Genomic DNA, 72089 nt, shown 5'->3' with positions numbered 1-72089 from the left:
ATTAATGTAATTATCTCAGAGAGATTGGTTTGTGAGTTCTGGAGGAAAAGCAACATGTCAGAGCCTCCAAAAAGAAAGAAGCGGAAAGATATTAATACCTTAGAAGATGTAGTCAGGCTACTACATGAAAGTAAAAGGTTCTACATCCTTGCATATTATGCCCTTAATCACTGTATTCTGTCTAATTGCTGCTGCTACTGTTTCAAAAACACTGCAAACAGTGAAGGGGAGAGTGGGCATCCCTGCCTGGTGCCCTCAGGAGACAGAAGCTGGAGGATGTCTGGTCATTTGTTCTGACACAAGCTGTTGGAAAATTGTATAATACTTTTTAACCAGTTTATGAGTTTCCAAACCAAATTTGTGTCAAGTTGCGAATAAAAATTTCCAGTTAACGCTCTCAAACGCTTTTTCTGCATTTAGAGATAATTTTTTGGTTTCAGTGTTTTTTCTGCATGAACAGTCTATCAAATTAAGTAATCTACGTGTGTTTGTTGATGAGTGCCTACCTTTTATGAAACCAGTTTGGTCAGGATGAATTAAGAGGGGGGTTATCTCCTCTAGTCTCTTTGAGAGGGCTTTGCAGATTATTTTGAGGTCTGCATTAATAAGGGATATTGGACGATAGCTTGAGGGATACAGGGTCTTTCCCTGGTTTTAGCAAGAGACTAATATTTGCAGAGTTCATATTTGTTGGTAGTCTGCCATTTTCCATGAATTCCTGCTACATCATGTGGGATACTGGTGGCAGAATTGTCCAGAGTTATTTGTAGAATTCTGCTGGAAAGCCGTCTGGACCTGGAGCCTTATTACTGGGCATACTTATCAGGGCTTCCTGGAGTTCACCTGGCGTCAGTGGGGACTCCAGTGCCATTACTTGACTGTCTAGTCATTTTGGAAGAGTTACGTTTTTCAAGAAAATGATTAATTTCATTTTTAGATGGATTTATTTGTGGTGAATATAAAGTTTCATAGAAATCCCTGAAAATGTTCATTCTTCCAGGGTCGTATATTGTGTCACTGTTGGTCTCTGTTTTAAATTAAATCAGCTTTCAGCTTTAATTCAAAGGATTTAAAATGGTGCTGCATTAACTTACAGCCATTTTATACACAGTCCCACATTTTTAGAAATGTGCCCAGTACTAAATTAATATAATTATATATGGATATAAGAGTTTTTAAATACTTGGCTTTGCATTCTGACTTTAATCTACAGCCAATGAACATTCTGCACACACTGCATCATTACAGTTGATCTCAACCTAACAGCTGGGAAAGGTTTCAGCACCCAGACAAACCTGAAGTGGTTAACCAGAAGAAAATGTATGGCTGGATAATTTGCTGTTATTAATTAATAGATACAGTACTGATTATGCTTATCATTGCAATGTCAGCTATTGATCTGATAGCTCATTTCCAAGTCAAATTATTGATTGGGTTTACCATGTCTTACCTGGAAGGGGGGTTATTAGGCACGTCACCTAGACTCCCACCATCCTGAATCTTTATCACTTGCACTTTGATACTTTCTATTAGTCATGAATGAGTAAGATATAAATCTGTCCAACTCCATCAAGCTCTGAAGTCTGCTCCAGTGTGCCTTGCTGGAAGGTAATGAGATTGATGAGTTCAGTCGGGTTCTGATTTGTGTTGTACACAGCTAGTATTTTGCTGCAACTGGGAATATTGTTTGTACATTGTAGTGCACATACTAGCAACTACACATAAGCCTCAAATTAAGGATTCAGTTAGTTTTTAGATTTTTTGTTGTGTTGTTTTAACAATCTGTAAAATTTCACTCAGGTAATGTTCATCTGACTAATTAAGGAGCAATTGTAGTTGAAGCTCTGATTTTGTGACTCGTGTAGGATGAACTATCTAATGACACTGATTTATAATTACTCAGAAGCTCAGTTCTACAGAAGGACACCAGGGGAGTCTCCAGACCACAACATGGCAAAACTCCTTATAGGTAAATAACGTTCATTCATTCTTCCATTAATTTTTCCTTGTTAATTTATTGAGCGGTAGAGCATCGTCATTATAATACTGAGTTCATCATTATTGTTATTTTAATTACTCTGTATTTTTTTCTATCCTATCTTGGATAAAGATTACGTGTATTTACTAGAGATCACGGCTCAGGCGATGATTTAAGGATTTATGGTGTTTCTCAACAACAAGGCAGATGGCTGCATGGCATTTAAAACACATCAATTTACCAGCACCGGGCATCAGCTAAAATGTTAACAATCATATCTAACAACAGTAATAACAAAAGCGACGATTTTCACGTTTTCTTGTTTCCTTTTTTCAGCTCTGGGCATTCTGTGTGTTATACACATTTGTAAGTACCTGTGTTCATTGACCGAGTCTTGCCACCATGATCAACGTTTCAGAATAAACCCAACGAGTCTTTGCTCTATCTGCCCTTAGGTTCAGCCAATAAGCTGGTGTGCCATATGACCAACTGGGCCCAGTACAGACCGAGTGCTGGCAAATTCACACCAGATAACATCGATCCCTTCCTGTGCACCCATGTCATCTATGCTCTGGCCACCATTAACAGCTTCAACCAGATCAGCCCCGTTGAGCAGAATGATGAGGAGCTGTACAGGAGCCTTAACAGCCTGAAGAATGTGTGAGTTCAGTCGTGCAATGCACCAGTATTAACCACAATTTAATATTAGCCTGCAACCACTTTTAAGCCAAAAGCCACGTTTCAGTGTTTCCATCGCAGCTTCTTTCAGCAGAGTAGCTTTTAGAAGAACATTTAAATAAGAAGGATGAGTAACCTTGAATTCTGTCACAATATTTGTAATTATTTAGAAATAATTGGGATCACAACGATGACAGCAATCTGACTGGAAGTCAGGTGTTCCTTAATTATTTAAGGTTATGTCTTTGTGTCTCCTGCTCTCTGCTAACAGCAACCCTGCACTGAAGACTCTGCTGACTGTTGGAGGAACTGTTAATGGAGTGAGCCCGTGAGTTTCACCGTCACCAGTTCTCAGATCTCATATCTACCTCTATTACTTTCATGTAGACGAGATGTCATGTTTTATATTTCCCTGCATCCCACCAGATTCATTGCTATGGTTTCCACTTCTGAGAATCGTGCACTCTTTATCAAGTCTGCCATCAGTTTCCTGCACGCCCATAACTTCGACGGGATAAACCTGGACTGGGAATATCCTGGACACAATGGTAGCCCAGAAGGTGACAAGGAGAAGTTCACTCTATTGGTCACGGTAAACACAGCTCACACTGGCCTCAAATTTTAAATGCAATGTTGAAGCTAGACTACATTGTGGCATGATGATTAGCGCTGTTAGCGGTGACAGTAGGTGTGAGTATGAGTGTGAATGGTGTCTCTGTGTTAGCCCTGTGAAAAACTGGTGACCTACGAAGAGTGTAACCTGCCTCTCACCCTGTAGCAGCAGGACCCTGAACTGAATAAGCAGGAAAAAATGAATGGATGCTGAATATCGAGTGTTTTCTCTACCACTGGATTCTTTTGGTTGGGTTAATTTCAAAAAGTTGCTTTTTGTTGAATTTTTGTTGATCACTGCATTGCAAAATTTTGTTGATGAAATGAAATAATTCTTGTAAAACAGAGCAGCCAATAATAATCAATCCATTCAGTGTCTCCATGGTCTCATATGTTAAACCTCACAAATATTAAATAAAAATAAGGTCCTGTGTGTCTTTGACCTTGAAATAACACTGCACTGGAAATCTTGTTTCTTGTGTTACATTCTGTACCCTGTGGTTGATGAAAGGATGAATGTACCCTACCGTGTTTTCTTTCATTTTGCCTCTGTCACCATTCTTTTTCCTAACAGTTTACAATATACATTACTTTACTTATACATTACTGTATTTATGTAACAACTGACACCTTTTCTTCACAAAACCCAAAAAACCCTTTATCATAACAGTGCATTGCTTTGAGAATAATCATTCTTCACTGTTGTAATCAGAATTTTCTCTGACTGGCTCTGCGTTGCTTTTGCCCTTTCCCCCTATAGGAGCTTGTAAAAGCATTCGAGGCTGATGCCATAGAAAACAAGAGAACTCAGCTGCTGCTATCGGCCAATGCTGCTGCAATTCCTCAGACTGTTGATAGAGCATATGAGGTCGCCAAGATTGCACCGTAAGCTTGATTTCAGCATTTGTACATATTTTCAGGAAAGTAAGGAATCCCCCCAAAAATTTTCACCATTACTGAACTTTAGCATTAGCAAATAACTCATTAGTATTAATTATTAGTGTTCCTTATTTCAAATGACACAGAGCCCAATTTTACATGTATTGTGTGACCACAAAGGTCCCATATGGTCTGTGTCTTTCACAAATGAACAAATGTATTGAACAAAAATTTCCAACCCAACAGACACTTTGACTTTATCAACATCATGACCTATGACTACCATGGTCACTGGGATCCAGTAACTGGACACAACAGCCCACTGTATGAGAGCGCTGTGGACTCTGGCATACAACTTCATTACAACATAGTAAGAACCACACTATCACATCTACATCTGTCCTCGCTTTCTTCTTCAGATAAAGGTTATCCAATCAAATGTAACATAACAAGTTTAACACAAGCTTTATGCAATGTTCGTCTCCCTGTTTTGTAGAACTCCTCTATAGCCCACTGGGTCTCTCTGGGAGCACCATCTGAAAAGCTGCTGCTAGGTTTCCCTACTTATGGAAGGACCTTCCGTCTTAGCGGTGGGGCAAATGGCCTGGGAGCACCAGCCAATGGGCCCGCAGGTGCTGGACCCTACACTCGCACTGAAGGTTTCTGGGCCTTCTATGAGGTACAATAACACATTCATAAAAAGCTCAAGTTTGTTTGTGCTGTAAGTCACCTATTACTCCATGATTGGTGGCTGTAGCTCAGGAAGTAGAGGAGGTCATCTATTAATTGGAAGCTCTGTGTTTTGATCCCTGGCTGGTCCAGTATCCTTAGGCAAGGTATTGAAGCCCATGTTGCTCTCCAATGTGTTCATCAAAGTGTGAATGTTAGATAGAAAGCATTTAGGTGTGGAAAAGGTGCTTGTATGAATGCATGTTTCATAAATCCCTGTGAGTGCTCAAGTAGAGTAGAAAAGCCCTATGCAAGAACCTCTTCACCTACCATTAATCCACTTAAGAAGGAAAATGTCAGTCCAAAAGCCTGTGTTGTTTCTGGGTTACCAGATCTGTGACTTCACTAATACTGCTACTCTTGGATGGATCTCTGAGCAAGAGGTTCCATATGCCACCTATGGGAGTTCCTGGTTGGGCTATGATGACCAGCGCAGCTATTCTTCCAAGGTAAACAGGTTTGATATGCCTCAAATAAGACAAGTTCTTGCATTTGTTCTGTTCTATTGAATTGTGCCCACTTTTATTATAATCAGTTTTGTTGGCTGTCCTGCAGGTCCAGTGGCTGACTGCCCACAATTTGGGAGGTGCTCATGTGTGGACTATGGATATGGATGACTTCAGTGGATCTTTCTGCTCAGCTGGAGATTATCCTCTCATCAACCACCTCAGGATTTCAATGGGTAAGTGGTGTAATTCAGCTAACTCAGCGTTTATAAAATACAATAGAATACAACACAACTTTATTTATATAGCAGATGTAAAACCAAAGGTACACCAAAGTGCTTCACAACAAGGTTAAAACATAACAGATAACAGGGTACAAATAAATTAACAAGTGAGAAATGCTAGTTAAACAATCAATACAGATAAAACAGGAAATAAAGCATCTCAGCGTAATCTAGTGGATAAAATCACTGAGAATTCGTAAATGTAAGGTGGGGGTTTTAGGGGGTCCAAGAGTATCAGCAAATTGGCCCCGGGGAATATGGTTATTAAACTACACTGTTTCTGTTTTCTTCTCATTTAATATAAGAGTTATCAGAGAGCCAGTCTTGGACCTCTCTCAAGCACTCTAGCAGACAGTGTACTGGCGACGAAATGTCATCAGACAGTCGAAAGTAAATTTGAATATGGTCAGCATAAAAGTGAAAGGAGATATTATACTTCTCGAAGATAGAGAAGATAGAGCACATACAATGAAAACAACATAGGGCCCAACACAGATCCCTGGGGCACACCACAGGGAAGCAACAGAGGAAAAGAAGCAGTGACGGAGTAGGACCTATCCGATAGATACGATCTGAACCAGTTAAAGGCACTACCCCTTATGCCTACTGTATGTTCAAGCCTCATTAGGAGGATATTATGGTCCAGCGTAACAAAGGCAGATGTCAAGTCCAATAAAACTAAGACCGTAGAGCACCCTGAGTCAGCAAATAAAAGAAGGTCATTAAGGACTCTCAGCAGAAAGAAACAAAAGAATAAAAACAAAAGTTTGGTCACTTTCTGCATATAACCTTTTTTCAATTTCCTGTGATACAGGCTTTGGTCCAAAACCTACCACTACACCACGCCCTACCACAACTAAGGATCCTGCTGCTGACTTCTGCCGTGGCCGTCCTGATGGGTTGTATGAAAACCCAGCTGACAAAACCACCTACTTCCAGTGCTTCCAAGGAAACACCTACCTGCACCATTGCCAGCCTGGTCTCATCTACTGGGACTCCTGCAAGTGCTGCAACTGGCCCTGAGCCACAGAAGCATGAATTAGAGAACAAAAGTTCAACAATACAAAACAGTCAATTATGGTTCAGTAAAATCTTGCCACAACTGAAACTGATAAACATCACTGTCCTGAGTGAGAGCAGAAACAGAAAGCATTGCATTTGACTCAATATTTTCTTGACAAAAATAAACTAAATCAATTCATAACGTGTTCCAGTGATTGGCTTGAATATTTGTCTTTGATGTGCTTCATAGAAAAAAAATAGACAAAAACAAAAGAAACTCATATACATGATTAAATATTTTTAAAACTGTGCCTTACTACATTATATGTAATTGAGCTGCTCTAATTTTAAGTGACAATTATTGCTATGTTTTCATTTTGTGAACTGATTAATAATAATAATAATAATAATAATAATAATAATAATAATAATAACTTTATTTTTAAAGCACTTTCAAACAAAGTGCTGTACAACTGTTTAAAACTAAAGAGATAAAAAATAAATAAATAATAAAAAGCGATACATAGCAATACACGTAAAAGACACAACACAAGTTAAAAACAGTAAGAATTTAAAAACTAAAAGCCAGGAATTAAGACTTGTAAGATAAAGTGAACAAATGTGTCTTCAGCTTAGTTTTAAAAACCTCCACGGAGCATGCCTGCCTAACATCTTGAGGGAGGTTGTTCCACAGAAACGGGGCACGAAAAGAAAAAGCACGCTCTCCAATTGTCTTTTTTCTGGCTCTAGGAACCTTTAGAAGGCCAGAGTCCTGAGATCGGAGAGCACGGGATGGAACGTAAAGATGTAAAAGGTCGGAGAGGTATGAAGGTGCCAATCCGTTTAAAGCCTTGTAGGTGAGCAGCAGGACCTTAAAATCTGCTCGAACCTGACAAGGTAGCCAATGCAGAGATCTCAGAACAGGGCTAATGTGCTCAAATTTCCCAGTTCTTGTTAAAATGCGAGCAGCTGCATTTTGCACCATCTGTAGACCTCTGAAAATTTTCTTTGGTAGCCCAGAAAGAAGAGCATTGCAATAATCAATACGGGAAGACACAAATGCATGGACAAGAACCTCTGCAGTGTCGCTTGACAAAACTTGTCTGGCTATGTTCCTCAAATGATAAAAGGCGGTCTTTGTTATCTCTATTACATGAGATTTAAAACGAGAGCACCATGTCAAACCACACGCCCAAGGTTTTTACCTTGTCCCTACAATTTATGACACTGTCATCAATTCTCAAGATTAAATTTTGGGACAAGTGCTGAAATTTGTGTGGCCCAATGACCATCAACTCTGTCTTATCATAATTTAGGAGCAAGAAATTATCTGATAACCAGCCCTTAATTGCAGATAGACAAGATTCTAGTTTAGAGACTTCAGCACAATTTCCAATGGTTAAAGGAACATAAAGCTGCAGGTCATCAGCGTAACAATGAAAGGTTACATTAAAAGAACGTAATAGAACACCAAGAGGCAGCAGGTACATAGAAAACAGCAATGGTCCAAGTACAGAGCCCTGACGGACCCCATGCCTCACTGCACAGGTCTCAAAGAGATCATTTTTAAAACTAACAGTCTGAGACCTCCCAGACAGGTAAGATCTCAGCCATGATAAAACATTTCCTGTAATTCCAATAAAATGTTCAAGCCTATCTAATAAAATGCAGTGATCCACAGTGTCAAACGCAGCACTTAGATCCAGCAGTAATAAAACTGAAGTGCGATCATTGTCTGCATTAACCAGCAGATCATTTACCACTTTTACTAAAGCTGTTTCTGTGGAGTGATTTGGTCTAAAAGCAGACTGAAATGCTTCAAACAGATTGCTTGTTGACAAATGCTCAGTGAGCTGCTTAAAAACCACTTTTTCAAAGATTTTAGAAAAAAAAGACAGATGTGAGATGGGTCTATAGTTTGCAACCATATCAACATCCAGTCCAGGCTTTTTCAAGATCGGCACTACCACAGCTGATTTAAAACATTCAGGAAAGACTCCAGTCGTCACTGAAGTATTTAAAAGAAACAGAATGTAGGGTCCTAATGCTGACCACAGTTCCTTTGTAACCCAGGCTGGTAGAGGATCCAAAGAACAGGTTGTACATCGAGCTGCTTTTACAACCTTAGTTAATCCATACAGGGAAATGACCTCGAAGTCAGAAAATAGTTTATCAGCACCAACAGGCAAAGCAGCCGAGTAGTCTAATGAAAAGCTTTAGGAGGGAGTAATCTGATTCCTAAGTGTTTCAGCCCTGTCTCTGAAAAACATAAGAAAGTCATGAGCTGTCAAATTCGAACAGCAGAGAGTTGAGTTACTTTCTGTTGTGACACTGTGTTGAAAAGGAGTTTTGAGTTATGTTTATGACTCATGATAAGATTTGAGAAATAATTTGCTTTTGCTGCCGACATCGCTGATTGAAAAGAAGACAGTGAGTCCTTCCAAGCCTGGAGAAATACTTCTAGTCTGGAAGATCTCCAGTGACGCTCTGCTTTTCTACAATTTCTTCTCAAGTTCAGGAGCTCCTCATTTAGCCAAGGCATAGGGTTCCTTTGTTGACATTTCGACTTCTTTATGGGAGCAACAGAGTCCAGTAATTCAAGAAGTGTATTATTAAGGTTCACAGTCAAGGTGTCTACACATAACTCCTGGGTATAAATAGGGTCCAACACATCAGGTAGATGTAATTTAACTCCAAGCAATGCTTCGGGGCTAATATAACGAGATGATCTGAGGGGCAATCTTCCCCTCGCAGAAGCTGGAGATTTAGGGATTAAAATATCAAATAAAATTGCTGAGTGGTCTAAGATAGGTAAAACACAATTTTCAGTCATTGATACATTCAGTCCATAACCCAAGACAAGGTCTAGGGTGTGGCCCTTACATGTTGGCCCAGACACAAGGAATCAATTACATTTAAGAAATCTTTGACCAGGGGTTTATCCTCACAACACAGATGAATATTAAAGTCCCCCACTATAAGAATCCTTTCGTAGTGAGCGATAAAACATGTCAAGAAGTCTGAAAATTACGAAGTAAACAAGTCATTATATTTAGGTGGACGATAGATGACTATAATTAGAACCACAGGACAGCTTAAAGTCAGGAGTTGGGACTCAAATGAGGTAAAAACACCAGGACTTTGTATCTGTTTGCATTTAAAACAGTCTTTGATGATAGAGGCTACCTCCCAGACAACCTGGGGGAGCTGAAAAAGCTGCCATCGGAGGGGCAAAGTTCCAGCAAGGGTGCCACTTCACCAACACGCAGCCATGTCTCAGTTAGGAGCAAGATGTCCAGCATATGAGTATCAAAAAAGTCCCGAAGAACATGAGTTTTATTTGATACAGATCTTGCATTTAAGAGAGCTAATTTAACTCTCTGTCCATCCGTGTTAGCAGGCAGTAATTGTAGGTTGTTTATATTTGCTCCACCTCCCCTCGTATCCCGTCAGCATGGCGACCAATAAAGCAGCCTCGGGTGAGTGTGCTCCGATGACGTAGGGTAAACAGGAAGAAGGCAGCGCTGTTTCAGGCCAAAATAAAGTCCTAAACAGCCAGGGTCACCGATGGTAAGAACCTGCCGCATCCGAGTTCTAACCCGAACACGCTTCCCAGAGCGTGTTCCGCGCATTCGTCCACTTCTCCAGCGCTTCCGTTTCGAAGGATTCCAGGGGGGATCACGGCGATGCAGTTCCCCCGGTACCGACGCCAGAGGCGGCGGGAGTCTTCCACATCGCTCGTTAACGCTGGGAAACTTCAGCAGTGAGTCACGGATATTAAGCAGCGTCTGTCGCTCATACACCAACAAAGAGTGGGTTTTTAAAACTAGCAGAGACACCACTAAGAACACAAAACATAAATATTGCAGAACCGAGAGACAGCATGCCATGACACCCGGCGCCATCTTCTCCTCTTTACACTTTAATTGAATGAAATGGGGCAGCCCGCTTGTGTGGTTGTGTGGTAGTGAGCACCAATGCCTCACAGCAAGTAGCTCTTTGATTTACATACAGGCTGGGGTTACATATAGTGGTTAAAATAAGTATTGAAGATGTCACCAATTTTCTAAGTAGATATATTTCTAAAGGTGTTACTGACATGACATTCTCATCAGATGTTGCTACAACCCATCAAATCCACACATGCAAAGGAATCAAACCACAGATATATAAATGTATGTGTAATAACAACAAATGACACAGGGAAAAAGTGTTGAAAACATGAACAAAAGGGAGGTGCAAAAAGACCTGGAAAGACATTACCACAGCTGAAATCTATCAATATTTAGAAAGCAATCCTGACACTTAGTCCAGATTAATATTAGCTGGTTTAGTTTCAAATGATGGCCTATCAAAATGTGTCTTATTATGGTGTCACACAAAAAACCCCGCACATAATGGGTAAACCCCATGAACTCATGCAAGACCTCCACAACATACTGATGGCATTGGTTACAGAAGAATTTAGGATATGTCTGTGAAATACTGGGATAATAATCTGGACATATGCCATAACACCCACCATGTCTGGAGGTCAAAAGGCAATGCCATATCACCGCAAAAATACCATACCAATAGTGAAGTTTGAAGGTGGGAACATCATGGTTTGGGGCTGTATTCCAGCATATGGCACTGGCACACTTCAATTAACTGAAAGAAAGATCAATGAAAAAATGTAGAGACATTCTTGATAAAAATCCACTGTCATCCATCAGGATGATGAAGATGAAATGAGAGTTAGCATTTCAGAAAAACCCATGATCGCAAACACACAGCTAAGGAAACTCAACTGATTTCAGAGAAAGAAAACAGAGCTGCCCATATGACCACCCAATCACCTGATCTTAATCAATCTGAAAATTGGATGGGTTGTTATCGACATCTGATGAGGATTTCATGTGCCTAGCACCTCTAGAAATATATTTACTTCAAGGGCGTAGATTTGGCATGGACGGAGGGGACGTGACGAGTTGTGTTTTATTTGTTGGTGAGTAAATCGTTTTGGCTGAGATTGAAGTTATTAGATTAAATTAGGTTAAATTAAACTTTATTAATCTCTTGGGAGGATTCCTCCGGGTCTCCCTAATTCTGAGGTCTCAAGGTTGGCAAGTAGGCGCTAGACTTGGTCCACATCAGTCTAAAATTGTATGTAACCATGAATAATGTGATGCCATGGCCACCAGGAGAGGTTGGACATTATAGATGTAAAACAAATATGCCAGCAGTTCATTTCAGCTAACGAGAGGAGCAGGCCTGTGTTTGTTGTGTGGGGCATGTCCATGTCTGTTGCTGTAACAGTAGTTCATGTTTAGAATAAAACATCCCAGCTCACTGATCTGATCGGGGCAACAGTGCCTAAAATGTTGCATAATTTTGCTGAGAGATCTTTTACTTTGTGTTAATCTTAGATGAGTAGTTTTATGGACAAAACCACCAGGTCATTCAGTGTTCCCTTAGTGCTAATGTGTCAGAGATGTTGGTGTAACTGAAGTAATGTTGTTAAGTCCTTAAAGTCATATTCTTTTATTGTCACGACTGTATTTGAAGCTATTTTTATTTTTGTATGATACCTGATTTATATGAAATATGGCTGAAGTAAACTAAAGCCTAAAATACTTAGTCAGTCATTTGTTTAATAGTAATTTAACATTATATAATTCACATATTAAACTATGAATTGTAATTTTAAATGGTTTAAAAGCACGTAGAATACCACATGTAGGCAAGTATATTTCTCCTTTTATCAAGAAGCAAAGACAAAAAGGAAAAATAAGAAACGGGGCAGGGTTCAGTGGTTGAATCATCCGTCCCCACCAATGCCAAAACCAAATCTACGCCCTTGATTTACTTAGTAAATTGATGAGGTGTTTAATGCTTTTTTTAACCTGCTGAGACTCAATCAGGAATAATCTACAGCACCTGACTTTGCATGCATTGTTGGGCCAAACACGAACGCACTACTTCCAAAGGTTGCACATGTGCCTTCACACGCACATGAACTTGAGTGACATCTCATTCTTAATCCATCAGGATTAATTTGATGTTGGCCCCTGTTGTGGAAGTTTTCCATTCAAATAAAGCCTGCAGACGAGCGGTGAGCGGTAGCTAACATTCTTTAATCAAACACACAAAGAACAGACAACCAAGCTTGATGAAGTCCCTGCATGACCGCGGGACAGACGGTCAGCAGAGTCTGAGCCCAGCATGGCTCTCAGTGAAATACCTTCTCCAGGAACAAAAGGCAGTACACAGCTGTTTCACACCTTAAGGTTCACACTCCCTTGCTGCCTCCCAGAGTCCTCGAAGACACAAAAGACTCTTCCTGTGGAGCTGTCTGCTTCCCCCAACTTCCTTACTACACCACCGCCATTTGTCTTACTGTATGAGTGTGAGACATGTTAAAATCCAGTGGCACCAAGGTATCATACAATAAAATAATGTGATTAATACATAAGTAAAAGAAATTCCTATACATGTCCCTTCCTGATTTCTTATGTTTTAACATGTTTGTTACACTTACATGTTTCCAAATGTTAACACAGATGTTCAGAGTAAATACAGATTGTAGTTTTTTAAATGATGATTTCATTGAGTTTGGGGAAACAGCTCCAACTTTACCTCATGTAGAAAAAGTCATTTCCTTCTAAACCTAATAAGTGGTTTTGTCATCTAGCAAGAACTGCAATCAAGCATTTGCAATAACTGGTGATGAGTGTGTTACAGCGCTATGGAGGAAATTTGGTCCTCTCTTCTTTGCAGAATTGTTTTCATTCGGCCACTTTGGAGGGTTTTCCAGCATAGGCTGAGTTTTTAAGGTCATGCTAAACCATCTCAATCTGATTGCAGTCTGCACTTTGACAACCTCCATGTTGTTTTTTGAGCCATTCAGAGATGATCTTGCTGCTGTGTTTTGCATTATTGTCCTGCTGCACTTGAGCTTCAGGGCACATTAAATGAGACAAGTGAGGCCTTCAGGTTTTCCACATTTTCTGGATTAAGGCCCTCATCGTGGTTCGATTCCCAAAGCGCTTGAAATGCCTTTGTAACCCTTTCCAGACTGATAGAGTTCAGTGTTTCTTAGCTGTTTCTTTAGATGTCCACGATGTTGCTTTCTGAGATCTTTTAGTCAACTTCACTTTTTTTTTGCCTGTCCCATTTGGTCCTTTAGCCGTCAGAATTGTTGTCTGAAGACCAACAAGGAGACCCAATGGATTTACTTTGCCAAATGGATCATCACGGCCTTGCCGTATTGGTCCATTTGATCGACCTTTGTTGTTATTATTTATTTTATTTTATTTTCAGTTGTTACAGACGGGACAGACATGACTGAGGGATAGGAAAGGGAGAAAGAAAGAGGAAGGAAAAGAAAAACAGAAGGGAAGAGGGACAGTGAGAAAGGGCACTTAAAAAGAGAAAGAAGAGAAAAAAAATCTCCTGGATCACCTGTTTAGAGAAAAAGAAGAGAGCAACATACTAAACACAACACCATCACCAGTAGCGGTTTTTGATACGGGCGACACGGGCGGTTGCCCGCGGTGGCATCATGGGCATCGGCAAAAATAAATAAATAAATTGCTTGTACTCATGCTGCCCCGACGTCAGCCAGCTCATATTGGGAATGGTACAGGCACCGATCGGTTTTCTATAAAATAAAATAAAAAATAAAACAAACCAACAAACACGAAAACACCAGACATTATAATAAGACTTATAATTTGCACTGATGTTTTTTCGAAATTCTATACGCGAAAAGCGAGAGCGCGAGAGCGCGAGAGCGCGAGAGCCCTCGGTGCGCCTGCTCGCTGCTGAAGTCAAAGTAAACTTTATTGTCATCTCCGCTACAGACAGTCCAGCATATAGAGAGACGAGACGACGAGGCTCCAGCTACAGCAGTGCAAGTAAACAAACAATAAATATAAGAAGAGTAAGAAAATAAATATACACTTTAGGACTCGGGGTAAAGGATCAATAACAATTTAAAATGTATAATTTACAGTTTGATGATTTAAAGTCTCACACACAACCCGTCGAAAGGGGAGGGGCCGGCTGCTTCCAAGTAGAGCACATTTCACTCATAATGTTGTAAATTATGTATTCATGATTTGAATCCTGGGTTGTGTGAAATCCCAGAAATAAACCTTAGACAAAGTGAATCTGTGAACCAAGGTGTAGGTCTATTAGGTTATGTTGTGGTGATCCTCGGTTTGGGGAATGGGTGCTCATACTGGAGTGCAAAATTAAAACCAGTGGAAGATGGACAGGAAAAGTTCAAAGCCATCTGGTGCTCAGTTTAGAAAAAATAGAAAAGAAGAGAAACGAGCAAAAGATACAGGTAAGCAGATGTGTGATTGGATAATGGCAGGTCATCCTGAAACAATCAGAATCAGAATATTTTATTAATCCCTAAGGAAATTATGTGGGTTACAGTTGCTCCAAGAAGAAATGGTAAAAATAGCAACAGTAACAGACTAAACTCCAAACATTATGTTACAGATTTTAATATTAATTAGTCAGTGTCAAATGTTGATTTGTTCTCATTGTGTGACGAATTATGATGGCTGTTTGGTAGCCTACAGCCATCATAATTCACACAATGCATACTCTCTCTCTCTTCATGTGTGTGTGTGTGTGTGTGTTTCTCTGGTGAATTTCGACAACAGTATTATGTTAACGTACAATCCTTAATATGTTTTATGTGTGTGTGTGTGTGTGTGTGATGGTGGGGGGGGGGGGGGGGCAGAGAGAGTGTTCGCCTGGGGCACCAAACAGGCAAGGACTGCCACTGACCATCTCGTTAATCTAGCTAAGTGTAAACAGCAGTAAATACTAAATGTTGAATGTTGTTGTGTAGCAAGGAGGACAGACAGCGCACAATGTGCTTGGAAATAGCACCAATAAAGGTGTAGTTTATGTCTATGAACAGTGAACACCTGTGTGCACACCTGCGTGGATCAGCGCGCTTGTATTCAAAAGGTTTCCCCATGTAATGATCTGCTAGAGGATGTAGAGAGCCATAGCCCCGTCTCCTAGGGCATGAAGCAGGCATGGAGGAGATCCATCCTGCTACACATGAAACACATCAGAGTCATAACTGTTATTTTAGTCACGTGTTTGTTTATTATCCTTATTGTTTTATCCGGGACTGTTTGCAGACATCTCAGAGAGAGGAGACACCAGCATCTGAACAGAGACTCAAACCAGCAACCTGCAGCTCCCTGCTTGGCTGCTCCAGTTTTCTCCTCACTCATGTTGCCCACCAGTGATTTCTAGCTGCCCACCCACACAGCAGGCTAGAATATGCGCTGAGCCTCAGCACCCAATACTTGGACATGTTTTCTTTATTAATCAATGAACCAGACCCCAAAAAGTAAACAGCTGTTATTGCTAGGCAACGGGAGCAACATTTGGTGATGCAGCACCTGACATTCCTGACCATGTGGGCGGAGCATGCATGAAATGGAATGTTCAGTAGAACTGTGCAACACAAGCACTTAGTTCCAGCATGTTTCATTGTATCCAGACACAGCTAGAGACACATCTACAGCAGCATCTCTGTGCAGGACAAACGACAGCTGACGAAGAAACATCGAAAACTTCACTTCACTCCTCTACAAAACGTTGGTTCCTTTGTTTAAAAGGCTAAAATGAATCAGGGGAGAACGAGAAGAGGATCGGCGAGTGCTTCACCTCACAATTCAGTACAGCTGATTAACCTGCAAGAAGAACTTCAAATGATACAGGCTGAAAATGTCAAATTAAAAGAAGAGGCAGAAAAATCAAGAGGAGAAGCTAAAAATTCAAAGTTTGAAACTGAAGTAGTATTGCAGGAATTACTGCATGTGGGTCTCAAACTTAAAGGAGAGAAAATGGGAAAACAACAGGCAGAAAACCAGAATGAAAAGATGAAGAAAGAACTGTTGGAAGCTCAAAAAGCATTGGAGGAAGAGAAAAGCACAGCACAAGAAGCCAACAATAAATATCAAACTGCAAAGAAGGAGGCAGGAAATGTGCTGCAGGAATTACAGGAGGTGCAGGAAGCTTTTGGAGAGGGCAAAAGGAAAATGCAGTTGGCAACACAAGAAGCTGCAAATGTAACGGCTGAAGCTGAAACACTAAGGAAGGAATTACTGCATGTGAAGCAACAACTTGAAGAGGAGAAAAAACGTAACCACGAGGCAGAAAATGAGATTGAAAATATGAAGAAAGAATTGTTGGAAGCTCAAAAAGTGTTGGAGGAAGAGAAAATTAAAATACAGGAAGCAAAGAAAGAAATGGAAGATACAAAGAGTCACACTGAAAACATGAAGAAGGAACTGATGAAAGTGCAAGAAGAACTTGCAGAAGAGAAAATTGAGGTGAAGGCATTCAAGAAAGAAATGAGCGGCTCTGCGGTGACCAAGAAAGACTGCAAAGACGCACTTAAAGAAATACGAAAGCACAAAAAGGAAGCTAAAGAGCTCCTCAAACACAAAGGGAAACTGGCCGAACAGCAGCTGAAAGAAACATTTAAACATGCCGAGGAGCAGCTCAACAAAACCTTAAAAGAACTGAAGGCAAAAGCAAAGCAGGCCGAGGACAGGAGGGGATTCTGGAGCAGACTGCTGAGGAAGAACTGACCCAGCAGCATCCAGTTTGAGGACATCAATAGTTTCTTCCTCCTCTCTCCACCTTTCTTTCTCCCCATCCTTCTTCTTGGGACGTTTGTTTGTTTTTTAAAACTCTAATCTAAATACATGCACTGAAACACACAAATAAAATTGCCATAACTTGACCTCATGTTGCCTGCTTCTTTTCTTGTGTGTCTGTGTGTCACGGGTAATGGGAAAGTACGGACTCAGTCGCGGAGCTCAGGATGCAAAGTACACAGTGCGTTTATTTACAGTGCCCAAAAACAGTTTCAAAACATAAAGTGAAGTGCAAAGTCCAACAGTGATCTTCTCCAAACTCCCAGTGGCGCAGGTGAGTTTCCAAAGCGATTCTCCGAGTGTGTGTTCTCCTCCAATAGCTTAATCCACGGGCTCCTTCTCTCCAACCTCCAGCTCTGTATCTCTTCCTCCTATAAACGAGCAAAAACAACAGGTGAGGAAGTGTAGAATATTTAGCTGATTTACAGTTTAGAAATGTGTTAAAATATAATGTAGAACTGTTGTAGAGACACTGACACTGCCCTCACTATAATAAAGGCTGATTATAGGAGTAGATTGTAGACCTCCCCCACTGAGTGGAAATTCCCCAGAGGATGTTTGGGTGGGGGTCTCAACATTTGTAACTGTGCTCTGGAAGGGAGATGGGTTTTATGACCTCTAGGGAGTCAACTACACCCACAGTGTTTTAACTGTCACGCACACAGATCCACACGCACACTCACTCATGTGCACACACATACACACAGGTATGCGCACACACTCACTCACGAGCACTCACATAGACACAGACACAGAGTTTCCAGCACACCGTAGGGGGTTTTATGATGGGGTCACCTCTATAAAGCTGGCTGTAACTAACAAAGGGGTGAAGATTTTTGCAGAGGGACACCGGCCTCGTCTTCCCTTCTAGAAGTGCATGCTTAAATGAAGATGAGTAAATGAAGATGAGTAAAGATGAATAAAGATTTTGTGAAAATGACTACTGAGTCCGGTGCCATCTCTGGATGCTCGAGGAATAAAAGAACCGGGGTAAAACTGATTTCTCAACAGTTTTGGTGCCGAACCCGCGGGATTCGCTCGAGGCCCAGAGATGAATTGGCAGAGCTGAGATCGTGAAACGAGGCGAACAGAGAGCTAGCTCACATGATTAAAAGGTAAGCACCACCTGTTTATTTTCGAACCGTGCATATTGTTTAAAGCCTAAATTATCTGTTCGCTAAGTTGAACGTATCACAGTGTAAATTCACTCAGTAGGAAAAAAAGGCGGCTAGCGTCCGTCTCAGTGCGACTTTTTTAAGAACTCCAAGTTGATGTTTAGCGTACTGTGAGCGACTAAAGCAAGAGACTTTTGATAAGAACTTCAGGTTGATGTTTAGCGCCCCGTAAGGATATCTCGGTGCGTTAAAGCAGGAGACGTTTGTTACGGATTAATAGAATCGGTGTTTCATCCGTCTTAGTTATTAGGAAAAAAGTGGCGGTGTTTGATCCGTCCCCGTGCGTTAAAGCAGGAAACGTGTGTTATTATTAGTTAGAAAGCGGGGCTGAAAAGCTTTGTCGCCGGCTAAGGGCCATGTGCGCTCAGAGTTTGGCAACTCCACCCTTGGTCGGACGCGTCCTTGGGATTTGCCAGGTTGGTAACCTGGGCACTGAGGGCGCCCTAAATAACCAAAGCTAGGTGTTGGATCCTAGTCGTGGTTGATAATGTGCATGAGAGTGGGGGCAAGTTGCTTTGTTAGTGAGAGAACGACTGCTTGGCTCAGCCCACTGACTGCAGTGTGTAGATTGCGTGTGTGTGTGAAAGCGCCGTTAGAGTCGGCGTCTCGTCTGAAGTACGGGAGTCGATTAAAGTAATAAAAAGAATTCGTGTCTAAAAGTGTGTGTTTGTGGTGTGCAGAAATCGCGGTAGGAGGCCGTGTCGCGAATTGTTGCAAACTGTGAAGTCAATTGGGGGTTTAATTTGGTTTTATATTTTTTAGGGGAAGAGAAACCGCGGTATCGAGTCCGTGGCGCAGTTTGAATAATTTGTGAGGTGCACGAGCGGACGGCACCCGCTCTGTGTGCCGATTAGGGCGTTGTCCGGAATAAGCAGAGGAAGAAGTGTCGCGCAGAAAGTTTGAATGGGACTGCGAGAAGCATGAAGTGTGTGTGAGCCAGCCTCGAGGGGGCGGGTCCACAGGTGGAACGAACGAAGAGTAAAATGTGCGTGTGTGTGAGAGAGGAAGAAAGGTGGGGGCGAGTGACCAGCCTGTGAGTGTGTGTGAATTCCTTGATGACAAAGAGGGAGACAAAGTAGATTAGTTGATTTTTTTGTGAAATAATAAATAGTAAAGAAATCGTAGTGATCAAAGAGGAGAAAGTGAACTAAAGTAAATAAAGCAAATTAAAGAGTGGATTAGTGTTAAAGTAATGATAAATAAATTGATAAAATTAACAGTGACATTTAAAGGTGATCAAGTACTCAAGGATGAATGGAGAATTTGATTGCTGACTGTATGAGAGCTGTTGGGGTGAAAGGAAAATGAGGTTGGAGGAGTGAGTTAACAGGTTAATGTGTGGGTGTAAAACAATGGGGTAATAAAAAAAAAGAGAAAGAAAATGATGAAAACAAAGAAAATAAAAAGTGTGGAAGTGTGAGTGGGAAATTGTCTTCAACTGGGGGAAGCAGTGACGCTACATGTCACCTCCTTCCCCTGCTGGACACAAAAGAAAACATAATTTGGAGTGTTGTGGATGAAAATAATTAACAACAACATCAAGAAGATTTTTGTGTTTGCGGTTAAGACCAAATAAAAATTTATTTTTGGGGTTTAAAGTCAGTAGAGTTCAAAACAAAATAAGTAGAGATGTGTTGCTTTAGGAGTGATGAAAACATATGCAGTCACAGTGAATAATGAAAGTCTCTCAGTCTGTTGATTACAGGTGAGGAACGGACCTGGATCAATTCTCCACGGGCAGCAGTCGGAAGAAAATTATAGGTTAAAATCGTTAGAAAAAATAGAAACACCCAGCCAGAATTTTTTTGGCTGAATTGTTTTGCAGCTCCCCGTCCTCATCCTGAACAAGCGAGCTCCAAGGAAGCTGATCTCTCCCTGAAGACACCGAGTGCAGTTTCAGAAGCACGAGCATGAACATCAACAGTGGACAAGAGTCCAAGAGACAATACCAGAGTCCTGATCAGAGAGGTCCAGCAGCGCTGTGGGCAAACGGCATCAGAAAGAGAAGATCCACCATCTAGATTGGATGGATGGAGATGCGTTTCCAGCAAGCTGCAACCTCACTGTGTGTGAAGGACTTTTGAGAAGACTGTCTGAGTTTGACATTTGCCATGTTTGGAGTGAGATGGCGATGAAAGAGACAGTGGGACAAAGAGAGACACGGGACAAAGCTGAGAAAACTGACTGCCATTGGACTGACAAGTGGGAGAGAAGAAAAGGAGCAGAAGAGGGCTGAGGCTGCTGTTTTAGTGTGGGGAATCAAATCAGGTTAAGGAATCCGGGGAGACAAGCGACTGCCTGGAAGTGGAGGATTGACACAGTGTCCAGACCACCACAAAAGGGGGAGGAAGACAAGCACTGAGGTATGCAAGAGTACTGTTAGAACAATGGAAAGGTGACACCACACATGCACATTATATGCACCAGAGATAACAAAAATCATACACAAAGTGTTACACATTAAAAGAGGGTATTTGTAGAAGGGGTTAACAACACTCAGTGTGGTTGCCGATGGTAACCTGCAAGCATTTGGGGTTTAGCTGTGCCTGACTATGACAGAGTTTTTCATTTAGATGTTTCTGAAACAAAATTTGGAGTGAACTGAGTTTTGTTTCAGAAAAAAGGGGGAAGGTACATGAAAGGATACATAAAAACAGAAAATGTATTAACCCTACTAACACACACACACACACACACACACACGCACACACACACACACACACACACACACACACACACACGCAATGAAGATCAAACACAATTTTAAGTAGGCAATACTGTTACCATCATCCTGTCTGGTTTATTGAGTGGGTTGAGAACTGATATATAGAAGACTGAATTAGTATTATTTTGGGGAACATGATGGCAGGGGTGAACAGAATCCTGCAGCCAGAGTTTAAATGAGTGAAACTAAATGAGTGAAACTAGCAGATTTTTTGTTTTTGTTTTGTTTTTGTTTTGTTTTTTGTTTTTTGTTTTTGTTTTGTTTTTTGTTTTGTTTTTTGTTTTTTTTTGTTTTTGTTTTGTTTTTTGTTTTTTGTTTTTGTTTTTGTTTTTGTTTTGTTTTTGTTTTTTTGTTTTTTTTGAAGTATCGGTGTTTTCTCACCTATAAGAGAGAGAATATTCTGTGACAAGTCCTAAGACCGGGCTTCTGTATTTTTTCTTTTTTCTTTTGTTTTTCAGTTTTATTTGTCATTTTTCATTTTATTTTTATTTTTTAAACAGTGCACTGATTTTTGTTTGTGAATTTTTTTCTTTTCTTTTCTTTAAGCAGATTTGCACGTCGGGAATTAAAAGCGCTACACGTCGTCAAGAAAATTGTTGCAAGTTCAATTCAATTCAATTCAATTTTATTTATATAGCGCCAAATCACAACAAAAGTCGCCTCAAGGCGCTTCATAGATACAGAGAAAAACCCAATGTGAGTTTCTCCACATTAAAATGGGCTCTGGAGAAAGCCACTTATTTGGGACAATTAGAAAATGAGAGTCCCTGCCTAAAAAGGATTCAGCGATGTAATCCGATCTAAAGTTTTTCTTTTTCTCTTGAAATGACGTCATTTTGCTGAGAGTGGAAACTAAATGCGACGATAGGTTCCACTATCAGCAAAGAAAGAAAGAATGGATGAATGAATGGAAATAAAAATAAACTGACTGACTGGTAAAAGCTGACAAGACTTGACCACGACTCAAGGTTAACCTCCACCTAGACAGGACAAAAGGGTGGATGAATTCATGTGTTTCTTTTTACAGGAGCAGAAGGATGACAGCAACATCCGAGGTTGCGTGATGGTTTAACCTTTTAAATGCCATTTTCTATGTTTGTGAATCTATAAGGGGTGTGTTATTCATGGGCTTGTGTTCCTCACAGAAGTTACTGTGAGAAAGTGTGTACACACCTGCGCAGCGCTAACATTTGCATTCTCTTTTCTACAGCATTACAGTTCTTCATGTGATTTGATGATGTGATTTCTAACAGAACAATTGGTGGATGTTTGTTTCTCTACTACAGGTTATGAGTTGGTGATGCTGTTACACTGCGTTTTTGGGAAAATGTGAAGGTTACTTTGATGATGTGAATAACATTCTTTCCACAGCTATGGATGGCTAACTTTATGGTCTTTTTACGGCACCTCTGGAATGTGGATGGCCGACACCTGCCCACCACACGATCCATGTCTGTTGCTAATGTTTGTTTTTCTAAGAGTGCATTGTGGACGATTCAGCAGAAGTGGACAAGTGACATGAGGAAAACAAATAAGGGATGCAGTGTTTATGGAATAGTTGAAGATGGGCTATTGAGCTCATAGTGATAAAATGGGTGGAGTGACATTGTTTAAGGAAAGTCACAGATTAAATTGTGGAATAAATTGGGATGATTCATGATTTGGGACAAATTATGGTAATAATAGTGATTTAATGATTGGAGAAAACCTGCACATGATACTTGTCTGTTATGCTGAGTACTTTATCACTCTCATGATCTATAGTTGGTTGCAAATGTGAAGTTTGATTTAACAGATTTGTCTTCCAGGTTACAGGCTCCAGGTGGAGCTGGGAGTTAAACAAGCTTAACATGTGACTGCTGATTAATGTTTTTACACAGGGTTACAGGTTGGAGTATGGCTGCTCCAAGTGGGAAACCCTGGAGATTGTTTTAGAGAGAATGTGCAACATTCTTGTGCATGTCTCATTGGGGAGTTGACACATGGTGGAAGCCATGTGGCAAGAGGAGTGTTATTTTTAATCTGTAGATGTCGTGAGGTGCCATGACGAGAAGGAGTGGCTGAGAGGATCGTCCACAAGATGGGAGCTGAGGCCAGGAGAGAGGCTTCAGGAGGATCAGAGATCATCTTCAGCACAGCAGACATCACACAGAGAGCTGTGCTACTGAGCTTCCAGGACATCAAGAGGAGACTTCCCACAGCAAGATTTTAAATAAAATGGAAGATTCAATGTTGACGCTGAGGAAGACGACTAAGGTGTACGACGTGCTCTGCCTTAAATCTTCAGCAGCGTTGGAACATGAAAACCTGAGGGATGGAGAGAGCGTGCCAAGCTCTAAAAGTGACAGCGCAGAGGAAGTCCAGCGATGGAATTGTGATTCTGTGTGAGGCACAAATACTAGGAGACTGGGAAATAGTTGACACCACTTTTCCCAAGGATGAAGATCACCTAAAGTGTGTCACTTTGCCATGCAGATTTGATGCTCTGCAGAGAAGCCTTCTGTGAGGGAGAGATGTAAACAGACGAGCCTTTTATCTACATTTAAATCATGTCAACTTCTCTAGGCTGGTTGAGGGGGAATTGGAGAGAAACGGTAGTGTTAGGTGTGACTGTGGTTATTGTAACTGTGATTTTTCTTACAAGTGAATTGCCCAGAGACAGACCTGAATCCATTCCAGCGACTCCACCATCACAGGCCACGGTGAAGCGAACCAAACGTAGTGAAACAGGTAAATCAGATGAGTGTTTTGATTATTATGGCGGTGTAGAGTTGGACTACGTTAAAGGGTCCACAATCTCGTATACATTTGATTTTTGTGCTGGCATTAAATGCAAGGGCTTACTGTTGAGTCCAACATCTTTAATGGCAGTATTAAATCGGATGGCGTTAGATATGTTGTTGGGATAAAAAGGGGGCGTTTGCGCGATGTTTGGGGATATGTATTGTACTTTCATTCCAAATAACACAGTTCCTGACGGCTCTGTGACCCGAGTTCTGGAAGGCCTAAAGACGTTGTCCACCGCAATGTAGTAGCATTCGGGATTAGATGACCCGCTGGAAGCGTGGATGACCTCTGTCTTTGGGCAATGGAAAGGTTTCATTATGTTAATTATGGGTTCTTTGTTTGTTTTATTGCAGTATTAGTGACATGTGGGTGTTGTTGTGTGCCTTGTATCAGAGCTTTGATTGTAAGACTCATCAATCGTGCTGTGGGAGAGTCTGATACAAAGGCAGACACCATGATGCCACTTTTGGGAAATGGGGAGTCACAGTATGAAAACATTATGGTGAGGGATTTAGTTTAGTTTTATCTGCCATAGGGCAGATAAAAAGGGGGATTTGTAGAATGTTTAGCTGATTTAGAGTTTAGAAATGTCTTAAAATATAATGTAGAACTGTTGTAGAGACACTGACACTGCCCTCACTATAATAAAGGCTGATTGTAGGAGTAGATTGTAGGAATAGACCTCCCCCACTGAGTGGAAATTCACATCCACACGCACACTCACTCATGTGCACACACATACACACAGGTATACGCACACACTCACTCACGAGCACTCACATAGATACAGACACAGAGTTTCCAGCACACCGTAGGGGGGGTTTTATGATGGGGTCACCTCTATAAAGCTGGCTGTAACTAACAAAGGGGTGAAGATTTTTGCAGAGGGACACCGGCCTCGTCTTCCCTTCTAGAAGTGCATGCTTAAATGAAGATGAGTAAATGAAGATGAGTAAAGATGAATAAAGATTTTGTGAAAATGACTACTGAGTCCGGTGCCATCTCTGGATGCTCGAGGAATAAAAGAACCGGGGTAAAACTGATTTCGCAACAGAAGCTAGCCGGCTAAAGCTAAGCTGCAAGTCACAAAACACTCTTTACTACTGAGCTTCAAGTACAATCCAGCGTCGACTGCCATCTGGACACACAGTTAAATACCTCAGCCCACAACGAAGGATGATCAGTGACAGCTGGGTGGCAAATTAGGTGCAGGTGTGTCAGCCACTGGGTGGAGGAGGAGAGAGAAGCACACACGTCCCGGGAAGGACCGTCCGACCATGACACTGTGGATGACAGTACCCCCCCTCTAATGAGAGCCTCAGGAACCCAGGAAACTTGTCAGGGTGCCGACGGCGGAACTCTCTCACCATACCGTGATCGAGAATCGCAGACCACGGCACCCAGGAACGCTCTTCCGGACCGTACCCCGCCCAATCCACCAAAAACTAGAAGCCCCTACCGCGGCGCCTGGCGTCCATTATGCGAGTAATGGAATACGCCGGAGCGCCAGCGATATCCCGGGCGGGTGGTGGGGGCCCAGGAGGCGGACACAACGGGCTGGTCCGGACCGGCCTAATTTGAGAAAAATGAAACACGTTGTGTACCTTCATGTTGCGCGGGAGGGCCAGTTGGACAGTCACTGGATTCAGGATGGCTTGCACAGAAAAGGGTCCAAGGATCCAGCTTCTTGAACTCAGTCCGCAGAGTGATGTTCCTAGAGGAAAGCCATACCTGCTTTCCCGATAGGCCGGTGTAGGGACGCGGCGGCGGTCAGCCAGTCTCTTGTTTTTTGCGCTCGTACGCAGTAGGGCCGCTCGAGTTGCCCGCCAGATCCGTCGACAGCGCCTCATGTGATGTTGCACGGAAGGCACGGCCACCTCTCCCTCCGTGATGGAGAGGGGTGGGGGTTGATACACCAGGGATGCTTCGAAGGGAGAGACACCCGTAGCGGCTGACGTGCTAGAGTTATGGGCGTATTCAGCCCACGCCAACTGCTCACTCCATGACGACTGGTTGGAGGAAATGACGCAGCGCAGCATGGCCTCCAGCTCCTGGTTTGCTCGCTCAGTCTTCCCATTAGTCTGCGGGTGGAAACCAGAAGACAGGCTGACCTGGACCCCCAGCTCGGTACAAAACATCTTCCACACCCGAGAGGTGAACTGGAGCCCACGGTCAGAAACAATGTCCAGAGGAATGCCGTGAGGGCGGAAAACATGCTGGGTCAAGAGCTGGGCAGTCTCTAGAGCGGTGGGAAGTTTGGTAAGGGCAACAAAATGGGCAGCCTTAGAAAAACGGTCAATGATGGTGAGTATAACAGTTTTACCAGAGGACGGAGGGAGGCCAGTGATGAAGTCCAGAGCGACGTGCGACCACGGCCGGCTGGGGACAGGCAGTGGTCTGAGGAGTCCCGATGGAGGGGAGTTGGACGTCTTATTTCGGGTGCACACAGGACATGCAGCCACATACTCCCGGACGTCCTGAGAGTCCTGGATCACTGCTACACGCCATACAAGCAGGGCTACAAAGCTGTCTCACACCCGGCTTTTGGGAAGTCTGACCACAACGCCATCTTCCTCATTCCCCAGTATAAACAAAGCATACGGAGGGAAGACGTGACCACGAAGGAAGTAAAACGGTGGACTGCCCAATCAGAAGCTACGCTACAGGACGCACTCAACGACGTAGACTGGGACATGTTCAGAGCATGCGCAGTCGACATCAACGCGTTTACGGAAGTAGCAGTATGCTTCGTCAATATGCTAGCGGAGGAGATTATCCCCACTGCGAGAGTCACCACATTCCCAAACCAGAAACCGTGGATGGACAGATCGATTGGCGCCTCCTACAACGCGGGTCTCGCCACTGGCGATATGAGCGCCTACAAAGCGGCCTCATACGGCGTGCGGCGCGCGGTGAGAGATGCCAAACGCAGGTACCGGGAACGTGTGGAGTCCCGCTTCCACCAGGGCGACACACGGAGTATGTGGCACGGACTACGCACCATTACGGACTACAAAGCCAGGGACACTGCGCCGATCAACGCCGACTCTGCATTCACCAACGAGCTGAATCGGTTCTACGCCCGTTTCGAGGTTAGCCAGGCGGCTAATGCTATCTACCGCCTGACTACCAAGGACAGTGACGTCATCAGCGAGAGACCAGTGACCAGCATCGCGGAGCATGACGTCCGAGTGGCACTGAGGAGAGTGAACACAAGGAAAGCAGCGGGGCCAGACGGCATCACCGGCCGTCTGCTGCGCTGCTGTGCTGACCAGCTAGCAGGTGTGTTCACTTACATCTTCAACGAGTCCCTGGCGAAGTCTGTGGTCCCCACATGCTTCAAAAGATCCACCATCATCCCTGTGCCCAAGAACAGCAAACCCTCATCCCTGAACGATTACCGGCCAGTTGCACTGACCTCGGTAGTAATGAAGGTGTTTGAGAGGCTGCTGAAGAACATCATCTCCTCCGCCATCCCAGACACCACAGATCCGCTGCAGTTCGCCTACAGATCCAACAGATCCACAGAGGATGCCATCGCCCACGTCCTACACACCACTCTCAGCCACGTGGACAAGAAACAGGGTAACTATGTGCGAATGCTGTTTGTTGATTACAGTTCAGCGTTTAACACAATAGTGCCCTGCAGACTGTTCACAAAGCTGAGGGATCTGGGACTTAACAGCCGTCTGTGTGCATGGGTGTTGGACTTCCTCACTGGCAGAACTCAGGTGGTGAGGGTGGGCAGGTGCTTCTCCAACAGCATCACCATCAACACAGGAGCACCTCAGGGATGTGTCCTCTCGCCACTGCTCTACTCCCTCTACACTTCAGACTGTGTGGCCACCCATGGGTCCAACACCATTGTGAAGTTTGCTGACGACACAGTGGTGTTGGGTGCCATCTCCAACAACGATGAGGTGGCCTACATGGATGAAGTGAAGAATCTGGCATCGTGTTGCCAGGACAACCACCTCCAGCTGAACGTCAGCAAGACCAAGGAGCTGGTGGTGGACTTCAGAAGGGGTCAGCACAGAGACTACAAGCCCATTATCATCAATGGAGCTCCAGTGGAGAGGGTGCAGTCCTTCAAGTATCTTGGTGTCCACATCTCCTCAGACCTGACATGGGCTGCCCACATTCAGGTCCAGACCAAAAAGGCTAGGCAGCGCCTGTACCACCTACGACAACTGAGGAAGTTCAGGGTCTCTCCAAAGATCCTCAGGATTTTCTATACAGGCGCTGTGGAGAGCATCCTCACACAGAACATGACATCGTGGTTCGGGAACAGCTGTGTGAAGGACCAAAAAGCTCTCCAGAGAGTGATCCGTACAGCAGAACGCTGCTGCAGGATTGCTCTCCCCCCGCTTCAGGACACCTACACCAGGAGATGCCGGACTAGAGCAGCGCAGATACTGAAGGACCCGTCCCATCCTGGCAACAAACTGTTCCAACTTCTGCAATCTGGTAGAAGGTTCCGCATCTTCCGGGCAAGGACAGAGAGACTCAAGAGGAGCTTCTATCCCCAAGCCATCCAGGCCCTAAACACACACACCCGCCCTCTCACATCATCTATAATTGACTGAGACAGGACTCTTCCAGACACTAAACCAAGGCACAATGTACATTTCAATTCCTTTAATTTTAAATATGTTTATATTGTCTATCCTGTAAAATAGTCAGATGTCTATTCATATTAATGTACAGAATTCACCTGCTGGCTGCTACTACTGCACATTCACCCAAACCTGCGGGCGGTTTATCCTTCAAGCTCGGGTCCTCTACCAGAGGCCTGGGAGCTTGAGGGTCCTGCGCAGTATCTTAGCTGTTCCCAGGACTGCGCTCTTCTGGACAGAGATCTCCGATGTTATTCCCGGGATCTGCTGGAGCCACTCGCCTAGCTTGGGAGTCACCGCACCTAGTGCTCCGATTACCACGGGGACATCCTATTCATGTAGCCCCTTCCGCCGGGGTTACTTGCGTAGTAGCATTCCAACAACGCCCTGTTTTCGTCTCTTGAGACAGTTGAGGCATGAAACTCACAGTTTTCCACTTTACAAAACAGCCGATTCTCCAGCAGGTGGTGCAACACCAGTCTCACATGCTTAACATGCTCAGCTCTGGACCTGGAGAAAATCAGAATGTCATCAAGGTAAACGAACACGAAGTGGTTAAAAAAATCTCGTAGGACGTCATTTACCAGGGCTTGGAAAATGGCAGGGGCGTTAGTGAGTCCGAACAGCATTATCAGGTACTCGAAGTGGCCCAGATGGGTGTTGAAGGCCGTCTTCCACTCGTCCCCCTCGCGGATGCGGACCAGGTGATAAGCATTGCGGAGATCAAGTTTGGGGAAATGGGTGGCTCCTTGAAGGAGTTCAAAAGCTGAGGCGAGCAGAGGTAGAGGATATTTGTTTTTGATAGTGATCTTGTTCAGTCCCCGATAGTCAATGCAGGGGCGTAGGGACGCATCTTTCTTTTCAACAAAAAAGAAGCCTGCACCCAAGGGAGAGGTGGAGGGACGGATGATGCCTGCTGCCAGGGAGTCGGTAATGTAGCGCTCCATAGACTCGCGCTCAGGTTTCGAGATACTGTAGAGTCGGCTATTGGGCAAGGGGGCGGCTGGGAGCAAATCAATCCCGCAGTTGTACGGACGATGGGGGGGCAGCGATTGGGCCCCGTCTTTGCTAAAGACTCGACCTAGATCATGATTCGGCTGGCACGGTTGACAAGTCGAGGCAAGTGGGCGGCCCCGCAGGATCGTCTGACATGCAACTGCAGAGCGTAAACACTGCTCATGGCAATGGGTGCTCCACCCTATGATACATCCCTTGGCCCCATCAATCTGTGGATTGTGTCGCTGGAGCCAGGGGAATCCCAAAACTAAGGGTGTGTCAGGTGCCTTGAAGAGAAACAGGAACATCTGTTCAGTGTGATTGCCGGAGAGAGTGAGTGTGATTTCTTGAGTGCGGTGAGTGACAGCGGCTAAAGGCCTGCCATTACGCGCTGACACCTGGAGCGTTTCAGGGAGAGGAACAACAGGCAAACCCATCTTGTGGGCCAAAGCCTCATCCAAAAAACTTTGTTCAGCTCCCGAGTCTATTAGTGCATCACAAGAATGGGTGTGGGAAAGAAACCGTAATTTAGCGGGGCAGCTGAGGTGGAGGAATGTATTCACCGGCGCACCCGTCAGTATCCCCACCTTTACTGGTGGGCTGAGTCTTTTAGCTGTGAGGGACAGGAGTCCGCGAAATAATAATAATAATATGATTAATTTCCCAGAATGGAGTTGTAAAGGAATTAAATACTTAGAACATATATTAGAGGGAACAGAATTTATTCCATTTGACAGACTAGTTGAACAATATGGGATCAACAAGATCAACAACAAGGTTTTTAGAATATCAACAAATTAAATCCATAGTAAAAAAGAAATTTAACCTCAGTCAAGTTGAATTACAAACACCACTAAGTGCGGCACATTTTCTTACTCTTAAATCCCCCAAATTATTATCTAAAATATACAGAACACTTTCTAAATTAGATGAATCAATATCCCTTCCTACTGCAAAGTGGGAAGCAGATTTATCAGTCAACCTAGACCAAAACTTCTGGTCTCAGATTTGCTTAAAAACTTTTAAATTAATTAAAAATCCCAGTCTGCAATTAATACAATACAAAATACTTCATAGAGTGCACTATACAGGTCATCGGATGTTCAAGATGGGCTTTACATCTTCCAACAACTGCTCACACTGTCAAGGCAATACACCAGACAATTACATCCACGCTCTTTGGTTCTGTCCACCAGTGCAAAAGTTTTGGCGCGAGATATGTGAAGACTTATCAAAGTGTCTGAAATGTAACATCCCAACTTCCCCCTTAGTGTGTCTACTGGGCAGCTTAGATAATGTCACTTCAGAAAAGAATATAGCCCATATGATCTTCACTGCCCTATGCATAGCCAAGAAAACAGTCCTCATGAACTGGAAAAATAAAAATAATCTTAATTCTAACCAATATAGAAATTATCTATTAGATTACATTAGTCTTGACACAGCCTCTGCCACCACATTAGATCAATTGCTCTGGGCCCCTTTTATCAGCTCCATCACCTAGTGGGGGTGGGGGGTCATAGTTTGGTCCCGCCTTCACTGTTGTGATTGGTGAGGGGGTAGGGACAGGCTTAGGGCGTCGGGGGGTTCCCCGGAGGCATCTTCCTTGGGGAGCTCAACCCGGGGTAGTGGTCACGTCCGGTTGGGGGCTCTGTTGGCTCTCAGGTGACTGTTTCCTCGCGGCTGCGTGCAGCGGGGCTAGGGGAGGGTCTGTGCTGACGGACGTGGGTTACTGACCTGGCAACCTGGCTGCCCCTGGGTGGGTCCGGGATGGGCGTGAGGTTCTGGGGGCGCTCCGTCTCTGGGCTGGGGCCCGGGCCGGGCCTCGGGGGCTTGGGTCCTGGTTGGTGTGTTGCCGGGGTTGTGGGCGGGTGGGTGCATGGGGGCCCGGCCCTGCAGCAGGGTGCCGCCGGTGCGTCGAGCCGCCTGGGAGGCTCTTCAACTGGTGGGGGGGATGGTCACATCTTGCAGGAGCTTTCTTCTCTTCAGGAACTCTCTGCAGGAGGGGGAGATACAGGAGAGGTGGAGGAAGATCTCAGCCTGGGCGTTTACCGTCTTATGTAGTCTGGAAGATGTGTGGATGGTGGGGTGGGTGCAGTTTTCTCTGTGGTGCGGTTGGGTGGACTGTCCAGGGCTCTGTGGAGCCGGGGGGCGCTACTGCACTGGGCCCCGGTCTGATGGGCCTGGGCCCCCCTTCCCTGGCGGGTCGCGGAGGGTGGGAGTGCCTACTGGGGTCAGCGGGGGAGCTGGCCCCAGGGAGGGGTTACCTGCCCCTCCCTTCCTTCCCTCCCCATCTCCAGCTGCCTCCCTCTTCCCGCTCCTCCACAACCACCCACACATGCAGGGCCTTGGAGTGGGGGTATGTCACCAGGGTGCAGAGGAGGCTACCCCCCCCCCCCCCCCGTCCCCTTCTGGCTGCCTCTGCCTCAATTTTATCCCACAACTTAGACATTCACATTATTCACACTCTCATTACACATACATATAGGATCTTGGGGGTGGGCACAATCACGGAGTCCAAATCACCATCAGGGTGTATACCTCACCCCTGACGTCGTTGCCCACCTCTCAATTTTAAATACACTTAGTCATTGAGGGCCAGCAGGAGGGACTATGCGCTTACCTGCTGCTCCTTGGCAGGTAGCTCCATGCCCTCCTGGGTTTTAATTGCACCTTAGAACACATATGCATCAACACTACAATGAGCGGGTGGAGGGAGGTTTGGAGTCTTCTCCCACCCCCATTCTCTGCGGCCTGCTGGAGCGGGAGGGCTAGTAGGAGGAGTTGGCCGTCCGACTGCGGTCTGGGGTGTGGGGCCTCCCTGCTGCTGCGGAGTCGGGGTGGTCTGCCTCTCCCCACCGCAGGGAAAAGGGTAACACCACCTGGGTCTGGGTGCAATTCCCCCCTCCAGGGGCAAGGGTACCTAGACCCGGTTTGTAGAGTACGCTTGGGGAGTGTGATTGTGTGTACAGCGTCTCTTTATGTCTGTCTCCACGTTGGTTGAGTGTGGAGTGAGTGCATATGAGAGCATGAGGGTGGGAATGGATGTTTGTGTCTGTGTGTGCCTGTATGTCTGTGTCTATATGTCAGGTTGGGTATCAGACGCCACCTCTCTGGGGACACCTCAGGCCCTCCAAGGTTTGGAGGCCTATCTCCACCCACCACCACTTCCCCTGCCGGTGGCGGACTCCCTCAGGTGTCGGTGTGTTGGTGGTTCTTTGTGTCTGGGGGTGGGCGTCCGGGTACACACCGGCTCACTCCTTGGCGGCCGCTTGTCGGGGCCTGGGGCCTGGGGCTCGCTCGGGCCCCTTTGGAGGTGGGGTGCCCCCGGCCTCTCGGCCTGGGGCTCGGTCACTCAGGCACAGCTGGGGGCCGGCGGAGCTCACGGGCGCGTCACTGCAACTCCCCCTGACTTCTGCTCCGCGGCTGCTGGGCGAGCCCTCATCTGGGACTCTCCTCAGCTCTTACTGGAACAGTGGCGCGGCTGCCCCTCTGTTGGTCTTCCATGGTCTCTTGTGTTCTGGGGGCCTCTGGATGTCTGGAGTTTTGATCTCCTCCATACCCGCTTCACACCCTGGAGGACGGGGCTGTGGCCCCCCCACACTCCCTAGCAGATCATTACATGGAGAAACCTTTGGAATGCAAGCATGCTGATCCACACAGGTATGCACACATGGGTATTCACAGACGCGGACTAAAGCTTTCTTGGCTGCTGCCTCAAAGCACACTGTGCGCTGTCTATCTTGCGTGCTGCACAATATCGTTTATTATTTAGTAAATATTGATATCTATGACTAGCTAGTTTATTGTGATGGTGCTTTGTTTTCTCTATTATTATGTTACTCTTTGTTGTTTGCTGTCTCCTCTGTTTGTTTTTTTTGTTTTTTTTGTTTTTTTCTCCATACAGGTGACCCAGGAGTTCTTTTTTTTTTTTCTCTCTCTTCCCCCCCCCTTCTCACCGTCTCTTCTCCCCTTTGGTTTTCTTTCTTTCTCTCCCCCTCTTTCTCTCATTCATTCCCCCTGTCCTATTTATTAAAAAAAAAAAAAAATGACAAAGGATGAACTGAAGCTCTGCCATCACGTAATGTCGCATACTGCTGTTTCTGATGTCATTTAAGAAAAAAAAAAAAAAAAAAAAAAAAGGAGTCCGCGAAATGCCCCTTTTTCCCACACACAAAACACTCACCCACCAGTTGTCTTCTGCTCCGGGTGAATTTAGTCCGTCCCAGCTGCATGTGTTGCTCCTCGTCAGCAGGTGAGTCCGTTCCCTCCTCTCTCCACTCGAGAGAGGGGAGTCCAGTCGGAACTCCTACGCCCCCTACTGACCGTCGCCCATCTCCAGTCTGCCTGCCAAACTCCCGCATATGGTCGTCTAGACTGATACACATGTTAACCAGGGCACTTAACGATTTAGGAAGCTCTTTAGTGGCCAACTCAAGTTTGACATTCTCATTTAAGCTGTTTAGGAATGCTCCTCGGAGCGCCTTTTCCTCCCAGCCCGTCTCCTCGGCCAGGATCCAAAAGTCCACGGAGAAGTCTGCCACGCTCCGCCGGCCCTGCTTTAAAGTAAACATGCGATGAGCAGCACTGTCAGGGTTAGAGCCTTTGTCAAACACACACCGAAATTTGCTCAAAAAATCACTATATGAGATGGAGGGTTGGGCGCTCAGGGCTGCTTGAGCCCAGAGTAGTGCTTGTCCGGTCATGAGCTCCACCATGAGGGTGATCTTGGCAGTATCAGAGGCATAAGCTCGAGTCTGCTGCCTAAAAATCAGAGAGCATTGAGTCAAAAATCCCCGGGTTTTGTCCAACTCTCCACTGAATTTTTCAGGTACAGGTAACGTGTGTTCTCGCTGAGGCGGAGGCGGAGATGGAGGAAGGGGACAGGCCACTGCTACATTTAGAAGCTCCACTGGTTTTTGTGGTGGTGTAGTGGGCTCTGGTGGTTGAACGAGTGCTCTAGGTGTAGCAAGCAACATACCTTACAGTTCAGATACCACCTGTAGTAGCGCGGACTGGTCCTCGGCCACATGCTGCAGCATCTTTTCATGCCGCTCCAACCGTTCAGCTTGAAGCGTGAGCTCGCGCTGGACGGGAGTTGAGTCCGCTGACTCCATTGCTGGCTGGATTGTTCTGTCACGGGTAATGGGGAAGTACGGACTCAGTCGCGGAGCTCAGGATGCAAAGTACACAGTGCGTTTATTTACAGTGCCCAAAAACAGTTTCAAAACATAAAGTGAAGTGCAAAGTCCAACAGTGATCTTCTCCAAACTCCCAGTGGTGTGCAGGTGAGTTTCCAAAGGACCGTCCGACCATGACACTGTGGATGTAAAACAGTAACACACCTCCTGCTCTGTGTGTCTTTAATTGTACACAGTCAGAAATAGGGGTACGGAAGGGGTACATTACTGTGCCCCAAGGTACAAAAATGACATTAATACAGTCTAAGGACAAATATTGGACCTCGGGGTAACTATCTGTACCTTTTTTAGTGTCTGAAAGGTACATACATGTTCCTTAATTGTGAAAAGTACTTATTTGTACCCATTCTTTCAAAAGATAAAGTACAGGTTGATTAAGCACTTTTTGATTAGAGTTTTTTTATTTTTATTATTTTTGACAAAAAGCACCCTTAAAAAAAAGCACCCTTATTGAACTCGGAGTGCGAGTTGAGCCCATCCTCACAACATCAAACAAAAAGTAGAAGAAGAAACTCAACGAATAGCTGGTGGATTCTAGAACTTTCTGTAAATGCAGCAGGTGCCATTTTGTTTTATCAACGGAGGGAGATGAATTACGAACTTGTCCGAGGAACTCTTAACAAAAATACAAGAGTGGGGCTTAGATGTCACCGAAGCTGAAGCTCAGCGTTTCAGAGGTAAGTTTTATTTAAAGAAAAATGTAGCATAATTACTAATTATTGGTTTAGCCTAGCTTAACGTATATTAGCAATTTAGCTAGTTTTGGCACTCTCTTAGCTCAAATTATGTCTTTTTACAAACGTTTTTACAAACGTTTCATGTGTAAAGTTGAGGTCACAGTTCTGAAAAATGAAAAATGTGTACACATAGTATTTGTATAAGTTTGAACTTATATATGTGGTTCAGCCACAGTCTATAGGTTCGGTAACCCCTGCGCAGCGGAACGGCGCAAAATTTGATTCCCTGGTAGCTGAATGCAGTTTACCGTTAGTGTATTAATGGTTTAATAAAATCACGTTTTTACATCCATTCCAAGGCCATCAACACACATGGGCGGCTGAATATAACGTCTAAAGGAAATATCTTGACGCCGCACTTGTTTAAAATATAACAAGGGTGTCGCAGCTGGGGTTTGATAGTCGCGTTTTAAGCAATGTGGGAACTTTTTCAGCATGTAATCTGAGCTTGTAATACGGTCCTCCGGGTGTTATCGCTATAAGTAATCGGTCTGAAAGAACAGACGGCAGAAACTGTCGGAAATCTGGAGAAAGGAGTCACCTTAGTAGTGAATATTAACAAATTACAGCATTCTAGTCTTTTTTTTTCTTCCAAACTTGAAAGGGCACAAAAGCATGCTCAGACTCTGCTCTCCTGTGTCCAGTAGTCCCAAACAAACATCTAAATTTAAAAATGAAAACTTTGCATATCGAGAGGATTCACTCTAAAGATTTGGTTTATTTTATTTAATTTACTTATTTTTTTTAATGAATATTTCTTTGAACTGAAAGAAGTATTACAAAAGGTTTTAATGTGTGTGATATACGGTTTTTACCCATGTAAAAATGTGGTGATAAATATTCTTACATGGAATTTAGAGTTTGTACTACCATTTATCTTGCAGACAATGAGGTTGATGGTGACACAGTTGACTGCGGTCTTACTGAGACTATGGTTGCATACCTTTTCCAAGGATCCTTCAAAAAGCAGGTTAAATTCAACCAATTTGTGTCAAGGATGAAGGAATCTTCAGTGACGCTGACTCTACAGACTGTCTCTCCAGAAGACTGGCAACCATCTACTTCGTCAACTTCAATAAGGTATTTTCTTATTTATAATGAAGTTAGTATGTCTGAAACATACATGTTGGCTGTTATGCACTTTTAGGATTTAGTTAATATGATCATTGTTTCTACCATATGTATTGTTACTGTAGTGTTTTATACTTCAATTCATGCAATAAAAACAAACGCTTAACTGTTTTCACAGCAATGAAAATACTTTGAGACTTTAACCGATACGAGTTCTTTGTGATGCACAGATCGTGTCAGCTCTAATTGTATATTTAGTCTTATGTTGGGTTTCTAATCTGTTTTGACTTTCTCTTCTCACTCTTGCTTTCTTTCAAGGGACCATGCGTCCAAGGAGAGGATTTATTATCCATAGACGCCCACTTAAAGGTCTTACAGTGCCAATATCAGAAGATGCAACCAGATACCATGGTGGTTCATAACCATATGCAGTAAACGTTTGCTTGGCGGCAGAAAGAAATTGCAAATGGTATGCCTGTGGAGGATGTGTTGAAGAAGTACCCCTTCTTAGGGATGCCTACTGGTGTAAGTCAGAAAGCTGAATTGAACTTGGAAATAGCTGTCACATTTAACATGTTTATAGTAGTAAATTTTATTTGCCCTTGACCTTGTTTTCTTCATCTGTCCCTCTTTCCTTTTTTTTTATGTTCATGTAACTTCTTACAGTATTGTTGTTAAATTCTATAAAAAAATAATTATGCAGCACCATACATAATTAATATCAACTTTAGATTATTTCATTTTCATACACTGTTATTTTGTACTGAAAATTAATTAACCAACAACGGGTAATGTAAGCCAGCGATTTCGTGAAGGGCTCTCATGTGTTGCAGCAAAGGTGATTGACGTTACACGAGGGAAAACCCCACTCTACCAGCTCTACCTTGATGCAAGAGAGGAGGCTCTCACTGATGACCTACCAGGTATTTGCTTTTTTTTTTTTTTTTTTAACTTCAAGGCTTCCATTTTATATAATTTTTATAGGTAACTGGAAATGCCAGATAAAATGCATGGGTGATCTTGTGTTTTGTTGTTTTTTTGGCAGATCTTGACACAAGGGCTGCACTTTTATTCCTGCCATACGTCTTCAAGGAGAAACTGGATCTCTTTGTCATACTTGGAGAGGTGTGTGTATTAAAATATTTAGTCTATATAAAAGGAAAACAAATGTCTCTTTTGTTAAGAGACTAAGATATTGCTTTCCTCTACCTTCTCTTTTGACTTCAAAGGTTTATCCTAAAACCCCCTATCCAACTGTTCAGCTACTTTATGAAGACTGGAAACCAGTGTTCTCCAGAAGCGCTCCAAACATTGTGAAGTTGGATGGCAGTGAAGTGTGCAGAAGCTCGTGTATTTTTGAAGCAATCATCTCTTCTTTCTGCTTGTATTTTGTCTTCAACCTTGCTTACCCAAAACATCTGAAGAACACCCTGATTTTTCTCCAAAAGTACATTGTGAAAATAGATGAGGGTGAGGACCGGCCTCTACCAATCACAGTCACCAGACAAATAAATCTTCTGTATTGACCACCATGCCTCAGCCATATCAGTGCTCCAAATGTGGCAGAAGAACCTTTAGTTTGACAAAGCTTATTCAGCACATAGGTGATGCCAATTTTGATATAACCTGTGGACTCAGTGACTGCTGTTCTTCCTTCAAAAAATATGAATCTTTCAGACGACATGTGTATAGGAAACACAGAGAACAGGTGTTGTGTTAATATTGACACAATGTGGGTCTTTTGTGGAAAAATTCTCATTCCTCTGTTAAATGACAACCATTTTCATTCATACAGTGTTAGAGTTGATAGTGAATGGACGTTGCTAAAACCTGGACAGGAAATTGATGTTGCAGCTTATGACACATACTGTGTTGATAACAGTTTGTATGTAACAGTTAAGCAATGTATTTAAGAAGGTAATAAATGTGACAAGTATTTTTGACTTTGTATCTTCAATTTTTCAAATCTTGAGAGGAAAAATATAGGAAATCTGTGTGTAGATACTGAACCTTTAGAAAGACATTTTTGTACTCCTTTTAAGGGTTCTTTTTTGTACTTTATACTAAGGTTACAACTTTGCCCTTTAAAGTACAGGTTTGACGTGTAAAAGGTACAAATTACAAGGGTACAAATCAGTACCCACAGTTTAGGGTACAGAACGGTACCTTAGAGGGTACCACCCCAGTGACAAGCCATTGTACCCTTATAGGTACATTTCTGTACTTTAATTTCTGAGTGTGTAAGTAAATGCAATATGTTTTCATTTTAAAATGCAGTGCAAAAAACTTCTGCTCTGACTCTTTTTTTTTTTTTAGCAAAAAGCTTTTTTTTGCCTGTTGTTGAAGTTTTCCATTCAAATAAAGCCTGCAGATGAGCGGTGAGTGGTAGCTAACATTCTTTAATCAAACACACAAAGAACAGACAACCAAGCTTGATGAAGTCCCTGCATGACCGCGGGACAGACGGTCAGCAGAGTCTCCCTGAGCCTAGCATGGCTCTCAGTTAAATACCTTCTCCAGGAACAAAAGGCAGTACACAGCTGTTTCACACCTTAAGGTTCACACTCCCTTGTTACCTCCCAGAGTCCTCGAAGACACAAAAGACTCTTCCTGTGGAGTTGTCTGCTTGCCCCAACTTCCTTACTACACCCCCACCATTTGTCTTACTGTATGAGTGTGAGACATGTTAAAATCCAGTGGCACCAAGGTATCATACAATAAAATAATGTGATTAATACATAAGTAAAAGAAATTCCTATACACTCCTTTTTTGCAACTATAACATCTTCTTTCTTTCTTTTTTTTTTCTTTTTTCTTTTGGCCTGTCCCGTTTGGCTCTTTTGCATCAGAATTGTTGTCTAAAGGCAAAGAAAGATGCCCAACGGATTTACTTTACCAAATTGACCATCCCAGCCTTGCGGTAATGGTCCATTTGATTCACCTTTTATTGTTTATTTTATTTTCACTTACTGAATACGGGACAAACTTGACTGGGGGAAAGAAGGGGAGAAAGAAAGAGGGAAAGAGAAACAGCTGAGAAGAGGGACGGGGGAGAAAGGCAAAAAACAAAAACCAACAGAACGGGCAGAGAAAAAAAAAAGAAAGAAAAAAAATGCATATATCAATCACCTGGATCACCTGCTGAGAAAGAAAAAAGAAAACAAGCAGAAGAGAACAAGAGTAATAGAATAAACAACATCACAATGATATATGGGAATATGACAGTAAATACTAAATATTAAACATTATTGTGCAGCACATAAGATCAACAGAACACAGTGTGCTTTGAGGTAGGAGCCAAAAAGGGTGTAGTTTGTGGGTGTGATCACCCGTGTGTACACCTGTGAGCATGGACGCGCTTGTTTTTTTTAAAAGGTTCCTTCATGTAATGATCTGCTAGAGGGTGTGGGGGGGCCACAGCCCCGTCCTCCAGGGCCTGAAGCAGGTATGGAGGAGATCAAAACTCCAGACATCCAGAGGCCCCCAGAACACAAGAGACCAAGGAAGACCAACAGAGGGGCAGCCGCGCCACTGTCCCAGAAAGAGCTGAGGAGAGTCCCAGATGAGGGCTCACTCAGCAGCCGCGGAGCAGAAGCCGGGGGGAGTTGCAGTGACGCGCCCGTGAGCTCCGCCGGCAGCCAGCCGTGCCTGAGTGACCGAGCCCCAGGCCGAGAGGCCGGGGGCACCCCACCTCCGAAGTGGCCCGAGCGAGCCCCAGGCTCCAGGCCCCGATAAGCGGCCGCCAAGGAGTGAGCCAGTGTGTACCTGGACGCCCATCTATAACATCTTCATAGATTTTTCTTTGTGCACCTGTGTGCAGTCATAGGACAAGAAGGGGCCATCCACAAATTGTTCCCACAAACCTGGGAGCATGAAATTGTCCAGGGGGTTTCTTCCATTGGAACTGAAGGGCACTCTTATGACCAACCACCAAAACCAGACTTTTCCATCAGATGGCCACATGAAGTGCAATTCGACCATATTAGAGCGATTACACCATGCTGTAGGTATTACAGGTACTGCACTGCAGTGGTTTGTATCATATCTATCTAATAGACTCCAGTTTGTGCATGTAAATGGAGAGTCCTCTTCACACACTGAGGTTAATTATGGAGTTCCACAGGGTTCAGTGCTAGGACCAATTCTGTTTACATTATACATGCTTCCCTTAGGCAGCATCATTAGAAGACATAGCATACATTTACACTGCCATGCAGATGACACCCAGCTCTATCTGTCCATGAAGCCAGATAAGACACACCAATTAGTTCAATTCAATTCAATTCAATTTTATTTATATAGCGCCAAATCACAACAAAAGTCGCCTCAAGGCGCTTCATAGATACAGAGAAAAACCCACCAATCATATGACCCCCTATGAGCAGCACTTTGGTGACAGTGGGAAGGAAAAACTCCCTTTCAACAGGAAGAAACCTCCAGCAGACCCAGGCTCAGGGAGGGGCGGGGCCATCTGCTGCAACCGGCTGAGGTGAGAGAAGGAAGACAGGATAAAGACATGCTGTGGAAGAGAGACAGAGGTTAATAACAGATATGATTCAATGCAGAGAGGTCTGTTAACACATAGTGAGTGAGAAAGGTGACTGGAAAGGAAAAACTCAATGCATCATGGGAATCCCCCGGCAGCCGACGTCTATCGCAGCATAACTAAATCAAATCAAATCAAATCAAATCAAATCAAATCACTTTTATTGTCACATCACATGTGCAGGTACATTGGTACAGCACATGTGAGTGAAATTCTTGTGTGCGAGCTTCACAAGCAACAGAGTTGTGCAAAATACAATAATGTAAACAAGCAAAATACAAGAATGGCTACATCTGAAACTAATAAATATATGTACAATATATAATAGTATATGCATTTCTGGATGTGTAAACTAAATATTTTTCTACGTGTGTGTGTGTGTGTGTGTGTGTGTTGTGTGTGTGTGTGTGTGTGTGTGTGTACACATATTTTACAAATTAAATAGAGTAAAAAATAAATAAAATATATAAAATAAAATATACAGAGTGAGACATGTGCAAAACAGTGGCATTACTGTACAGTGTGGAGTGCATAATGTTAAAGTTCCAGTAGTGAAGCTGAGGTGTCTATGACGTGTTCAGCAGTCTGATGGCCTGGTGGAAGAAGCTGTCTCTCAGTCTGCTGGTACGGGACCGGATGCTGCAGAACCTCCTTCCTGATGGAAGTAGTCTGAACAGTTTATGGCTGGGGTGACTGGAGTCCTTGATGATCCTCCCTGCTTTCCTCAGGCACCGCTTCCTGTCGATGTCTTGGAGGGAGGGAAGCTCACCTCCAATTATCCGTTCAGAGCACCGCACTACTCGCTGGAGAGCTTTGCAGTTGTAGGCGGTGCTGTTGCCATACCAGGTGGTGATGCATCCAGTGAGGATGCTCTCGATGGCACAATGATAGAAGGTCCTGAGGATGCGGGGGCTCATGCCGAATCTTTTCAGTCTCCTAAGAAAGAAGAGGCGCTGCTGCGCCTTCTTCACTGTTTTGTTTGTGTGTACTGACCACGTAAGATCCTCAGCCAGATGTACACCAAGGAACCGGAAGCTGCTCACTCTCTCCACAGCAGCGCCGTTGATGGTGATGGGGGTGTGTACTTCTCTGCACCTCCGGAAGTCCACTATCAACTCCTTTGTCTTTGCGACGTTGAGGGTGAGATGGTTGTCTTGACACCAGTGGGTCAGGGCGCTGACCTCCTCCCTGTAAGCTGTCTCATCACTGTTGGTGATAAGACCCACCACTGTAGTGTCGTCCGCAAACTTCACAATGATGTTGGAGTTGTGGGAGGATTCAGGGTCACCTGGTCCAGCCCTAACTATATGCTTCAGCAACAAGGAAAGTTTGAAGCCTAATCTTGAAAGTAGAGATAGTGTCTGTCTCCCGAATCCAAACTCGAAGCTGGTTCCACAGAAGAGGGGCCTGAAAACTGAAGGCTCTGCCTCCCATTCTACTTTTAAATACTCTAGGAACAACAAGTAGGCCTGCAGAGCGAGAGTGCTCTAATAGGGTGATATGGTACTACAAGGTCATTAAGATAAGATGGGGCCTGATTATTTAAGACCTTGTATGTGAGGAGCAGGATTTTGTATTAAATTCTGGATTTAACAGGAAGCCAATGAAGGGAGGCCAAAACAGGAGAAATATCCTCTCTCTTTCTAGTCCCTGTCAGGACTCTTGCTGCAGCATTTTGGATTAGCTGAAGGCTTTTCAGTGAGTTTTTTGGACATCCTGATAATAATGAATTACAGTCGTCCAGCCTGGAAGTAATAAATGCATGAACTAGTTTTTCAGCGTCACTCTGAGACAGGATATTTCTAATTTTAGAGATGTTGCACAAATGGAAGAACGCAGTCTTACATATTTGTTTAATATGTGCGTTGAAGGACATATCCTGGTCAAAAATGACTCCAAGGTCCCTCACAGCGTTACTGGAGGCCAAGGTAATGCCATCCAGAGTAAGAATCTGGTTAGATACCATATTTCTAATCTTTTCAGGGCCGAGTACAACAACCTCAGTTTGATCTGAATTAAGAAGCAAAAAGTTAGCGGCCATCCAGGTCTTTATGTCTTTAAGACATTCCTGCAGTTTAACTAATTGGTGTGTGTTATCTGGCTTCATGGACAGATAGACCTGGGTGTCATCAGCATAGCAGTGAAAATGTATGCTATGTCTTCTAATGATGCTGCCTAAGGGAAGCATGTATAATGTAAACAGAATTGGTCCTAGCACTGAACCCTGTGGAACTCCATAATTAACTTCAGTGTGTGAAGAGGACTCTCCATTTACATGCACAAACTGGAGTCTATTAGATAGATATGATACAAACCACTGCAGCACAGTACCTGTAATACCTACAGCATGTTCTAATCGCTCTAATAGGATATTATGGTCGACAGTATCGAACGCTGCACTGAGGTCTAGCAGGACAAGCACAGAGATGAGTCCACTGTCAGAGGCCATAAGAAGATCATTTGTAACCTTCACTAAAGCTGTTTCTGTGCTGTGATGAGCTCTGAAACCTGACTGAAACTCTTCAAATAAACCATTCCTCTGCAGATGATCTGTTAGCTGTTTGACAACTACTCTTTCAAGGATTTTTGATATGAAAGGAAGGTTGGAGATTGGCCTATAATTACCTAAGACTGCTGGGTCTAGAGATGGCTTTTTGAGTAAAGGTTTAACTACAGCTAGCTTGAAGGCCTGTGGTACATAGCTGATTATTAGAGATAGGTTGATCATATTTGAGATTGAAGCATTAATTAATGGCAGGACTTCTTTGAGCAGTTTTGTAGGAATGGGGTCTAAAAGACACGTTGAGGGTTTGGAGGAAGTAATTATTGAAGTTAACTCAGAAAGATCAATTGGAGAAAAAGAGTCTAACTTAACATCAATGGTACTAAGAGTAGCTGTAGATAATATTACATCTGTGGGATGATTATTGGTCATTTTTTCTCTAATGATAAAAATTTTATTTGTGAAGAAGTTCATGAAGTCATTACTAGTTAACGTTAAAGGGATGGTTGGCTCAACAGAGCTCTGACTTTTTGTCAGCCTGGCTACAGTGCTGAAGAGAAACCTGGGGTTGTTCTTATTTTCTTCAATCAGTGATGAATAGTAAGATGTTCTGGCTTTGTGGAGGGCTTTCTTATAAAGCAGCATCTGCTTTAGGCTACGTGTTTGAGAATTATACCACGGAGTCAGGTACTTCTGATTAGAGACCTGGTACAGGGCATTGAAGATGATAACAGTGGGTGGATTATATTCTTAAACTTAGTTACAGCGCTTTCAGAAAGACATCTACTGTGATAAAGTCTACTCTCCACCGCTGTGTAATCAATTATTGTAAATGTAAATGTTATCAGGAAATGATCAGACAGGAGAGGGTTTTCAGGAAACACTGTTAAATGTTCAGTTTCTATGCCATATGTTAAAACAAGATCTAGAGTGTGATTAAAGTGGTGGGTGGGTTCTTTTACATTTTGAGAGAAACCAATTGAGTCTAATAACAGATTAAATGCCATGTTGAGGCTGTCATTTTTAGCATCTACGTGGATGTTAAAATCACCCACAATAATGATTTTATCTGAGCTCAGAACTAAATTAGATATAAAGTCTGAGAAATCAGACAGAAACTCTGTGTAAGGCCCGGGTGGACGATAGATGATAACAAGTAAGACTGGTTTCTGAGTTTCACAGCTGGGGTGGACGAGGCGAAGCATCAAGCTTTCAAATGAATTAAAAGTCTGTCTTGGTCTTTCATTAATTAATAGGCTTGTGTGAAAAATTGCTGCCACACTGCCCCCTCGGCCTGTGCTTTGAGATTTCTGGTAGTTAGAATGACTCGGGGGTGTTGATTCATTTAAACTAACATAATCATCCTGCTGCAACCAGGTTTCTGTAAGGCGGAGTAAATCAATTTGTTGATCAATTATTAAGTCATGTAATAACAGAGACTTGGAGGAGAGAGACCTAATATTTAATAATCCACATTTCACTGTTTTACTCTTTGGTTCAGATGTGGATACTGTATTGCTCTTTCTTTGTAATTGTTTATGTTTAAGTTGTTTGTTGCTGGTTTTTAGTTTGTTTTTTGTCTTTTTGGAAGCTGACACAGTCTCTATGGAGATGGGTTTTTGGGGGGTTAGCAGGAGGAGAGAAGCTGCAGAGAGGCGTGTAGGACTGCAACTCTGCTTCCTGGTCCCAACTCTGGATAGTCATATTTTGGGGGGTTTAATAAATTTGTCCATATTTCTAGAAATGAGAGCTGCTCCATCCAAAGTGGGATGGATGCCGTCTCTCCTAACAAGACCAGGTTTCCTCCAGAAGGTTTGCCAATTATCTATGAAGCCCACATCGTTTCTGGGACACCACTCAGACAGTCTGCAATTTAAGGAGAACATGCGGCTAAACATGTCACTCCTGATCTGATTGGGGAGGGGACCAGAGAAAACTATAGAGTCCGACACTGTTTTGGCAAAGTTGCACACCGATTCAATATTGATTTTAGTGACCTCCGATTGGCGTAACCGGGTGTCATTACTGCCGACGTGAATTATGATTTTACTGAATTTACGTTTACCCTTAGCCAGCAGTTTTAAATTTCCTTCAATGTCGCCTGCTCTGGCCCCTGGGAGACAATTGACTATGGTTGCCGGTGTCTCTAGCTTCACATGTCTGAGAACAGAATCACCAATTACCAGAGTTTGACCCCCGGCGGGTGTGTCGCCGAGTGGGGAAAAACGGTTAGACACATGAACGGGTTGGTGGTGTACCTGGGGCTTCTGTTTAGGACTATGCTTCCTCCTCACAGTGACCCAGCCGCCCTCTTTCCCCAGCTGCTTGGGGTCTGCCGTGGAACAGCTAGCGGGGCCTATGCTATCTTTGGCTGCACCAGCTACAGGGGCCTGGCTAGCTACGGGTGAATGAAGGGTGCGAAGCCGAGTTTCCAATTCAGTAATCCTGGCCTCCAGAGCTGCAAATATGCTACATTTGTTACAGATATCATTACCGCTAAAGGAGGCCGAGGAGTAACTAAACATCTGACACAATGAGCAAGAAAGTGCAGGAGGGACAGGTGAAGTAGCCATGGTGCTAACGAGTCGGCTACGAGCTAAGCTAAGCTAGCGAAACAGTACAGAGACAGTGAGTGAATACTTTGGCTATAAATTAGGTAGTGAGTACACAGACAGTGTGCTTCGGATGAAGCATGTGAAGATTATACTATGAAAGAAGAATGTATTTAAAAGTTGTTAATTAAATTGCTAAGCAAATAAGCTACTCAGAAACACCACTGTGTTTGAGCAGGAACAGGAAGTGATACTCTACCGGAGAGCGAGCAAACACCAAGTGACAGCGCCAATGAGTTAAACTGCAGGAATGTCTTAAAGACATAAAGACCTGGATGGCCGCTAACTTTCTGCTTCTTAATTCAGATCAAACTGAGGTTATTGTACTCGGCCCTGAAAAGCTTAGAAATATGGTATCTAAGCAGATTCTTACTCTGGATGGCATTACCTTGACCTCCAGTAACGCTGTGAGGAACCTTGGAGTCATTTTTGACCAGGACATGTCCTTCAATGCACATATTAAACAAATATGTAAGACTGCGTTCTTCCATTTGTGCAACATCTCTAAAGTTAGAAATATCCTGTCTCAGAGTGATGCTGAAAAACTAGTTCATGCATTTATTACTTCCAGGCTGGACGACTGTAATTCATTATTATCAGGATGTCCAAAAACTCGCTGAAAAGCCTTCAGCTAATCCAAAATGCTGCAGCAAGAGTCCTGACAGGGACTAGAAAGAGAGAGGATATTTCTCCTGTTTTGGCTTCCTGTTAAATCCAGAATTCAAAATCCTGCTCCTCACATACAAGGTCTTAAATAATCAGGCCCCATCTTATCTTAATGACCTTGTAGTACCATATCACCCTATTAGAGCTCTTCACTCTTGCTCTGCAGGCCTACTTGTTGTTCCTAGAGTATTTAAAAGTAGAATGGGAGGCAGAGCCTTCAGTTTTCAGGCCCCTCTTCTGTGGAACCAGCTTCCAGTTTGGATTCGGGAGACAGACACTATCTCTACTTTCAAGATTAGGCTTCAAACTTTCCTTTTTGCTGAAGCATATAGTTAGGGCTGGACCAGGTGACCCTGAATCCTCCCTTAGTTATGCTGCAATAGACGTAGGCTGCCGGGGATTCCCATGATGCATTGAGTTTTTCCTTTCCAGTCACCTTTCTCACTCACTATGTGTTAACAGACCTCTCTGCATTGAATCATATCTGTTATTAACCTCTGTCTCTCTTCCACAGCATGTCTTTATCCTGTCTTCCTTCTGTCTCCCCAACCGGTCACAGCAGATGGCCCCGCCCCTCCCTGAGCCTGGTTCTGCTGGAGGTTTCTTCCTGTTAAAAGGGAGTTTTTCCTTCCCACTGTCGCCAAAGTGCTTGCTCATAGGGGGTCATATGATTGTTGGGTTTTTCTCTGTATCTATGAAGCGCCTTGAGGGGACTTTTGTTGTGATTTGGCGCTATATAAATAAAATTGAATTGAATTGAATTATACCCCAGGTCTAGGTACCCTTGCCCCTGGAGGGGGAAACTGCACCATTTGGTCACAAATTGGTCGCACTCTAGAGCCCTGCCCCTGCGCCTTTCATGGACCTTTTTGTTTGTTTAATTTTGAACTGTTTCCTTGGCCTCAGTGCTGTTCTAGACACTCTGTTTTGGACTCTTGTTCCCCATTTTTTAAGTCTGGCTCCTTGTTTTTAGTTTGTTTTGGTCTGCTTCTCTGTGTTATGTTTCCTGTTTTACTTTGATGGTCCATGTCTTATGTTAATGTGTCTGGTTTTGCTTTCCCTGGCTCGTTAGGCCTGATTTGTCTTTGCTGTGCTTCCCTCCTTTCTCTCATTCCCTGATTGCTCCCTCTGTGTATTTAAGCCCTGTGTTTTCATTGGTCTGTGTCGCCATCTACAATCATCCCACGCTGTGTTCTGCCTGTGTAATTTTATTTTGTGTTTTTGTGGTTTTGTTATGTTTCGCCATCCAGCAATAAAAGCTGAGTTTTGAATGCAGTTTTTGCCTGCCGTGAGTCTGCACTTTGGGCCCACCATTCCCACCTGCATACAGCCGACACATGACACGTATGGGATTAAAGCGCAGATCAACAGTCCGCTGGGGCCACTGAGGGTGAGCGTGACCCCGCAACTTGAGGCACTTTATCCAGGTAAGCTGAGCCCGCTTTGGGGGATCTAAAAGATTTTTCCTGACCATTCAGCTTGATACTGTGGCTAGTCGGGTACATCATCGCGAAGGGGATACCCATCTCCCTGTTAGAATCCCTGGCGTTTCTTCAGGACTGCGGCGGAGAAGTCCTCAAATATCACATCCACACTACCGTCGACCACCTGCCAAGCCATCTGAGAGGTCTTGTCTACGCCATCGACCACCAGCCAAGCCACCCGAGGGCCTTCGTGCAGGCCCACGCCGCCATCGACCGCCAGCCAAGCCGCCCGACAGGTCTCGTCCATGCCCATGTCGCCGCCAGCCAAGCTGCCCAACAGGTCTCGTCCACATCACCGCCAGCCACAAGCCAAGCCGCCCCAGTGTGTTAATTTTGCTTCAGTTTGCCTTGCCCTTTGTTTGTACCTTTTTTACCAGTCATATTAAACTTTTTGTTAACATTTCAAGTTCTGTTCCCTGTTCCTTGGAGTCTACGTTTTGGGTCCTTTTGTCAACCCCTACAGTCTGCCCTTGTCAGACTGTGACAGAAACACAGGTAACAACACTTGGTTACTTAAATTATACAAGAAATTCACTAAAAATGGCAAAAACAGTTATCTAATTTGAAGATCTCCACTCAAATTCAGTAAGCCGCTGGAGGAAAGTTGTGACATGAGGGTTAATCGCTTCACAGCGGTCCCAGTATTTCTGCTTGTCCCAACCTTGGAGGTACATTTTGTTCCCTCTTCAGGGTTTATCCTTACAAAAAACCTTGCACACGCTGACTCCTGGTATTTAAGGTTCAATACATAGAATGAACCAAAGAAGACTGACATCGCATCAGCAAAGGTGTTCTCTTTGTCCAGCTCAACAATTACACGCCCCTCTGCACTCACCATCCAGCAGGTGGCGGTCATTGAACTTTGTCCTTAAATGTATAGGGCAACATGTTGTCATTATGCAACATAAAATAATTTCAATACTTCACTTCTTCACACTGTCTAGATAGTCATAAAGCAAAGTATACAGTTAATTATTAACAGAGATGGGCAGTAACGCGTTACTGTAATCTGATTACTTTTTTCAGGTAACGAGTAAAGTAAGGGATTACTATTGCAAAAACTGTAATTAGATTACCATTACTTTCCCGTAGGAATGCTGCGTTACTACGTTACTAAAACTGTGATTTTGCGAGAATGTCTCATGACAGTGACGTAAGCGAGTGCGACGTTCGTGATAACAGCTGTGTGCAGATCAACAATGGATCAAATATCGAGTGCGGGAGAGAGTATGAGCGTGCAGCGTTTAAAGCGTGGAAGCACTGACCTTACTCTGAATTTGATTCCATAAAAACTGACAAAAACATTAGTGTCCGTTGTGCGTGGGAAGAAAACTTCTTTTTACACCGAAAAAACCCTAAACTTCCAAGCAAGCACCGAGTAGCTACGACGTAATGGGAAACTCACAGAGAAACTTGTGGATTCTTCCACTGACCGCTGCACACCTGCACCAGGGTAAACCTCCGCCTACCCCACTCCTGCTTTACAGGTAAAAATAGAGCAACAGGACCGCTAGTCTTTGATGTTATTTATTTTCTGCTGTGTTTTACTTGCATCTATTTGAAAGACTGAGTGTAAACACAAAAATATATATTTATTTTATGTGCTGGAATGTGTAGAAAATAAGTTTAAATGTTAAACAAATTTCTTCCAGGTTGTAAATCGTGTTTTTAAAAAGTAACTAAGTAATTAATTACTTTGAAAATAAGTAATGAGTAAAGTAACGGGCTTACTTTTTTGGGGAAGTAATCGGTAATTAGTTACTGATTACTTTTTTCAAGTAACTTGACCAACACTGATTATTAATGGCCTTATGTACACAAGTCCATTTTAACATATTATAATTGTACATAATTGGGAATTATTCTGCACATTAAACACACCTAACAAAGAGTCAGCCCAGTTAAATTACCGGAGGTGAATCAACTGTATGGTTATTTTGGAGTTTATAGTTTGTGCTGCTGTTAAACTTTACAGAATTGACTTCAGTATTTCTGCTGTTGGTGTAGCTAGACTACCATGTTGATCAGTAATATGTAATGTGAAATTTGATATTGTTACTTTGCTGGATTCACTGAGACACTTGTCCAACAACCTTGGTTTATAAAGGAAATTTGAGCTAACAAAACAGAGACTGGATACCTGTGTCCATGAAAAGCTCCTGTGCCAAACAGAAATTCTAATATGGTCTAATCAGCTCTATTTCATAAATGACTTCTTACCAAGCATAATCAGCCTTGGGGTGATGGGCAGGTTGCTCTCTGCTTCAAGGGACATCCTGGTAGAAGTTTCCTGCCAGATAAAGGACCAGGACATTTTATGTAACAAATAAAAAAATATAACAGGACAGCAAGCAACAGTATTAATCATAGAGCTGTATGAAAGAAGCTTACATCTGCTAAGACAAAGAGGGAGTCTTCATCTTCCTTGTAATACTTCATCATGAGAAGTATGGCTGCTGTGCCAACCTTGTTGTTGGTCAAAACTCCCTCACTTTCTATCTGCTGGATGAGTGTCCTTATACCAAGCTTCCATTTGAGCTTCTGGGTGGAGAAATAGTTAACAATCCTTCTGCCTTTGGTTATGAGGGCCTGACCTAAGCGCTCACTGATATCAATGCCTGTGAGTTTGTAAAAGTGGTTCGAAAAAGACCTTTCTGAGTAAACAAGACAGGCCACTGCTCCTGAATTTCATCTACTGTTGATAAGCTGCCGCTGAGAAATATATGTGAGGCACATGAAGTCATCCACATCAGCTCTCTCCACAACTCCAGGTCCTTCTGAATTAAAAATTGTTAACAGGATGTGTTTCTTTTCCTCTAAAGAAGCTGGCGTTTCCCCCTCAGGAAGTTCAACTGGCTGCCAATTTATACAACCATAGCTATCAACAAGGCATCTAACTTTTTTATGTGAGTTTGCATTACTGTTGGGACTGCAGTCTTCCTCATTCCTGGTTCTCTTTGTTTGACGAAGTCTATGTGTTGTATTATCTCGATTAACATGTTCAACTCTAGATTTAATGCTTCTTAGTAGTGAATAATGTCCACAACCCAGTCTTTCTCCCTTTTCAGTAAAATCTGCAGATGTTTGAGGGTATCTGTTTACAATGATCTTAGCAACCTCTTCACAAGACGCACGTTTAGGGTTTCTGCAGTTAACTTGCATGGCCTCCACAACAATTCTAACCATACTTCTGTCCTCTCGATGACCTCTGTCTCCTCTTGTGACTGTATGCGACAGTTGGAGTGGAAATCTTTCCCAAGCTCCAGAGTAATCGTGTCATTCAAATTCTTTGGTCTGCTATCTAAAAAAAAAAGAGAGAGAGAGATCATTGGAAAAGCAACTTTATATGGCTATTTCAACAAATATGTCCTCACTAAAAGATGAACCCTGCAATTAGGTTTGAGTACTAACAGAAAGGCAGTTTTGGGGACCTTGTCTGAAGATGAAAAGCAATCCCAGGACTGCAAAAGAACTACAAACTGTAGTTGAAAAATACATCGTAAAATACTGTATATTTTACAGTTTGTCACAATTCCTGCGGTACTTTCCTGTTTCATTTTGTCGTGGGTCAGGACTGTTTGGTTTTGTTTGACAGCTACGTTCTGTTGTTCCAGGCGGCAGCGTTACGGTTGCCATGGTTACAGGGCGACTGTCATGATCCTGGGTCGTTGACCCAGCGTTTTGTGTTTCTTTTTGGGTTCATCTTGTGTTTGGTGTTTATTCTGATTCTGTATTAATTCTTTGGGTTGGTTGTCGTGTTTATTATCCCTACCTGTGTCTCCCCTCTGTGCTCCGTTCAGGTCCCTGTGTTTTTGTTGCAAAACAGTCTGGGTGTTTCTGGTTTTACTTTGTAGGTCTGCCTCTCATCATGTCCATTAGTATCAGCTGTGTCCACCCCTGCATGTCATCTCCTCATTACCTAGTGTGTATTTATAGTGTGTGTTGGCTTCTGTTCATCGTCGGATCGTCTGTGTTTCTCGGTGTAACTACGTCTCTCTGCATTCTCCGCTCCCCGTTTCATGCTTAGGTTTGTTATTTAGTTTTCCCAGTCTAGGTTTTTTCAGTCATTCGTCTTGTCTCACTACCTGTTCAGTCGCTCCACTTCTGCAAATAAAACTTCATTCTCATCACCAGTCAACTGCCTGCATTTTGGGTCCTTTTCCTCCTACACCACACGGCTCACGCCGCCAGCCGTGACAGCACGATCCGACCATACTATGGACCCCGCAGGCTCCGCCCGTGAGGAAGATATTCTCCGCGTACAGTGTCTGATGAGCCGAATAACCCGCGCCACGGACCCACGGACAATTTCTGTTGGACTAAACGCTATTAAGGCGATCGTCGAAGCTTTCCTGCTATGGAGATTTCATGGGAGAATTAAGCCGAGGCCAGGAGGCGTGGCGGGCTCGGGAGCGGTCAGAGTGCGTCGATTCCCGGAAGGCCTCGCTGCAGTCGCAGCTGATGGAGATCTCTGCAACGCAGCAGCAGACTTTACCGCGGAGAGCTGTTTCCGTGCCGGTGCCAAGGAATTCTTCAGCCTCCGCGTCCCGCTCTGATCACTACACACCTGCCTCTTTCCTCGCGGCTATGTGGTCAGACGATGAGGAGCCAGCTTCCTTTTCCCCATCACCACTAGCCTCCTCTGTCGTCTTCTCCGCCTCCTCCTCCCGCAAGAAACGGCGTATGCGCCGCCAGCGCTCCTCTCCTCAGCTGGACTCTGAGATTATGACACAGCCAGCTGTGGTGAGTGGTAAAGACTGTCTTTCTGCTTTCTCCGAACTGCAAAGTGTTACCCCAGAGACTGAATCCAAAGTTTCTATGGGCTCAGGATCAGATATCACTGTCTCAGTTAATGCTGAAGCGGCAAAATTAAAGACTGTGGTTTCAGAGACCATTTTTTCCAGTCCCAGGGATTTAAGGGGCTCTCTTCATGCACCCTCTGAATCCAGGGATGCTTTAAAGGGTACGGTTAATACTGACTCCAGGATTGGAGATGCTAGCCCTGTTTTTCAAGGGACTGCGACCCCCTCCGGGGCCTCCCCAGAAGCTGAGCCACCTTCCTCAGCTGATTCTGGACCCCTGGAGGTTAAGGAGCCAGGGCAGGTCGTTCAGGAGCAGTCGCCTTTCCCACTGTTAGCACAGCCGTTAGCTCAGTCTCCAGCATCAGCTGCTCACTTGCCCTTAGCTCAGTTACCAGCTCAGGTTGCAGGTCAGCTATTAGTTCCACCACCTGTTCAGCCATGACCTTCACCTACTCCTCCTGTACATGCAAGCCAACCCATAACGGACAGTTCAACAACTTCTTACTCTAAGCAGAGAGACAAACCCAATAACAATGGAAACATTCCTCAAGAGCTGGCCAGTTCTGAGACTGAGACACACTCCAGGGCCTCCCCAGAGGCTGGGTTTCGGCCCCCAGCTGACTCTGGACCCCTGGAGGTTAAGAAGCCAGCTGAGGACTGCACCGGACTGTCGCTGCCTGAGCTGAGTCACTGCTCAGTGCAGCTGCAGTCTGCTTTATGTTTGCCAGAGGCCCGTGTGCCTGCTGGTTCTGTTGCGTCCCTGCCAGAGGCCCGTGTGCCTGCTGGTTCTGTTGCGCTCCTGCCAGAGGCCCGTGTGCCTGCTGGTTCTGTTGCGTTCTTGCCAGAGGCCCGTGGGCCTGCTGGTTCTGTTCCGTCTCTGCCAGAGGTCTCCGCACCTGCTGGTTCTGTTCTGTGTGTGCCAGGGGCTCCAGTGCCCACTGGTTCTGAGACTGTTTTTTCTGGGGGGCCGGAGGAGCCCGTCCAGCGTCCTGCCTCGTCAGCTGGGGGGCCCGAGGAGCCCGTCCAGTGTCCTGCCGCGTCAGCTGGGCGGCCCGAGGAGCCCGTCCAGCCCCAAGACTCGTCAGCTGGGGGGCCCGAGGGGCCTGTCCAGCGTCCTGCCTCGTCAGCTGGAGGGCCTGAGGAGCCCGTCCAGCCGCCAGCTGCAGCCTCATCATCCTCGCCAGCTGCAGCTTCATCCACGTCGCGGGCAGCAGCAGCTTCTTCCACGCCTGCAGCGCTACAGTCTTCGGCTTCCACGCCGTCGCCTGCTGCAGCCTCTCTGTCTTCACCCACACCGTCGCCTGGTCCAGCCTCTCTGTCTTCACCCACACCGTCGCCTGGTCCAGCCTCCCTGTCTTCACCCACACCGTCGCCTGGTCCAGCTTCAGCTTCATCAGCTTCGCCGTCGCCTGGTCCAGCTTCAGCTTCATCAGCTCCGCCTGGTCCGGCCTCCTCATCAGTGTCATCAGCTTCGCCTGGTCCGGCATCTGCTTCAGCATCCTCCTCGCCTGGTCCAGCGTCTGCTTTGGCTTCATCCGCTTCGCCTGGTCCAGCCACTGCTTCATCCTCGTCTGGTCCAGCCACTGCTTCATCCTCGTCTGGTCCAGCCACTGCTTCATCCTCGTCTGGTCCAGCCTCCGCTTCATCCTCGTCTGGTCCAGCCTCCGTGTCTCCAGCACCCTCATCAGCATCGCCTGGTCCGGCTCCAGCACCCTCAGCAGCATCGCCTGGTCCGGCTCCAGCACCCTCATCAGCATCGCCTGGTCCGGCTTCTGCTTCAGTATCCTCATCAGCTGCTTCGCCTGGTCCAGCTTCAGCCTCCTCATCAGCTGCTGCCTCGCCTGGTCCAGCTTCTGCTTCTGCTTCAGCCTCGCCTGGTCCAGCTTCTGCTTCAGCCTCGCCTGGTCCAGCCTCCGCATCCTCATCATCCTCATCAGGTCCAGCCTCCGCATCCTCATCATCCTCATCATCCTCATCAGCCGCGCCTGGTCCAGCCTCCGCTTCCGCCTCGTCTGGTCCAGCCTCCGCTTCGCCTGGGGCTGCAGGGGCCACGCAGCCTTCAGGTCCCCTACTACCGCCTCCTCATCATCTGTCATCTGCCGGGCCGCTTGTTGGGCATCTCCGCCACCGTGGACGCCCTCCTGAGCACCCCCTGAACGCCGCCACTGCCTTCCGCGTGGCCGGCCCCCGGATCTGCTCTGTCGCCGCCACTGCCTTCCGCGTGGCCGGCCCCCGGAACTGTTTGCCCGTCGCCGCAGTTGCCGTCCACACGGTCGGCCCCCAGAACTGAACTGTTTTGGCCTCCTGCGCTGTCGGCCTCCGGGTCAGCCCCCTGAACTTGACCTTCTGGGTCTTTCTGGGCTCTGTCCCTCCTTCCTGGTCCCCCGCCGCCCGCCCTGGTTGGGTTGTTTTCTGTTTTTGGCCGTTTTTTGTGCTTCTGTTGGGCAGTCTGGGGCCCGCCCTTGAGAGGGGAGGGGGGGGGGGGGGTACTGTCATGATCCTGGGTCGTTGACCCAGCGTTTTGTGTTTCTTTTTGGGTTCATCTTGTGTTTGGTGTTTATTCTGATTCTGTATTAATTCTTTGGGTTGGTTGTCGTGTTTATTATCCCTACCTGTGTCTCCCCTCTGTGCTCCGTTCAGGTCCCTGTGTTTTTGTTGCAAAACAGTCTGGGTGTTTCTGGTTTTACTTTGTAGGTCTGCCTCTCATCATGTCCATTAGTATCAGCTGTGTCCACCCCTGCATGTCATCTCCTCATTACCTAGTGTGTATTTATAGTGTGTGTTGGCTTCTGTTCATCGTCGGATCGTCTGTGTTTCTCGGTGTAACTACGTCTCTCTGCATTCTCCGCTCCCCGTTTCATGCTTAGGTTTGTTATTTAGTTTTCCCAGTCTAGGTTTTTTCAGTCATTCGTCTTGTCTCACTACCTGTTCAGTCGCTCCACTTCTGCAAATAAAACTTCATTCTCATCACCAGTCAACTGCCTGCATTTTGGGTCCTTTTCCTCCTACACCACACGGCTCACGCCGCCAGCCGTGACAGCGACGCTCTCTCTCTCTCTGCGACTGTGGGTTTCCTGGGTGACAGAGCGCCTTTTCGTTGTTGTTGTTGTTGTGCTAAGCTAACAGGCAGAATGCTACAAGCATAGCTCTAAAGAATGTAGCATCATGGGCAGTGTAGTCCGTGTTGCAGGGAGAATGGACTGCCATACACGTTATGTGTCTGTGAGCGCGAGGAGGGAGAAAAAGGGGAGTGGAAAGGTACGAGTTGTCATCGAGGAAAAACGGGAGCTGGAAGCATGTAAATATAATAATAACCACTGCAGCCAAGAAGAGTGCCTGACGAGCCCAGCTGTAAGTAAGCTATTAAGACTCGACTGTACACCGTGTTCGTGTTTTCCTCCGGAAACAATAAGTTCCGTTGGAGCAGACTTTCAACGCCTCTCTTTGTCTCTCGCAAGAAAAGTTGACCCACACGACAAAGTAAAGCTATTTTTCGGCTACGAGCTGACAGGGACCCCGCCGTATTAGTCAGAGGTCCCTTTACTACAGTTCGGAGACGCGGACCTTCAGTAATAGTAATAAATCACACAGCAATAGTACATTCACGTTGTTGTAAAAAGCATGATAATATATTAAGTAATCCAAAGTATTCAGAATACGTTACTGTCATTGAGTAATGTAACGGAATACGTTACAGAATACATTTTGGGGCATGTATTCTGTATTCTGTAATGGAATACATTTTAAAAGTAACCTTCCCAACCCTGGATTCAGTGTCTACTTTTGTTACAGCTGCAAAGATCCTGAAATTCCTCTATGATGCTCTGTATGGTGCTGGTTGGCAAGAGCATTTTAGCCTGCATTTTTAAATGACACAAAGTCAACTGTCTGCTAATAGATTAACTGTGTCCTGTCCTTGTATTATGGCAAATCCCCCAATTTCTTGTTGCCTTGACTGCTGAACTGTCTACTTATGTTTTCAAGAAATATGGCTGGAAAATGATGTTCGGACACTGAAGTATTTAGAGCAACCTTCAAATGGACATAATACTTTCCCCCCATCTTTGATATGAAATCTGAGAGGGGCACAAAGAGTTGTGAAGTTTTGTGCAGCATACCCACATCCAGGAACTTGACAGCTGAGGTCACCAGTGAACTTATAAAACTCCTCCTTAGTGGTCTCCCTTCTTGTTCTGTGATTCCTAGGCATATGTGAATGAAGGTTAGAAAATGTTCTGAAAGCGGCAGGACAGTTCTCAGTTCCACAAGAAAGCCTATAGTTAGCTACATGTTTGTGGCTTTTAACATGCAAACTGAACAATATAAATTTCCGAAATACACATATTTGCAAAAAGTTCAGTGACCAATTACCTTTCCTAAATGACATATGCAATGCAAAAAATAAGAGTATTGTCAATAGGGACCAATTCTCAGTTTTTACATGATCAAAATTATTCACAAAAGGCTTCAATAAACAGAAAATGTGTGCAGACAAGAGAGCAGTGCACAAAAATGAAAAGATATTGGAGCTCGACGCTTTAATGGGTTTAACATGACTTAGTCAGCACCCCACACCGTACAGGTAGTACAAGCACACCTGTACGGTGTGCTTGCACACCTGGGCGCAACCTCGGTAGTTCACCGATTCACCTGTTGCAAACGTCCAAGTTTCTATCAAGTCTCATAAATCCATCGGCAACTGTTACCCAACTAGTCTTTTGAGTCTCCACATTCATAGATATTATTACATTTTGTCTTTGAATGAAAATATCCTGGTAGCTTGAAAGTCAAAACAAACAGTAATAAGAACACATTTCGGACTTCTCTCGAATAAGTGGAAAACACACTTACCTTCAGACTGATTAGAAGCAGATCAATATTTTCTTCTTGCTGTTATTTAATGGTGGTTGGCAACCAGCGAAAGGAGCATTAACCACCTCGAGCAATATTGAACATGAACAAACGTCTGTCCTGCAACAAAATGCACCGCTAAAAATACAGTTTCTGATGTTATATGACTATCCAGAGTTGGGACCAGGAAGCAGAGTTGCAGTCTTACACGCCTCTCTGCAGCTTCTCTCCTCCTGCTACCCCCCCAAAAACCCATCTCCATAGAGACTGTGTCAGCTCCCAAACAGACAAAAAACAAACTAAAAACCAGCAACAAACAACTTAAACATAAACAATTACAAAGAAAGAACAATACAGTATCCACATCTGAACCAAAGAGTAAAACAGTGAAATGTGGATTATTAAATATTAGGTCTCTCTCCTCCAAGTCTCTGTTAGTACATGACTTAATAATTGATCAACAAATTGATTTACTCTGCCTTACAGAAACCTGGTTGCAGCAGGATGATTATGTTAGTTTAAATGAATCAACACCCCCGAGTCATTCTAACTACCAGAAACCTCGAAGCACAGGCCGAGGGGGCGGTGTGGCAGCAATTTTTCACATAAGCCTATTAATTAATGAAAGACCAAGACAGACTTTTAATTCATTTGAAAGCCTGATGCTTCGCCTCGTCCACCCCAGCTGTGAAACTCAGAAACCAGTCTTACTTGTTATCATCTATCGTCCACCTGGGCCTTACACAGAGTTTCTGTCTGATTTCTCTCAATTCTCAGAATTTAGTTCTGAGCTCAGATAAAATCATTATTGTGGGTGATTTTAACATCCATGTAGATGCTAAAAATGACAGCCTCAACATGGCATTTAATCTGTTATCAGACTCAATTGGTTTCTCTCAAAATGTAAAAGAACCCACCCACCACTTTAATCACACTCTAGATCTTGTTTTAACATATGGCATAGAAACTGAACATTTAACAGTGTTTCCTGAAAACCCTCTCCTGTCTGATCATTTCCTGATAACATTTACATTTACAATAATTGATTACACAGCGGTGGAGAGTAGACTTTATCACAGTAGATGTCTTTCTGAAAGCGCTGTAACTAAGTTTAAGAATATAATCCACCCACTGTTATTATCTTCAATGCCCTGTACCAACACAGAGCAGAGCAGCTATCTGAACGCTACCCAAACAGAGGTCGATTATCTTGTTAATAATTTTACCTCCTCACTACGTACGACTCTGGATACTGTAGCTCCAGTGAAAACTAAGGTCTCTAATCAGAAGTACCTGACTCCGTGGTATAATTCTCAAACACGTAGCCTAAAGCAGATGCTGCTTTATAAGAAAGCCCTCCACAAAGCCAGAACATCTTACTATTCGTCACTGATTGAAGAAAATAAGAACAACCCCAGGTTTCTCTTCAGCTCTGTAGCCAGGCTGACAAACAGTCAGAGCTCTTTTGAGCCAACCATCCCTTTAACGTTAACTAGTAATGACTTCATGAACTTCTTCACAAATGAAATTTTTATCATTAGAGAAAAAATTACCAACAATCATCCCACAGATGTAATATTATCTACAGCTACTCTTAGTACCATTGATGTTAAGTTAGACTCTTTTTCTCTAATTGATCTTTCTGAGTTAACTTCAATAATTACTTCCTCCAAACCATCAACGTGTCTTTTAGACCCCATTCCTACAAAACTGCTCAAAGAAGTCCTGCCATTAATTAATTCTTCGATCTTAAATATGATCAACCTATCTCTAATGATCGGCTATGTACCACAGGCCTTCAAGCTGGCTGTAGTTAAATCTTTACTCAAAAAGCCATCTCTAGACCCAGCAGTCTTAGCTAATTATAGGCCAATCTCCAACCTTCCTTTCATATCAAACATCCTTGAAAGAGTAGTTGTCAAACAGCTAACAGATCATCTGCAGAGGAATGGTTTATTGAAGAGTTTCAGTCAGGTTTCAGAGCTCATCACAGCACAGAAACAGCTTAAGTGAAGGTTACAAATGATCTTCTTATGGCCTCTGACAGTGGACTCATCTCTGTGCTTGTCCTGCTAGACCTTAGTGCAGCATTTGATACTGTCGACCATAATATCCTATTAGAGCGATTAGAACATGCTGTAGGTATTACAGGTACTGCGCTGCAGTGGTTTGTATCATATCTATCTAATAGACTCCAGTTTGTTCATGTAAATGGAGAGTCCTCTTCACACACTGAGGTTAATTATGGAGTTCCACAGGGTTCAGTGCTAGGACCAATTCTGTTTACATTATACATGCTTCCCTTAGGCAGCATCATTAGAAGACATAGCATACATTTTCACTGCTATGCAGATGACACCCAGCTCTATCTGTCCATGAAGCCAGATAACACACACCAATTAGTTAAACTGCAGGAATGTCTTAAAGACATAAAGACCTGGATGGCCGCTAACTTTCTGCTTCTTCATTCAGATCAAACTGAGGTTATTGTACTCGGCGCTGAAAAGATTAGAAATATGGTATCTAACCAGATTCTTACTCTGGATGGCATTACCTTGGCCTCCAGTAACGCTGTGAGGAACCTTGAAGTCATTTTTGACCAGGACATGTCCTTCAATGCACATATTAAACAAATATGTAAGACTGCGTTCTTCCATGTGTGCAACATCTCTAAAATTAGAAATATCCTGTCTCAGAGTGACGCTGAAAAACTAGTTCATGCATTTATTACTTCCAGGCTGGACGACTGTAATTCATTATTATCAGGAAGTCCTAAAAACTCCCTGAAAAGCCTTCAGCTAATCCAAAATGCTGCAGCAAGAGTCCTGACAGGGACTAGAAAGAGAGAGCATATTTCTCCTGTTTTGGCTTCCCTTCATTGGCTTCCTGTTAAATCCAGAATTGAATTCAAAATCCTGCTCCTCACATACAAGGTCTTAAATAATCAGGCCCCATCTTATCTTAATGACCTTGTAGTACCATATCACCCTATTAGAGCACTTTGCTCTCACACTGCAGGCCTACTTGTTGTTCCTAGAGTATTTAAAAGTAGAATGGGAGGCAGAGCCTTCAGTTTTCAGGCCCCTCTTCTGTGGAACCAGCTTCCAGTTTGGATTCAGGAGACAGACACTATCTCTACTTTCAAGATTAGGCTTCAAACTTTCCTTTTTGCTAAAGCATATAGTTATGGCTGGACCAGGTGACCCTGAATCCTCCTTTAGTTATGCTGCAATAGACGTAGGCTGCCGGGGGATTCCCATGATTAGGGATGGGTATCGTTTAGGTTTTATCCGATACCGGTGCCAAATCGGTACTTTTGAAACGGTGCCGGTGCTCAAACGGTGCTCAAACCGGTGCTTAAAGAATGGAGAACACAAAATTGGTCCAAAAACCTCTCATGTTCAGCTGTTTTTTGTAAAAATATAACAATGTTAGCCTTTTCTGCAGCTATGGGGCATATATGGTATCACTCTTGGCTGGAAGCAGTGCTTAAACAATGGAAAAAACACAAACTTTGTCCTAAACCTCTCATGTTTAACTGTTTTCCACTTTTTCTTTGGTCATTTTAGCCTTTTTAGCCAGGGTGAAGGGAGTATCTGCCATCAAACAAGAAGACAGCAGCATGTAGCTATGATGTTGTTTGCTAGTTCACCTTACATGCATTAATGTAATAACGTGGTTAGCCTACTCACGCAGAGAAGAACGGCTGCTGCTGCCATCATCATCCGTCATCATTTCTGCTACACTGGCAGGGCTAGGGGCCAGGACTCTCCTCTTCGTGTTTTTGGGGGATGTTGCATAACAGGCAACCCACCCGCAGTAGATGTGCTCGGTGTGAGGTCTCGCAGCAAGCTATCAAATACGGCGCATTTCTGGGCTTTTAAAAAAAACGTTATGCGTCGCCAGGTGTTTCATCGGATTTGAGGTGTTACCTCCTTTGACAGTATCACAGTATCAGCTTAAAGCACTTATTGCTGCTGAGTTTGCATATTTTGCTATGAAGTACAGCCAGACTTTTAACCGCTTCGCCTTGGGCATTTTTAATCTGTAGCTCTGCTTTAACAGAACGTACGTACGTACCTGGCCCCGCCTACTATCCTCGGAAACGTAAAATGATTGGCTAGAATCTAAAGTGTATCACAGCTCAGGAAAAAAAAGCACCGAAATAAAGCACCAAAATGTGCGCTGCTTTTCGGTCTGGTTACTACCGTTTATGTCAGAACCGGTGCCATCATGGCACCGGACACCGGTACCCATCCCTACCCATGATGCATTGAGTTTTTCCTTTCCAGTCACCTTTCTCGCTCACTATGTATTAACAGACCTCTCTGCATTGAATCGTATCTGTTATTAACCTCTGTCTCTCTTCCACAGCATGTCTTTATCCTGTCTTCCTTCTCTTTCCCCAACCGGTCACAGCAGATGGCCCCGCCCCTCCCTGAGCCTGGTTCTGCTGGAGGTTTCTTCCTGTTAAAAGGGAGTTTTTCCTTCCCACTGTTGCCAAAGTGCTGCTCATAGGGGGTCATATGATTGTTGGGTTTTTCTCTGTATCTATGAAGCGCCTTGAGGCGACTTATGTTGTGATTTGGCGCTATATAAATAAAATTGAATTGAATTGAATTGATGTCCCAGAATTTATTAATTTTGAGAGTGAAGTTGTAGTACTGATGCTGGTTAGTGGTGTAGGTTTCATGGATGTGACACCTTAACTTGTGTAAAATGATGACCAGAGCATATTATTAGGTTAGTTCACTCGTTAGGCAGAGGTGTCTTAAAGTACCACCTTATACAAAACAAATGAAGGTCCTGTATAAGAAAGAATAAGAAGAGGAAAAAAGCAACATTCTGCTAAATGAAGTCATGTTTAAACATTACTCTAAATGTAGCCATTAGTTTTTGTTGCTGGCCATACAAAAAATAAGCATACTTCAATTATATTTCCCAACCTTACCTAGTACGTATACTAATAATGCTTCTTGGGACTATATTGGCCCCCGTTTTAGTACATAACAGTATTCTTGAAATTAACTTTGAGATGTACTTTTTGTTCACTATAAATGTACTAGCATAATGTCATAATGTCTACAAGAGTATAATTAAAATATACTCGACTATCACAATACTAACCTTACAAGTATACTATTAATTTACTTTTTAGTTTATATTTGAGTTACTTCTGATTAAAAAACAGTAATTTAAATGCAATTGAAACATATTTTTCACATGTAACAAATCTCTTCATTTCCCAGATACCAGATCTAACTATCAAAGGCTTCATTTGTAGAGAACTGCACCCATAGTTCAAGTACCAGAATCATATTGTGAACAGGTGAGAAAGTGTTTTGAGAGTTGAGGTTTATTAACTATTGACCCTTTTCACTCACGGTTTGAACAATTTCATTTTTTTAATTAATGATTTGCCCCACTTACTCTGTTCAAAAGGCAAAAGACATTACACAAGGATTTTTGACAGATTCTTGTTTTAAAACATCAATCATTGTTTCATAGTTGTTTTAATTTCACAGTTAAAGCACTGCAATGCATGCTGGGTATTTCTTTGTACTTTTTAGTAAACCTCAGGTATACTTCAAATAAATTACATACTACATAGTATATTACAAGCACTACTATACTACAAGTATAGACTAAATGTACTTATACTTTTCTGTATACTTCTAACTGCACTTAAAGTATGCTTAAATGTAATTTGGTCAAAAAAAAAAGGAAGAAAATACATACAAAGTAAACTAAAGATATACTTGCTTGTTTTCTAGTTTTTAAAGTATACTTAAATATTCTTTTTGGTAAGAGTGAGACTGGCTGTTTGATACAAAGTGGGCTGTAATAATGTTTCACATTGTTTGAATAAACAAATACATTTATTAATATATGAGGTTCCATTCAGTTCATGGAATTAAATTTTAGTGTGGCTGCAACTTACTCCTTAAGTTAAAAATTATGCTGTATATTGTAGTTTATATGTTATACTGCTTTCACAGTGAATCACATTTTATAGTAATACACTCTGAATGAGGATTTAAGTAATTACTCTACAGTAGAAAACAACAGAAATCCGGATGGCGTAATAGTATAATCTCAGTAACATCACCAATTGTTACATTTGCTGTATTTTACAGCTGTTTCCATGAGTACGGTGAGTTACCGTAATAATAATGTATTCTCATGGAATTTTCCCGCAATTACATGCAAATTACAGTACTAAACTGCTAACATCCTTTAGAGTTTTTTACTGTTGATTTTGCAGAACTAAGCTATGGAAATTACTGCAGAGGCTAACAGTGTAGTCTGCCATTAACGTCACATGACCCCCCTATTCACTTGCATTTAAGCTGGTGATGCTGACATTGATTCACTGAACTTACTGTCTACTGTTGTATAAAGATGTCATCTGCTTACATATTGTTGATTTTGCCTGTGTAAATCCACAAAGACCAGCAGATCAGGTGATCACAGCCTGTACTGGAGCCCACGTTAGACTTTCTCCTGAGGTGTGATTCTTTTCTTCAGGTTTAAGCACTACAGCAGACCTTTAGGTTCCTCTTCACTGCTGAATCTCAGTTTAACTGTTGCCTGTACTAATTTTCTGTTTAGGTGTGGAGTCAAAGTCAGCCTGTACAATGTATGCAACACAAAATGGTTATTTTTGGTTAAACTCTCTTTTACTGCTTGTAAATTAGAATTTACGTATATATATAAATAACATTTATATACACATAAACTAAAATGATATTATATTATCATTATAATGTTTAGTTATGTTTGCATACAAATAGAAAATTGTCCTTCAATGAAATACTTTAAATTACAGATTTAAATTGCTTCAGTACTTCAACTTTTTTGAACGCAGAGTCTGTACTTCTGCTTAAGTAAAGCATGTCTCTGTACTTTGCAGCCTCTGGTCAACATGTGTGATGTAGAGAAGAAGTTAATAACTCCTTAACTCAACCTAGAGGGGACGGCTCTGACACAGTTCTCTGACAAGTTGACCAGGTGCAGGCTTAGCAGCACTTCCAGATTATCCCCCGTGAATCCTAATGTCTCAATCGATTACATTTAAACCCCTCTTTTTTCAAAACTCCACTTTCATTCTTGTCTTCCTTTTTAATTACAAAAAATATATAGTTAGGGCTGGATCAGATGACCCTGAGTCATTCTTTAGTTGAACTGTGTAGGCTGGTGGGGGCTTCCCATGCACTGAATGTTTCTTCTTCACTCATCTGTTTTCACTCAATATAACCCTCCTGTGTTCACCTCCTACCTCTTGCTTTAGTGTTCCCGGTCAACATTGACCAGGAAAGCAAGAACACTGTAACAAGATTGATTAAAACACTCAAAATTCAATGAAGAGGTAATCATCAGTTTTATGTTCAAGTGCATAGTGTGGAGGATGTCATAAGGCCTTGAGGCAATCGGATATAAAACACAATATTTATGAGTGTTTTAAGTTGTAAATCGTCAGATTTGACACGATGGGAAGGTACCACTTTGCATTTAACCTTATTATTATTATTATAATTATTATTATTGTTATTATTAATCTCAGGCTCTCTTGTTAGGAATAAAGTGATTAAATGAAGCCGTTTTCTGTTATTGTTATATACACTTTGCAGTTGTCCTCATTAAGAGTTGGCACTCTGTGTAATAAAGGTCAAAAGCATAAATTCAGTGCTACGATTGAATCGAATTATTGAGACTGACATGTTGCAGCCGTAAACATGCTTACACATCATAACTAGTTAAAGTTAGGGAGTCTGAACAGAAGGTCCTAGACTTGGATAAGAAGTAGAAACAACAGGCTTGACTTGCTAGTTGATATTAAGAGACCAAGGTTAGGGAGCGAGGAGTTTTTCTTTCCCTGCCTATTTCAGAGCAGAGGTGAGACGAGGTGAAGTGCAGGGGAAGATCCAGGCAGGGACGGCAGGACCGCCGTGTCATTTCCCAGGAGAAGATGGTCGTAATAATACCTGTTGTTGTTGTGGTATAACACTGTATTGCCCGCTTACAGGGTCATCCTTTTTATGAAGCAGACTGTTGGCTCACATGGAGGTCCAGCACTGTAACTTGTAATTTCAGCTGATGAAACAAATCTTTTAAAAGGTAGTCGTTCTCCTGTATTTCTTAAAAGAAAGGAAATGAACACTAAAATGTCTCCTTCCTGAGCCTGGTTCTGCTGTTGAAAGGGAGTTTTCCTTCCCTCTGTTGCCAAGGACTTTGTCATTAGGGACTTTCTGGTTGTTGGGGTTTTCTCTGTATTATTATAGAGTCTTTACCTTATAATATAAAGCACCTTGAGGTGAGGTTGGGATTTGGAGGAAAAGGATGAAGATGCAGACATAAAATTTATAGTCAAACAACACATGAGAAGATATTAGAAGAGATTTAGTGGCTCAGTATTATATCCATGATGGATACCAGTTTATCTCCCTCCTCTCCACCACAGCTTTAAGTGTCCCATTAGCAGAGCCGGCCTTATTTTTTTTAATCAGTTCAGTCTAATGGAACCAACATCGCTGTACTCCACAGTGCTGGAGTGGAATTATAATTGGGATATATTTTTATTAATTTTGTTGGTGCCGACAGATAAGCTGGCAGAGAAACTAATGTGTGACATGTTTATGGTGTTTTTGCAAGATTCTTATTTCACTGCAGCAAAGCATCCTCCTTCCTCCATTCTAATAACATTCTTCACCTAGCATCATGATTGCTGCCAGAATAGGATGACATGTATATGAACATGAAAATAAACCTTTGAAAATATACTCTAACTGCAATATATAAACAATTAATGATATAATTAAGCAAAATAAAAGTTTAAGGCAGATCTTTTGTGAAAACTGAATAGAGAAGTGGACCGAGGCAGCTGCCTTGCCCCCACAGTACATTTCACACCCCTCGGAGAAATAACCATTATAATAAACCCTTTGCCTTCTTCCAGACAAATAACTTTCCACCCAGCACAAAGCAGCTGGTGAAAATCCATAACATTTTAGTTTGTCTATCAAATGCAGCACTAAAGTCCAAGAATACCACCCCGACCAAGTTCCCATCATATAGAGGTTTATATAGTTATCTGTCATATGAATGAGAGCTGAGCTGGTGGAATGACCAGGTTTGTAAGCATGTTGAAACTGAGCGAGTAACTGATTTTCTCTTAAGTAATGTTGAATTTGTTCATAGACAATCCTCTCCATAATTTCACTTAGAACGGGGAGCAGACTAATAGGTCTGCTATTGACACCATTAAAAACGTCATCCTTGTTTTTAGGTGTGAGAATTATTTTTGATTCTTTCCACTGCAATGGAAATGAGCTGCATGCCAAAGATCTATTACATATGTGACATATAAGAAGGGACACAAACTTGGCTGTAACTTTGAGCAGTTTACTGTCTGTGCTATCAGAGCCGGAGGATGTATCGTCAGGAAGTGATATCAATAAGCGCTCTACCATCTCCACATTCACGGCCTCAAACTTAAATTGGCATTGCTTATTATTCATGATAACATCCTGTATAAGACGCTGTGATGAGGTGGGATCGCCTCTGCTCATATTAGATTTTAAATTTGTTATTTTATTGCTGTAATAATTCACAAAATAATTGGCTATGTCCTTAGCTTTTCTTAACTCGCGATATCTTGCCCACTCTTGTGGACTGACATACTTATGTGCTTTTACTTTTGCTATATCCCTTTCTGACATTGCAGCCTTAAGTTCATTATCTAGCCAAGGCGTGTAGTTCTTTTTAACAGTACATCTTCTTAAGGGGGCATGTTTGTCAGCCAGGTAGCAAACGTTTTCAATAAACATAGATAATGCCATATCAGGGTAACGCTCAAGGCAGATGTCAGTCCAATGAATTTCCTTTACGTCATTAATATACGTGTCTGCTTTGAAATTTTTGTATTATCTGTGAAAAATAATCTTTTGTGCAGTTTTCAACGGTTTCGTTTTCTTGGTCAAGCCTACAACATTATGGTCACTATAACCAACTGGAACAGAAACAATATTTGAGCAATGCTCAGGAACATTTGTGTATATATATGATCAATGCATGATGATGACCTATGACCTCCTGCATTGACCGTGACCTGGGTGGGAATGGTGACCAGCTGAGACAATTCAATTCAATTTTATTTATATAGTGCCAAATCACAACAAAAGTCACGTCAAGGTGCTTTATATTGTACAGTAGATACAGAGAAAATCATATGACCCCCTATGAGCAAGCACTTTGGCGAAAGTGGGAAGGAAAAACTCCCTTTTAACAGGAAGAAACCTCCAGCAGAACCAGGCTCAGGGAGGGGCGGGGCCATCTGCTGTGATTGGTTGGGGAGACAGAAGGAAGACAGGATAAAAGACATGCTGTGGAAGAGAGACAGAGGTTAATAACAGATATGATTCAATGCAGAGAGGTCTGTTAACACATAGTGAGTGAGAAAGGTGACTGGAAAGGAAAAACTCAATGCATCATGGGAATCCCCGGCAGCCTACGTCTATTGCAGCATAACTAAGGGAGGATTCAGGATCACCTGGTCCAGCCCTAACTATATGCTTCAGCTAAAAGGAAAGTTTGAAGCCTAATCTTATAAGTAGAGATAGTGTCTGTCTCCCGAATCCAAACTGGAAGCTGGTTCCACAGAAGAGGGGCCTGAAAACTGAAGGCTCTGCCTCCCATTCTACTTTTAAATACTCTAGGAACAACAAGTAGGCCTGCAGAGCGAGAGCGAAGTGCTCTCATAGGGTGATATGGTACTACAAGGTCATTAAGATAAGATGGGGCCTGATTATTTAAGACCTTGTATGTGACGAGCAGGATTTTGAATTCTATATTTAACAGGAAGCCAAAACAGGAGAAATCTGCTCTCTCTTTCTAGTATGGTAAATGGACTGGTTCTTATATAACAGTTTTCTACTCTGTCTGAGCACTCAAAGTACTTTATGCAACTTGTTCATTCACCCATTCACTTTTACTAAGTTGTTAAGTGCTCCCTATCTAACATTCATACACATTCATACTCCGATGTACACATCGGAGAGAAACATGGGGTTAGTATCTTGCTCAAGGATATTTGGCATGCAGACTGGGATGGAACCACCAACCTTCCAATTAGTAGCTGACCTGCTCTACCACCTGAGCTACAGCCATCCCATTGTGGGTGATTTTAACATTAATGTAGATGCTAAGAATGACAGCCTCAACATGGCATTTAATCTGTTATTAGACTCAATTGGCTTCTGTCAAAATGTAAAAGAACCCACCCACCACTTTAATCACACTCTAGATCTTGTTTTAACATATGCATAGAAACTGAACATTTAACAGTGTTTCCTGAAAACCCTCTCCTGTCTGATCATTTCCTGATAACATTTACATTTACAATAATTGATTACACAGCGGTGGAGAGTAGACTTTATCACAGTAGATGTCTTTCTGAAAGCGCTGTAACTAAGTTTAAGAATATAATCCACCCACTGTTATCATCTTCAATGCCCTGTACCAACACAGAGCAGAGCAGCTATCTGAACGCTGCTCCAACAGAGGTCGATCATCTTGTTAATAATTTCACCTCCTCACTACGTACGACTCTGGATACTGTAGCTCCTGTGAAAACTAAGGTCTCAGATCAGAAGTACCTGACTCCGTGGTATAATTCTCAAACACGTAGCCTAAAGCAGATGACTCGTAATCTGGAGAGGAAATGGCGTGTCACAAATCTAGAGGATCATCATTTAGCCTGGAGAAATAGTTTGCTGCTTCATAAGAAAGCCCTCTGCAAAGCCAGAACATCTTACTATTCATCACTGATTGAAGACAATAAGAACAACCCCAGGTTTCTCTTCAGCTCTGTAGCCAGGCTGACAAACAGTCAGAGCTCTGTTGAGTGAACTATTCCTTTATCGTTCCTTCTCACTCCTAAACCATTCCTGGGTGAATCCAATGGATCCAATCTTAAATATTCACTCAAATTGAGATACAGGAGAAAAGTCATGCATTTCCTTGAAAACAAAACAAACCCAACACCAGCTGTTATAAATTGCTAATGCTACCCAGTGTGTTAAGGCCAATGTGTGACCAAACCTGCCAACTTAAATACAAGAGCAGTAATGAGTAATATCACACACCCCAGATTGTATTATCAGTTTTAAAATGGTAATTGGTAAATAGCCTGCATTTGTATAGCGCTTTTCTAGTCCCAAAGGACCCCAAAGCGCTTTACACTACATTCAGTCATCCACCCATTCACACACACATTCACACACAGGTGATGGCAGCTACATTGTAGCTACAGCCACCCTGGGGTGCACTGACAGAGGCGAGGCTGCCGGACACTGGCACCACCGGGCCCTCTGACCACCACCAGTAGGCAAACACGGGGTTAGTATCTTGCCCAAGGATATTTGGCATGCAGGAGGCAGCCTGAGATCAAACCACCGACCTTCTGATTAGTGGCTGACCTGCTCTCCCACCTGAGCTACAGTTTTAATTCATTTTTATAAAAAAAATTTATTTACGTAAAGGTGAGTGTTTGGCTATACTATATAGTTGAGTCGAATTGAATTCAAAACTACTAGCATTCATTCCCAGGTAAGCATGAATATCCACAGCAAACAAAGGAGAGGTGTAATTACACATTACAAACTCATTCAAAGTAGGTTTCTGAACAAGGATAGATTTGTACTAAAAATACAAGCTAAAATACAACTATATCCAGCTGTATATAAAGTAACTACATGCAGCCACGGTTAGCTATCCTTAACCTTTAAACAAGTTGTCTAAATATTAATTTTATAAATATTTGATGTGTAGCAGTAGTTGACTCTACATTGAGGTAATGTTCTTAGTAATGGTGATCACTGGGATCTACTTTTCACTGACATTCAGTGACCCTTCGCTTGTGGCACAACCTTAAAACCACCTGCGTATTATTGTATAGATCTGCTTTGTGAGACTAAGATGATGTTGATCAGATGATTGTCAGAATTTTTCACAACAGAACACAAACTGTAACAAGATGATCAGTGGTTTTAAAGTTGTGCAGACTTCAGGGCTTGTTTGATGTGGTCACATTTCTATCATCTCAATGTCAATGTCAAAGTGCAGGTGATAAGAGTTCAGACTGGATTCCCATCAGTCCCACCCCAACTCTTTGTAAGATCTTACAAATCCAGTTAAGAATTTGACCAATCAGATTAGTAACTGATATTGCAATGCTAACTGTAATCAGCGTATATTGTATCTTTGTGAATTAATAACAGTAAATTCTGCTAACTAATAATGAAATATGGTGTGATATAACATGGTAAATGGCCTGTATTTATATAGCGCTTTACTAGTCCCTAAGGACCCCAAAACGCTTTACATATCCAGTCATCCACCCATTCACACACACATTCACACACTGGTGATGGCAGCTACATTGTAGCCACAGCCACCCTGGGGCGCCAACGGGCCCTCTGACCACCACCAGTAGGCAACGGGTGAAGTGTCTCGCCCAAGGACACAACGACCGAGACTGTCCAAGCCGGGGCTCGAACCGGCAACCTTCCGATTACAAGGCGAACTCCCAACTCTTGAGCCACGATCATCCGATAACATGATAGATGTAGATTAGCATCTTGTTACTGTGCAGTGTTCTGCTGTGAAAGATTCAGTTCTGATAATCATCTGATCAGAATTGTTTTAGTGACAGACCTATAGATCACTAAGCAGATATTTTTAATGTTGTGCCTGATTAGTGACATACACAAGGAAAAACGTCAACACAAAGCAGATTCCAGTGATTGCATTCCATGCATAGTCCACTGCTGCTCAAACATTTAAGAAATTCATATTTAGGCTGCTTGCTTAAAGGTTAAGGATAGCTAACTGTACTGTATGTAGTTACTTTATATACAGCTGGATATAGCTGTATTTTGTGACTTTTAATATAAATCTATCCTTGTTTTAACTCTACTTTGAATTAATTTGTAATGTGTAACTACAGCTCTCATGTCTTTGCTGTG

The 72089-nt window shown here is 43.4% G+C and overlaps 2 protein-coding genes, 1 long non-coding RNA gene and 1 pseudogene across 4 annotated transcripts; 3 read left to right on the top strand and 1 right to left on the bottom strand.

The window, feature by feature from the left end:
- Window positions 1–1554: 1554 nt before the first annotated feature.
- Window positions 1555–6810, top strand: LOC146573533 (acidic mammalian chitinase-like). Of its 2 annotated transcripts, XM_085272764.1 has the most exons (12): window positions 1555–1608; window positions 1904–1969; window positions 2315–2344; window positions 2434–2638; window positions 2928–2984; window positions 3083–3248; window positions 4029–4153; window positions 4394–4517; window positions 4644–4826; window positions 5209–5325; window positions 5432–5558; window positions 6421–6810. In XM_085272764.1, the coding sequence occupies exons 2-12, from the start codon at window positions 1951–1953 to the stop codon at window positions 6627–6629; spliced, it is 1362 nt and encodes a 453-aa protein (XP_085128890.1). In that variant the 5' UTR covers window positions 1555–1608; window positions 1904–1950; the 3' UTR covers window positions 6630–6810. The 2 variants fall into 2 exon arrangements, with proteins under 2 accessions (XP_085128890.1, XP_085128889.1); XM_085272763.1 differs by lacking the exon at window positions 1555–1608 and having other exon boundaries at window positions 1852–1969.
- A 26197-nt stretch (window positions 6811–33007) lies between these two features.
- Window positions 33008–36801, top strand: LOC146573532 (uncharacterized). The gene is made up of 3 exons (XR_014892379.1): window positions 33008–35470; window positions 36415–36610; window positions 36780–36801. It is a non-coding gene; the product is annotated as an uncharacterized LOC146573532 (long non-coding RNA).
- Window positions 36802–37379: 578 nt separating this feature from the next.
- Window positions 37380–38537, top strand: LOC146573531 (uncharacterized; the record flags this gene model as incomplete). Its single annotated transcript, XM_085275441.1, has 3 exons — window positions 37380–37524; window positions 37647–37726; window positions 37831–38537. Coding segments are annotated over 3 exons (522 nt in total), but the record flags the coding sequence as incomplete, so codon positions are not given.
- A 9924-nt stretch (window positions 38538–48461) lies between these two features.
- Window positions 48462–51969, bottom strand: LOC146573530 (uncharacterized; annotated as a pseudogene).
- Between the last annotated feature and the right edge of the window lie 20120 nt (window positions 51970–72089).

The sequence above is a fragment of the Mchenga conophoros genome, linkage group LG5, assembly GCF_057382185.1.
Source record: "Mchenga conophoros isolate Kocher_MC1m ecotype Shallow Benthic linkage group LG5, M_conophoros_male_GT1.1, whole genome shotgun sequence".
NCBI lineage: Eukaryota > Metazoa > Chordata > Actinopteri > Cichliformes > Cichlidae > Mchenga > Mchenga conophoros.
This window is presented reverse-complemented; position numbering and strand designations above follow the sequence as displayed.

Excerpts from the sequence above, each read along its gene's own strand:
- LOC146573533 (XM_085272763.1), top strand. The coding sequence starts at position 1,867 with ATGAACTATCTAATGACACTGATTTATAATTACTCAGAAGCTCAGTTC. Across the intron at positions 4,154-4,393 it reads GAGGTCGCCAAGATTGCACC|ACACTTTGACTTTATCAACA; the intron begins GTAAGCTTGATT and ends CCAACCCAACAG. Across the intron at positions 5,326-5,431 it reads AGCGCAGCTATTCTTCCAAG|GTCCAGTGGCTGACTGCCCA; the intron begins GTAAACAGGTTT and ends GCTGTCCTGCAG.